General features: G+C 39.8%; 2 protein-coding genes and 1 pseudogene across 9 annotated transcripts; 1 reads left to right on the forward strand and 2 right to left on the reverse strand.

Moving 5' to 3' along the window:
- Window positions 1-5827: 5827 nt before the first annotated feature.
- LOC128563406 (phosphate carrier protein, mitochondrial-like) lies at window positions 5828-14385 on the reverse strand (annotated as a pseudogene).
- NDUFAF6 (NADH:ubiquinone oxidoreductase complex assembly factor 6) lies at window positions 14150-51617 on the forward strand. 8 transcript variants are annotated; one of them, XM_053558933.1, is made up of 10 exons: window positions 14150-14589; window positions 21069-21168; window positions 24127-24249; window positions 29293-29349; window positions 39366-39468; window positions 40545-40678; window positions 42214-42315; window positions 46897-46953; window positions 50592-50661; window positions 51474-51617. In XM_053558933.1, exons 1-9 carry the CDS (start codon window positions 14384-14386, stop codon window positions 50652-50654), a joined length of 945 nt encoding a protein of 314 aa, XP_053414908.1. In that variant the 5' UTR covers window positions 14150-14383; the 3' UTR covers window positions 50655-50661; window positions 51474-51617. The 8 variants fall into 8 exon arrangements, with proteins under 8 accessions (XP_053414908.1, XP_053414907.1, XP_053414906.1 ...); XM_053558931.1 differs by lacking the exon at window positions 50592-50661 and having other exon boundaries at window positions 14153-14589; XM_053558935.1 differs by lacking the exon at window positions 50592-50661 and having other exon boundaries at window positions 14450-14589; window positions 21069-21172.
- LOC128563546 (cx9C motif-containing protein 4) lies at window positions 17129-18576 on the reverse strand. Its single transcript, XM_053558940.1, has one exon. The coding sequence runs from the start codon at window positions 17548-17550 to the stop codon at window positions 17344-17346; it is 207 nt and encodes a 68-aa protein (XP_053414915.1). The 5' UTR covers window positions 17551-18576; the 3' UTR covers window positions 17129-17343.
- Window positions 51618-72089: the final 20472 nt, after the last annotated feature.

Raw genomic sequence — 72089 nt, forward strand, 5'->3', positions numbered from 1 at the left:
GAATCATGCACCATAGCATCCTCATTTACCCCTTAAAGACTTCCAGTTCCTCAGCTCAGGAAAAGAGAAAAGACACCCCCACACAGCAGTTGCTTATACTCAGGAACCATCATTTATTTCTCTTTTCTTCACTACCTCCTCCCCATCAATCAATCTTCAAGTCAACCTCCAAATTATATATTGATCTATCCACCACTTATCATCTTCACTGGCACTGTGCCAGTCCAAGCACAAGAAACTCTTTCCTGGACACCCCCAAATAGCTACCTACTGCATTCTCTATGTTCACACCGGCACCCCTTCACCAGATTTCTGTCTGAAGAAGGTCTTTCTAAACATAAACAAATGGTAGTCATTAACAAATGAAAAGTTCTGTAGATTTGGTGACATAGAAAGCTGAAAATTTTGAAAGTCAAAAAATAGCACCACACATATTTCTTAGCAGTAGGAGTGAGGGAATTAGGGAAGAGAGAACTTTTACTTGTTATTGTATATGCTTTTGTATTATTTAATTCATTCAGTGACCATGTACATCTTTTAAAATAAAAAACTATACATAATAAAATATTATAAATAAAAGTAAATAACAAACTGATTATTTGATACAAATATGATGTTTAATAGACTAAATAGTCTTAATTAAAACTCATATAGGTCAAAAAGAAAAACATCAAAATCATCAGAATAAAAATAGGTAATGAAGAAAATATATGTATACTTTGAAATAAATTACTAGGTTTTTAACAAGAATTGGGTAAAGATATTAATGATAGAACACTGAAAATTAAATGTCAACAAATTTAAAATGTTGTATCTAAATATCAAATAAGTGAAAATTAAAAGTGAGATATCACTTTTTTCTTATAAGAGCAGTGAGAGTACTTTTTAAAATTTCATAAATCTAATATTTTCATTCATAGTTTTGTGGGAGTACATGATTTATTTGGTAAGAGATTTGGCAATGTCACATATCTCAAATATTTACAGCTTTGATTAGTAATTCTATTTCTAGAAAGATAAGGTTACAGATATGAACAAAGATTCAACTATAATTGCAAATATATGTGATCTATAACCCTGCTCCCTGACACAGAGCTCCTAAAACCCTCATAATTTCCTGAGTGATAGGGGCAACAGGGACATCTTTTGTTACATATTTGTTATCATACTTGGCTCCTAAATCCCTTGGAATTCTCTGGGTGAGAGGAGCATCTTTTGTTCTAATGAAATGGCTCTTGGTGACTCCTAGATATCTTCAGGTTGGGGGTAGGTCACCATAAACTTGATTAGAGCTTGGAACTTTCAGCCCCAACCCCTATCCTCCAGGAAGGGAAGAGAAGATGGAGACTGAGTCAATAGTCAATCATGCTTATGTGATGAAGCCTCCATAAAAATCCCTGAACTACTGACTTCAGAGAGCTCCCAGGTTGATAAACACATTGGGTTCCTGGGAGAATGGCTCCTCTGGACATGGCATGAAGCTCTGCACCCCTTCCCACAAACCTGAGTTCGGAGACCTCCCAAGTTGATAAACACATTGGGTTGCTGGGAGAATGGCTCCTCTGGACATGGCATGAAGCTCTGCACCCCTTCCCACAAACCTGAGTTCGGAGACCTCCCAAGTTGATAAACACATTGGGTTGCTGGGAGAATGGCTCCTCTGGACATGGCATGAAGCTCTGCACCCCTTCCCACAAACCTCACCCTATGTACCTCTTCCTCTAGCTGTTCATTCGTATCTTTCATTATATGTTGTATAATAAACTGGTAAGTGTGTGAGTTTCCCTGAGTTTTGTGAGATTACAGAAAATTATCAAATCTGGCTTTATAGCCAAGTCAGATAAAAGTGTGGGTAACCTAGGGGCTCACTCCTTACTATTGGTGTCCAAAGAGTGGGGAGCTGTTTTGTAGGACTGAGCCCTTAACCTGTGGAGTCTGTGCTAACTCTGGGAAGTTGGTGTTAGAACTGCTTAGCATGTAAGACCCAAATGTTTGCTGTCAGAGTGGTGCACCAGTATAGAAAAAGTTTTGTTTTCCTTTTTAAATAGTAGTTTAATCTAAGAATTATTTACTTGGAGAAAATATAAGGATTGAATAAGGGCACAGGTAAATTAATGTGTTGAATCTATCAATAAGATGAACTGTAATGCTACCATCAAAAATGTTTATGAGCACAAGGTCTCTAATCATCAGGGAAATGCAAATCAAAACCTCAATAAGAGATCACCTAATTTCAGTGAGAATGTCTTTTATCAAAAAATCCCCAAACAACAGATGTTGGCATGGATGCAGAGAGAAAGAAACACTTATGCATTGTTGGTGGGACTGCAAACTAGTACAACTTTTATGGAAAGTCATACGGAGATACTCAAAAAACTAAAAGTAGACCTACCATTTGATCCAGCAATCCCACTATTGGGTATTTACCCCAAAGGAAAAAAAAATCATTTTATCAAAAAGACAGGTGGATTCAACTGTTCACTGCAGCATAATTGACAATTGCAAAGACACAAGATCAACCTAAGCGTCCTTCAACACATGAATGGATTAATAAAATGTGGTATATACACACCATGGAGTCCTATTCAGCCATAAAAAATGGTGAACCAATACCTTTTGCAATAACTTGGATGTAACCGGAGACCATTCTTCTAAGTGAAGGATCTCAGGAATGGAAAAACGAACACCACATGTACTCACTATTAAATTGAACTAATTTATCAACACCCATGTGCACATTTGAGAGTAAAACTAAACGGAAAGCAAGCAGGTGGGAGGTAGCAGGCAGGGAGAGTTAAACTCACATCTAGTGGGTACAATGCACAGTTATTGAGAAATGGGCACTTATAACTTTGACTCAAACTCTACAAAAGCAATTCATTTAACCACAAGATTTGTACCCTCATAATACTCTGAAATTAAAAAACCAAAAATGTTTATGAAGGCTCAATATAATAAAAATACCAATTTTGTATAAGGACGGTATAAATTTCATGTAATTACAATTAATATACCTTCAAAATTTTTTAACAGAAAGCTGATCCTCAAAGTTAAATAGAAAAACAAATGAGAATAACTAAGAAAGCTCTGGGAGAGAAAAAGAATCATAAGAAAGGACTATCTTTACTAGATATATATGGAAACATTTTATAAATTCTCAATAATTGAAAGAGTTTGGTAGTAGAACATTAATAGACAAATGGAACAGTATAGACATGAAATATATACATAAGTTTAATCTGTGAAAACGGAAGCACTTCAAATCATAGTGGGAAAAGGCAGACTACTAAATCAATGATGATAAGACAACTGGTAGATATAAAGAAAGAAGTTGGACTCATACTTTTTTTAACATTTACCTCTCCAAAAAAGAAAGAAAAGAAAGAAAGAGGGAGAGAGGGAGGAGGGGAGCTATACAAATACTATAGGAGAAACCAGAAGCAGTAGAAGAAAATAAGTAGAAAGTAGAGATAAAGCAGGTAGATTCTGGTGAGGATTTCCTAGGTGCAGATCCCACCTCTGCCAATTACTAGCTGGGTAATTTTGGGCAAACTACTTAAGCTTTCCATACCTTGTTTTTCTTTTGTATAAAATGGGATAATGGCAACAGGATCAGAATAATTGTTTTAATAAATTAAAAATGAGAAAGGCCTTTATAAACATTGTACAAAATCCAGAAGTCATAAAATACTGTACTATATTAGACTATATAAAAACATAGCACAAAATTTCTACATAGCAAGGATAAAATCAAAACCAAACTGGCAAAAAAGTTATAATCAATATTACAGAACAAAGACTAATCTCCCTCACATGACATAACAGCTAGCTTCCCACAAGTGATGAGAGAGAGAGAATTAGACAGAGAGAGAGAGATTGAGAGAGAGAACCAAGGCGGATGGCACAGACCTGTTACAACTTAATCTCAGGAGTGACACTGGGCTTTTCTTTTGAACTTTTCTGATTTATTTCCTCATGTATTATATATCTTGCTCCTCTTTGTTTTTCTCATAAACTATAAAATTGGGTTGAAAAGCTTAATGTTAAACCTTTCATCAAGAATTTTTCATATGTATTGTACTTATGTCTCCTTTTATTAGAGAAACGAGTTTCTCAGAGGTCCTATACTGGACTTTTTCTCAAGTTTTATTTCTCAAGATCAGGGAAATATGCATTTTCCCAGACCAGTCACTGATAATGGATGTGGTAACACCATGCTGAGGTTCATTAATCAGATGTAGCTCTTTGGGCTGAGGATGGTGCCAGGCTCCTCTAGAGGAAGAGGGCAGATACATGAACAAAAAGGGTTACTCTGAGAAGGAGGAAACAGGTGGCATCCTTTCCCTGACCTTCCTGTGCAAGAGCAAGTTCTATCGGTTCTACCTTCACCACATCTGAAATCCACCCTATTTTCCCTGTCTCCACTATTATACCCATCCAATGGCTCTGGATTGATCTCAAGCTATAAGCTCCTACTCAGTCTCCCTGCTTCCAAGCTATTCTCCAAACAGAAACCATACTTGTCTTTTCACATCTAATTAAGATTATGTCAGGACTCTGCCTCCAGTCGCTTCTTGATGCATTTAAGGTAAATCAACTTGGCCTATAATGCCCCACACCATTTTGTCCCTGCTTATCTCTCCAGTCTTATGTACTCCACCCTCCTGCACACTCAGTTAAGTGCCAGAGACACGGCTTTCACTCTGCCCTTTACTGACTCAGGGGTATTGCACATGCCGTTCCTTCTTGTGAAACATTCTCCTCACTCATCATGTGGCAGCAGAATGCAGAGAATGGAGAGACGAAGCTGGTAGATTCTGGAGATTTCCTGAGGGCAAATCCTGCCTCTGTGTAATTTTGGGAAAATTACTCAACCTTTTCATATCCTGTTTTTCTTTTCCATTAATTGTTGATGGTAACAATAGGATTGGTAGGGTGACAACCATCCAGTGTGGCTGGGACTGAGGGACTTTCTGGGATGTAAGACTTTCATGACTTTAGAATATCCATGCAACTTGAGATTGCTCACACTCAAACTATTAGTTGAAAGGGAAATAAATGTCTGTCTTGCTTAAATCACTATTTTTGTGTGTGTGTCTTTGTTTGAGTAGCTGAACCTATATCCTTATTAATATAATAGCAGGCTGGGTGCAGTAGTCAGGCTGCTCCTGCCTGTAATTGGAGCACTCTGGGAGGTAGAGGTGGGAGGATCTCTTGAGGCCAGGAGTTCAAAATGAGTCTGGGCAACACAGAGAGACCCTGTCTCTAAAAAGACAAGAAAAAGTAGCTGAGTGTGATGGTGTGCACCTGTGGTTCTAGCAACTCCAGAAGCTGAGGCAGGAGGATCGCTTGAGCCCAGGAATTTGAGGTTACAGCGAGCTATGATCACGTGCCACTTCACTTTAGCCTGGGGGACAGAGTGAAACCTGTCTCTAAACAAACAAAAAACAACAGCAGTTATCACATTTTTGTAATTATGTATTTATTTGTGATGATTTTTGTTTGTTTACCACTAAAGAATAAGCTTTTTGAGGACATGGAGCATGTCTGTTTATTCATCTTGGCATTCTGGCAATTGGGTCAGTATAGGCAGATAGTAGGCACTTCACAAGTATTTTTAAATGAATGAAATAATAGCATTAAGAAAATGTTTTTTTTATGAACAGTGGGTTTATTTCAACAGCAAATTTGAAACTCTTGCCTTAAGCAAGAGTACTACAGTACTTAGAACGACAATTCCCTACACTGTCAAATATATAAAAGTTCTTTTTATATTTTCTTCAACACTGATCAGCAAGCAGATTCAGTCCATATTTGCTTTGCTCTATTACTGAGTTAACCCAAGCTTCTTCAGAGACTCTGGCCTCTCAGGTGGAGGAGAGCGAGGAAGGCTGAAGTGGACCTTCACGGAGTCCCAGATGAACCTCCCAGTGCAGAGTACCAGGCGTGATGATCCAGGCAAAGGGTCCCCTGCGTACCCTTTAAATCCAAGTCTCTGAAGGAGCTGAAAAGCAGGGCTACCTTTCTGTTTATTCAACACAGACACCACAGAATCAGCAGGGTGAGAAACAATTGCATAAAAGATGCCAGCTATGTAACCTGCCACAAATGTTAACCAGCTGCTCTGGCTGTGTCCGTTCACTGCGGGGCTTAGGAACCTCAGACGTGCTCAACGCTTCAACAGTACGCTCACAGCAGGCGACCTTCCTCATGGTTATGGTATCTGTCTTGTCCACAGAGGAGCAGCCCATTGTAGAATGCGTTCAGGCCTTCCTCCTTATACATCTTGGGGGCTGCATCCCTCACTGTGTTGGCATAACATGGTTGGGTTTGAACTCAAACCTTAGCAGCTTCTGCAGGAGCCAGGGCACCGTCAGCAAAGAATTCAGCACTGGCGGAGGCAGCCAAATATAGTGATGCGCGCCACAGAGGGGGGTTTGGTGGTCTCCTCTCCTAGCATGACTTTAAATACTTTATAAAAACCAAACCTGCAGAGTTGCATGGAGTAGCCAGTGAAAATTGGAGCCTATCCTTTAGCTAAACCATGAACACCATCCTCTTTCAGTGTAACTGAGAATCCATTAAATATCCCCTTGTATTTCTGGGGATCCACAGGCATTCGGCATTTTACTAAAGCCAGGAGAATGACAGCAGTGTGTGTCAGACCATAACGTAAGACCCCACCAAAGCCACACAGTGCATGATACTTCGCGGAGCTAAATTCACAACTGTACTCTTCAACAGCGGCAGCTGCCAGGTTACGGAGAGCGTCGGGGGGCAGGGGGCTGCGGGCCGCGAGGCCGTCCTGCAGCAGCCGCAGGTGTGGTGCGTTGAGGGGTTTGCCTCCTCGGGCACTCCGCGGACGACTACATCTTCCCCCTAAGGTGGCGAACACCCAACCGCTCCCTTGAAAAGGCTACGGCTCACAGAGGCCGGGCGTCATAAGAAAATGTTTACGATAACATTAGGCTAATAAAATAATATTGTACAAGCAATATGTAAAAACAAGCAACAAGTGTGTGGATTAAAAAAATGGAAGAAAATGACAAAATGCAAATATTGATTGTTGGAATTGAGGTTTTAGCATGACTTTTTCTCTACATTTGCCTGTATTTTCCAGATTTCCTTTATTAAGCCTTTAAAATATATACAAAGTGTCAACAAATGAAAGAAAGAAAAAACTGTATTAAAATTGTAATACATGTACTCAATACATACCCATTACAAAAGATAACCACAAGTCACATTTGAGCACCTCTTGTAATTGCAGAGGTCAAATGTAAAGTTTTTTCTTTCTTAAAATGTGTATACATTTTTTGGCACCCTCCATATAATGCAAAACACATAATAGAACAAAATGGACTGAGAAGTCAGTTAGCCTCTGAGGGCTTTGGAAAGGGAGGAGGTCTGTGGGGACTCTTGTCCAGTGAGGTCTAACCAGTCGTGGTCTGGCACAGACTCTCTTAGGTTGTTTAGATACACAAGGTGTCATGAAAAAGCTGACAGTCCCATCTCACTCAAAATGTAAGGAATGGAGTTCACTTTTTAAGGTCATGGAAAAATTAAGAGGTGGAGTAATATTCTGTAACAATAAGACATAATTCTTTAAAATGTAGCAATCAACCAAAGGGCAGTCTTTATTGAGCTAAAGCATGAAAAGAAATGTTATTATGTTACATGCACAACTACACAGATTGATGGGTTATAATCATTTTGGAGAAAGTCCTACACTTTCTCCAGGATAAAGTGGACACCAAAAGAGGACACAAGCTGGGCGAGGTGGCTCACACCTGTAATCCTAGCACTCTGGGAGACCAAGGTGGTGGACTGCCTGAACTCAGGAGTTTGAGACCAGTCAGAGCAAGAGTGAGACCCTGTGTTTAAAAATAGCCGGGTGTTGTGTCTGTAGTCCCAGCTACTTGGGAGGCTGAGGCCAGAGGATTGCTTAAGCCCAAGAGTTTGAGGTTGCTTTCAGCTATGACACCAGGGCACTCTACCCAGGGCGACAGAGTGAGACTGTCTCAAGGAAAAAAAAAGAAGACACGACAAATGCCCAGCTAAAGGGCAGGTTAACAACCTATGGTCATGTATGTTGCTAATGTTAATATTTTGCTTAAGCACTAAGCTTCTGCCTTGATTATAACTCTGAATAAATAAAAGTGTAAGTATGTTTCAAAAATGTTGTTTTGGGGCTTGGCACCGATAGTATAGTGGTTATGGCGCTGGCTACATACACCCAGACTGGCGGGTTTGAACCCAGCCCGGGCCAGCTAGATAACAATGACAACTGCAACAAAAAAATAGCCAGGTGTGGCTACTTGGGAGGCTGAGGCAAGAGAATCACTTAAGCCTAAGAGTTAGAGGTTGCTATGAGCTGTGACATCACGGCATTCTACGGAGAGCAACAGAGTGAGATTCTGTCTCAAAAAAAAAAAAAAAGAAAAAAAGCTCATGGATGGGCAGAATCAACATTGTTAAAATGTCTATACTTTCCAAAGCAATCCACCTATTCAATGCCATTCCTATCAAAATACCAACATAGTACTTTCAAGATTTGGAAAAAATGATTCTGCGTTTTGTATGGAACCAGAAAAAACCCCGTATAGCTAAGGCAGTTCTTAGTAATAAAAATAAAGCTGGGGGCATCAGCGTACCAGATTTTAGTCTGTACTACAAAGCCATAGTGGTCAAGACAACATGGTACTGGCACAAAAATAGAGACATAGACGCTTGGAATCAAATAGAAAACCAAGAAATGAAACTAACATCTTACAACCACCTAATCTTCGATAAACCAAACAAGAACATACCTTGGGGGAAAGACTCCCTATTCAATAAATGGTGTTGGGAGAACTGGATATCCAATGTAAAAGACTGAAACTGGACCCACACCTTTCCCACTCACAAAAATTGATTCAAGATGGATAAAGGACTTAAATTTAAGGCATGAAACAATAAAAATCCTCAAAGAAAGCATAAGAAAAACACTGGAAGATATTGGCCTGGGGAAAGACTTCATGAAGAAGACTGCTATGGCAATCACGACAACAACAAAAATAAACAAATGGGACTTCATTAAACTGAAAAGCTTCTGTACAGCCAAGGAGACAACCAAAGAAAAGAGACAACCTACACAATGGGAAAGGATATTTGCATATTTTCAATCAGACAAAAGCTTGATAACTAGGATCTATAGAGAACTCAAATTAATCCACATGAAAAAAGCCAACAATCCCATATATCAATGGGCAAGAGACATGAATAGAACCTTCTCTAAAGATGACAGATGAATGGCTAACACATGAAAAAATGTTCATCATCTCTATATATTAGAGAAATGCAAATCAAAACCACCCTGAGATATCATCTAACCCCAGCGAGAATGGCCCACATCACAAAATCTCAAAACTGCAGATGCTGGCGTGGATGTGGTGAGAAGGGAACACTTTGACACTGCTGGTGGGACTGCAAGCTAGTACAACCTTTCTGGAAGGAAGTATGGAGAAACCTCAAAGCACTCAAGCTAGACCTCCCATTTGATCCTGCAATCCCATTACTGGGCATCTACCCAGAAGGAAAAAAATCCTTTTATCATAAGGGCACTTATACTAGACTGTTTATTGCAGCTCAATTTACAATCGCCAGAATGTGGAAACAGCCTAAATGCCCACCAATCCAGGAATGGATTAACAAGCTGTGGTATATGTATACCATGGAATACTATTCAGCCATTAAAAAAAATGGAGACTTTACATCCTTCGTATTAACCTGGATGGAAGTAGAAAACATTATTCTTAGTAAAGCATCACAAGAATGGAGAAGCTTGAATCCTATGTACTCAATTTTGATATGAGGACAATTAATGACAATTAAGGTCATTGGGGGGGGGAAGGAAAAGCAGAGAGAGGGAAGGAGGGAGAGGGGTGGGGCCTTGGTGTGTGCCACGCCCTCTGGGGGCAAGACATGATTGCAAGAGGGACTTTACCTAACAAATGCAATCAGTGTAACCTGGCTTATTATACCTTCAGTGAATCCCCAACAATAAAAAAATAAAAATGGAAACAAAAAAAAAGAAAAAAATATTGTTTTTTATGTCAAGGAATTAGACTAAGATATTATTTTCATGTGCTCACAATTCTTAAAAAAGGCTGAAGTAGTATGTATAAAAATTAATTTTAAGATTAGTAATAATAGGTATTTATTGAAGGTTAGTTGGTAACAATATATTATCCACAGGATAATTTTCAAAGTTCTTAATTTTTCCTTGGTTGACATTAATTGGAATTCTACCTTCAGGTTTACATAAGTTCATAATATCTTCAGTATACATATTTGTGAAAACTAGAAATGGCTATATTCATCACTATAGACTTATTAGGAAAGAAATGAAACAAGTTTCTTAGATGTGAAACTTGGTAATGGAAATAAAATAGAAGCTAAGTTCATGATAGCTAACGATAGCTGTCAGAAGATAATTTTTTTTTTTTCAGAGATAGGGTCTCACTATGCTTTTCAGGCTGGTCTTGAATTCCTCACCTCAAGTGATTCTCTTGCCTCTCCCTCTCAAACTACTGGGATTACAAGCACGAGCCATTATACCTGCACAGAAAATAATTTTTAAAAAAATGATATAATCATAAATTTCATACAGAAATAAAATGAACACATCAAAATTTTCATGAAACTCATCAATTAATGAGGGAACCAGTAAGATGTCACAATCACTTGTAAGGAGTATTCAAAGTACCAGACGCAGATATAGGCAGTTAAGAATGCATAAATAATCTGCCTAGATGTGAAGGGCAAAACTGGCCACTATCCAAAGTATAATAATCAACTGAATTTCCATTGAACACATTTATGGACAGGAATAATTTGTATTGCTGTCAATATTCCACAACTTACAGAGTTGTAAAATAGCTCCAAAGGCAATGAAAGAAGCAAAGACCTCATAGAAACAAATAATTGGGACATTTCCATTAATGACACCCAGCAATATTTTTGGTCCATTTGAAATTTTTTTTTATAATGTTTTCTCTACATAAAGGACTTGTGTTGAGTGCTTACTATAGGCAAGGCACTGTCTTGGGTGTCTTAGATATATTAATTAATTTAACTCTTACAATAACCTTATAAGGTAGGTGTTCTTATCATTTTCATTTTATAGGTGAGAAAACTGAGACACAAGAAAAGGTAGGTAGCTCACCCAAGTTCACAGAATAGTAGGAGGTAGAGTCAAGATCTGATCACAGGTAGTTTTGCACTAGCTATCCTGCCATGGATATACACAGACGAAGAATTAATAGGGTCTGACCAATTAGATTACATTAGATATAGAAGAGGGAAGAGGTAAAGATGACTTTGAAGTGCTTCCAGTGGTTGATTTTGACACTGTCCAGATAAATAAAAAGACTAAAAAGAGGAGTTGGTTTAATTTGGTTTTTAGACATACGGACTTTGAAGTAATGGCAAGATGTCCAGATGGAAAAGTCTAGTTGGATAGTAGGTAAGAATTAGAAATGTGGGCTTAGTGCCTGTAGCTCAAGCAGCTAAGGCACCAGCCACATACACCAGAGCTGGTGGGTTAGAATATAGTCTGGGCCTGCCAAACAACAATGACAACTCCAACCAAAAAATAGCTGGGCGTTGTGGCGGGTGCCTGTAGTTCCAGCTAGTTGGGAGGCTGAGGCAAGAGAATCCCTTGAGCCTAAGAGTTGGAGGTTGCTGTGAGCTATGATGCCACAGCATTCTACTGAGGGTGACAGCTTAAAGCTCTGTCTCAAAAAAAAAGAATTAGAAATGTGGATATATGAATTTTTTTTTGAGACAGAGCCTCAAGCTATTGCCCTGGGTAGAGTGCTGTAGCATCACAGCTCACAGCAACCTCCAACTCCTGGGCTTAAGCGATTCTCTTGCCTCAGCCTCCCTAGTATTTTTTTTTTCTTTTGGTTGTAGTTGTCATTGTTTGGCAGGTCCCGGCTGGATTCGAACCCATCACTCTGGTATATGTGGTTGGTGCTTTAGCCATTTGAGCCACAGGCGCTAAGCCTATATGTGAATTTTTTTTATGGAGCAGGTTTGAATTGGGTATTGAGAATACTAATATGTGTCTGTCAGAGCTTATGGATAGAAAGAAGCCCAGAGGGAAGCGAGGATAATGTTTTATAATGTTTCATAATGTTGTAAGGAGGGACTGTGGTACACATAAGATGAAGAGAGGCAAACTTGAGGGAGTAAAACCAAAGTTGGGTGAATTGGTTAGAGTTCTTAGGTCGCGACCCACAGGTTGAGAACTGCTGGTCTAGACAAAGTGCTGTCTTTTGGGTTTAAGCAGAAACATGAAGTTGGAGTCACAATGGTAAAGACCAGTGTTGAGGCAGAAAGGGAAACAGAGGTCACATAATAGAGGAACTGTACAGAAGCACAGTGAAGGCTGTCAAGTAGGGAAAGGTCACCATCAGATTTTAAAAAGAACCAGTCTTCCTGCAGCATTGGGCAAATCTGGATGCAGGAATATCCAGGCATAGGCAGCTATTGGCTTGGACCAGGCCAGTGGTGGCAACTAGATACAACTCTAATAATTGAGGGCCTGGCCGTAAGAGTATAAAAGGAGGCCAACACACCATGTGAACAAATCTTTAAAAGTTAGAAATTAAGCTAGTAGCAGTAAACTATAGCAAACTCTACCTTCCTGCCTTGATAAATACATCTTTATAAGGACCTGGTAGGTAAGGTTTAAGTTAAGAAGTTTGACTCCCTGGAGTTCCATGCTGGACTTCAGAAGTCTGGACAAGCAGACCTATGCCTTGCCCTACACCCTTACTGCCCAGAAAAGACTAATATTTTGAACATAAGAATCTTACTTCACTTGTTACTATTTATGTGAGTCTAGGCACTTCATCTTCAACAGTTTTTTTTTTTTGAGACAGAGTCTCAAGCTGTTGCCCTGGGTAGAGTGCCATGGGGCCACAGCTCACAGCAACCTCCAGCTCTTGGGCTTAAGCAATTCTCTTGCCTCAGCCTCCCAAGTAGCTGGGACTACAGGTGCCTCCCCTAATGCCCTGGCTATTTTTTGGTTGAAGTTGTCATTGTTTGGCAGGCCCAGGGTGAAATGGAACCCGCCAGCTCCAGTGTATGTGGCTGGAGCCCTAGCAGCAGGCTCCCAGCCCATCTTCAACAGTTTTTAAGTGACTGTCATTAGGGATAAAGCAGGAATCAAAACAATGACCCTGCCATCCCAGTAATTAAGAGTGTAGTGGGAGAAACAATCAACAAACAGGTTAGCTACAGGTAGTGGTTGGTGATGGCTCAGGGTTTGCTTATCTCAGGGATCTTTGTGTTTTTCTTCTGGAGGTGTGAGGTAGCCAGTGGTGTGTGGGTGTTTGGTAGTGTTGTAGCTCAGTAAACAATACCCCAAATGAAGGCCTCAGACACAGCTTCAAAAGCAAAAGTTTTTCTCTGACCTTCTTCTGCCCTCCTGTATCAGAACCATTCTCCCCCAGGCTAGCCACGGAAACTAGAAACTCTCTTCTGCAAGGCAGATGGTAAAATCAAAACCTGATTTTCCCAAAGCCAGCCAGAAAACCTAAAAAATATTACTCTAATTTTCCCCTCATCTTTCTGTATTAAAGGGGTCATAAAAAATGTACCTGATCTACCTAAAAAATGTCCTGCTCTGTATCCCAAAGGAAGGAATACATGCTCAAAGAGGCCAAGATGAATCTAGACAGACAGGCTTTGCTAGCTTTCCCCGATTCAGTTCGTCGTATCCTATTATACCCTTTTCGTCCGGTCGTATTTATACAAAGCTGTCCATACTTCGTTGAACCTAAACATAAAGACGGGCAATCCCCTATATTTTGGGGTCTTCATTCTATTTTTAGGCCTTTCTTCCAATTAATCTGCCTCTTGTCAGTTGATTTTTCAGCGAAGTTTCAGAGGGCAAAGTGGAAGTTTCTCCCGTGGCCCTTAGGGTTCACCATGCCTGGGCATCTAGCTATGGCAAACTTCCAGTGCTTTTGAGCCCAAAGTGCCAAGGGCGCCCTGTTGAGAAACAGAACAACACGTTCTGCTCTCAAGGGATATCGGGGTTAGCAGGACGCAATTCCGGCAGTTATTTTTTCAGAAGCCGGCGTCCACCACTTGTCGCACGCGTGGATGGACTCAGAGGGTTGAGAAGACCGGGAGGGATCGTCCGGACGTAGGCGCGGCTTTCCGGGAACCCAGGCCACAGAGCATCCGGCAGCCCCGATGCAGAGGACCACAGCGACACCTGACTCTTCTTTCAGCAAAGTCTCCTCCCCGCCTACCGGAGACTGAAAGGCGGGCGACAGGGCGACATGCGGGGGCGTGGCCGCGCGCGGATGGCGCGGGGTCAAAGGGCATGGGTGTCATGGCGGCCTCCACGGTGCGCGCGGCCTGGGGTCCCCCGCGGGTCGGTATCTTGGGTCTGTACCGCCGCCGGCCGCCCCGGGGTCTGTGCGCGCGCGTGCGGCGGCTGCCTGGGCCCATAATGTCCGGCCGGAGTGTGGCTGCGGCCAGCGGACAGGGTGCCTTGGGCACCGACCACTACTGCCTGGAGCTGCTGCGGTGAGCGGGCCCGGGCTGCCCCGGCGGGAGGTCGAGGAACGGGGTGTCCAGGTGGTCGTGGTCGGAGTTCGTGTCTGGCCCGCGCCCGCCGACCCCGCCTTCCTCGCGACTTTCTGGGTGTGCGTTCCGTGGGCTCCGTGTGCGGGTGAGCCCAGAGTGCCAAGAGTAAGGTAACAGGAACGTTCACGTGGACTGGTGAATTTAGGCATAATTCTTGCGTCTGCCTACGCTTGTCACCTTGCCTGAACTTTAATTTTTAACCTAATTCTACGTTTTTGCATGTATTATCTTTTTTATTCACAAAACGTCTAGTTATGACAATAGCTAACTTTTGAGTTCTTTCTCTGTGTCCCTTACTATGCAAAGTAGTTTACAAATTATTTAATCCTATTGCAAATTGTGTAGGACAAGCGTAGACGTACTATTTAGGGTTGTGAGTATTAAAGCATTTAGAACAATGCCTGGCACATAGTAAGGGCGTAGTGAATGCAACATGTCGTTATTACCTCAGTTAATAGAAAAGGAAGCAGGGTTTTATAGCGATTTTAGAATTTGCCTGAGGTTTACTGGAGTAGCCTGAAGCTGTCGGGTTTGAAGTGTTTTGTTGTCTTGCCTTGTGTTGGGAAGGCCTCGGACTTGGGAGTCTATCTTTAATCGTTTGTGAGGTGGGTTGGATCAGTCAAGTCACCTGGCTTTTCCCGACAGGGCCATACTTGGTCTGAGGGCTGAACCCAATGGCTTAGCCTGGCTGCCCTTTTGCAGCCTTTCATTTAAAACAGTTGTGTAAGATCTCAAAGTACCTGCTCTTAAGCACTTCTCAAAAGTACTATTATAGAATACTTAAACCACCTTGGACTTGATAGAGCAAGTAAGTACGATTTTTTTGAATTACATTTAAGTAAAATAGCATAACAAAATACATTTATTTATTTTGGCAAGTGTTTGTAATCACTTCTTAAAAATTTTGTTTCTTCCCCACCTTATTTGTTGATTATGGGAGAAACAAGGCAGCAATAGCGAAAAGGCACGAAAACCTATAAGAGCCAAAACTGCTAACTTGTATTATTTTTATTTATTTTAAAATTATTTTTTGATGACAAAAGGTTCAGATTGCCAGAGTATAAACCACTCATATCCACTAGTGTTATAACTTTTCCCTCCGAAGAAAATTTCTTATGTATTCTTCCAGTGATAGTCTATGATGGATTTGCAAATATTTTTTTTTTTAAGCTTTCTCTGATGGCCATTTTATTTTTTGTATATTATAATAATAAAAGAAGAATACAATTTAAATCACACTCTTTCACTGCTCAAAGGAAGGAACAAATAGATTTGGGATTTTCAAAACCCTAAAGTAATAAACCTTGTGGAAAAATCTTAAAACAGTATGAAACACGAGTATTTAACTCAGTAAAAATAATTTTGTAATGCAACCAAAATGTATTTGATTTATATAATGATTCCTAATGTAAACCTTAGCACCACTATTGATTGATAATTTGAAATGAAATTTAGATTTGTAGATGATGTATGCATTATAGTCATAAATGTTTTATAAAATTATTCTATTAACACAAAAGTTCATTCAAATGATTTCATGTGAATTTAGCACTGTTACTCTGGTTTGTGGACAAAATCTCTCCAAGGCAACATTTCTTCAAGTCCCTCTGGAGAACACTGAAGAAATGACGCCTGCAAAACAGGTTCATTTGGCAAGAACTGCATACAATGTTCCTTTTGGAAGAATCATAATTCATAATAACACACAAAAATCTCTGAAGTCTGTCAGGAAAGAAATTTGTTTACTTGTGTTTAACCTAGCATTCCCTAAATTTATCACTGGAGCCTCTCTTCTGTTACAGCAATTCCTAGAAACACTTTGGGAGAATGCTGCTTTAAAGAAAACTGTTTTTTCTCAAATAGTAATAGTATTTGAACATGGGGACCTATCAGAATTTGTTCCTGCTCTTAGTCATGGCAATGGTGATTCTAGCACTTAGTTGAGAAATGCTAATGGCTTGTTGGATAGTGTCTCTTTCTATTCTGTAAAGTGACAACTGTCAACAAGTTTCCTTCAACTGCTTTGTATTAATGTTGTTTAGATCCTCTGGAACAGGTTTTTATTATAAGGATATAAAGAACAGATAAACCACCTAAAAATTTTAATTTAAAAAAATGATTTTTTTTTTTCATTTGAAAAGAATCATTCCTACCACTAATATTAAGCACTTCTGCCTAGGCACCATGGTGGGGATGCAAAAGCAGAAAGAAATGTTCTTACTGGCATCTGGAAAGATGCTTTGCTATCCATTATTGGAAGTACAAAAGGTATTGAGTTAGGTTAAAGGAAACTTTTATAATTTAGCGTGTAATAGTGTCAAAACTGTGATGCTGGAGGGGTAAGTCCTTTCACCTTACATACTTGATTTGACTAAGTTTCACGAATGGCACTAGTGGTCTGAAGGCTAAAGAGCACTCATTAATACCTATACCTAATAGTTTTAAGATACATTTAGTATAAAATCAAAAATTTTCACTTGTTTATTTTAGCAGCTCAGTTTTATTACATTCTACATATTTGTCTTTAATATATTTATATTATTTTGCCTGTTCTGCATAGATGGCATATTTGTTAACTTTAATAGTTGCATTTTTCATTTGTCATTTGCTGCTACCTGGCCTGAACAAGTCGAGAAGATAAATAAAACTCGCTTGGTGGAAACATGGAGCAGCATTTAACTTCTCAGCAGAACTTTACTTTGATGCAGACTTCAGTGTCAGGTTTTCTTCCTCTTCTTTTTCAAATCCTGAACAGACGAGTGATCTTCCCTTGGCATACTGAGCACAACACTTACGCAGTTCTTGGATGACAGCCTGACACTTGGATTCCATGTAGTTATTGGCTTGTAAACATTTCTGTATTTCACAGGCTTGTTTCTGGCACGGATCCTTCTGTGGCATATCCAGAAAAATGAATATAATGTTCCTTGGGCTAATTAATCCGCCTCGAGAACAGCTAGGTTAAAACTTCCAGGACCCCCACCCCAGGCCTCTCAAGCCGGGATCGCGACGTGAGCCCAGGGCGAAACGGGGGGCATTGCAGGCCGAGGTCACTGGAACCGAAGTCTGGATTTGCAAATATTTAAGAACATAATTTTTTATTCTTAATTCACTCACATGCTAGGTTTTCTTAACTATATATACTATATTTGCAAATGGCTGGGTACTTAACCTGCCCATGTAATTACTTGTGTGGAATAGAGGCTCTTGACTATTGATTTAACAAATAAGAAATAGTTTTTAAAATAAGAATGAAACTTGAAAGTAAGATTAGAACTTCTGACTTCTAACTGTCCGTCAACAATCTCTGCAAGATTTGCAGGATTGTGCAGGACAGTTTGCACAATCCTCTGAGATTGTGCAGGATTGTTTTGGACATCCGTCTTTTGCAAGTCCTCCAAATATCAGGAAAAATACCAGGCCATGACTTCAGGTTAGTTATCCTCACTCTAGGTTCCTGGGAAAATCTCAGACCTAATTTACATAGGCTTCTTGGAGTTTGGTTTTGCTGAGGATAGGCAGGGGGCCTCAGGCTATAGTAAGGAGGGGAGGAAGTACTAGTGGTGGTGTGCTGAGTGCACTCATTCATGTCCTTCACTCTCATTAGGGAGCCACTTTTTCCTTTGTGCCTCCATGGCACAGGTTCTTGGTACTAGTACTGTAGTCCTGATACTCTGTGCTTCTTTCTTCTGTGTGTGCCTCTCCCTGCTACATTGAAGTAGGTACCGTGCCTGGCACTTAGTAGGCACCGAATAAATGTTAGAATGACTGAGAGGTTATTTGCCATATTGCTATATGATAGACATGGCCTTTCTCACTATCTGGGACAGTTCTTAGGTTAAGTGGACCTGGGTCAGATACTCCTGTGTATAGTCCAAAAATTGATTTTTTTTTTAAATTTTTATTTTTTTGCAGTTTTTAGACAGGGCCAGGTTTGACCCAACACCTCCGGCATATGGGGCCAGTGCCCTACTCCTTTGAGCCACGGGCACCACCCCAATAATTGATATTTGTAACAATGATCCTGAGTGATGGTGAAATGGTTAAATAGTATGTCCTGTTTAATGTGATGAAGGAGGTAATGTTAACAGGACAAAGCCTTAGCTGGGTAGAATTATCTTATTTCCCAAATGTTGCTACAGTTGTGTTATATCTTCCTTTTGTTATTCATTTCCCTGTAAAAACTTGAAGTATTTCACATATTCGTTCTTTTTAGGAGCTTTGGAACACATAAATTATCCAGTTTCTTTTTGCAAATTGGGAAAGAGACATGAGTCTATCAGTAACTGGTTGAGTGATGGAAGTTAAAAGATTGTCATTTTAATTCCCATCAGTGTTTTCCTCACTGTTTTGTGTTAACTTCAATTGTTTTAAATACTTTTGAAGCTCAGAGACTTTTTATAGTAAAATAAAATTTAAAGATTTTAAATTTTATTGCCCTCACAGTCTCTTAGAAATTTGCATATCGATGTCAAAGAAGTGATGTCTTGCATTTTTTTTCTGGTATCACGTCAGGAAGTATGACATTGTCCTATTGTGATGTTAACTATTTATTACTTGGTTGAGAAGGTTTTCCAGTTTTCTTCCTTTTTTCAAATTTGATTTAGAAGAGTGTTAATTAGTGAGATACTTTGTGGGGAGATACTTTAATACTATGTAAATATCCTGTTTCCATCAAACTTTCACATATTTAACGTTTTCAGGCATTTATTGATTTTTTTTTTTTTTTTTTTTTGACGCAGAGTCTCACTTTGTCATCCTGGGTAGAGTGCCATGGCATTGTCATAGCTCATAGCAACCTTAAACTCTTGGGCTAAAGCGATCTTCTTGCCTTAGCCTCCCAAGCAGCTAGATCTACAGGTGCCTACCACAAGGCCTAGCTCTTTTTATTTTTTATTTATTTTTTGAGACTCACTATGTCGCCCTCGATAGAGCGTGGTGGAGTCATAGCTCACAGCAACCTCAAACTTTTGAGCTTAAGCGATTCTCTTGCCTCAGCATCCTCACTACTGGCACCCGGCTATTTTTTTGTTGTTATTGTTATTGTAGTTGTCATTGTTGTTTAGCACAGGTTCGGAGCCACCCAGCTCTTTATAGAGACAGAGTTGCACTCTTGCTCAGGCTGGTCTTGAACTCCTGACCTCAAGCAATCCACCCACCTTGGCCTCCCAGAGTGCTAGGATTACAGGTGTGAGCCACTGCACCTGACCCCTTTATTGATGATTTTTGCACAAATCAGTTATTATCATGATAGTTACCAAATTATGATCTTTAAAAATTCCATTCTGTTTTCTAGATTTATTAGTAGATATTATACTGGTTATCAAGCTTTCCCTTCTTTTCCCATTTATTTATTCATTAATTTATATCCGTATGTATTCATAGAGTTCTGTTAAGCTGTTACTATCATTTTTTGATGCTGAAATTCCTACAGACTTGGCCAGTGAGAACTCTTGTTAGGCCAGTTTTCATGAACTTTTGATAAGTCCCCGCCATTCCTTAAATAATTTTTTTACCTTCTGCACAAGAAGATGTTTCAGGCTTATCTTGTATTTTTCCTGCCCCACCTCTGGAGTCAGTCATTCCTCCAAGGAATCTTAGTTTTCCTCAGTGGAGAATGGTTTTAGAAACCAAGATCTAGGCTCGGAACCTGTAGCTCAAGTGGCTAAAGTGCCAGCCACATACACCAGAACTGGCGGGTTCTAATCCAGCCTGGGCCTGCCAAACAATAATGACAACTCCAACCAAAAAATCGCCAGGCGTTGTGGTGGGCTCCTGTAGTCCCAGCTACTTAGGAGGCTGAGGCAAGAGAATCGCTTAAGCCCAGGAGTTGGAGGTTGCTGTGAGCTGTGATGCCACGTTACTCTACCCAGGGTGATAAAGTGACACTCTGTCAAAAAAAGAAAAAGGAAAAAAAAAAGAAGCCAAGATGTAGGTGCTAGTTGTGTTCATTGAAATTGGGGGATAGCATTGCATCTAGGCTCTTTCAGTAGATGCCGCTAGGAAATGTGTGCACACACACACCCCATATCAGTTTCTGTGTCTTATCTGTTTGTCTTTTTATTTATCTCTGTGTATACTGAAGACCATGACTTCACACCAATATTTGCTTGAACTATTTTCTTAACTTGATTTCTACTTTTGTAGCTAACATTTGAATTCTCACTAAAGCCAATGTGATTCTGAAACAGCCAAAAGTATTCTATAAGTACTATATAATTCATTTTAAAGTAATGGAAATTGAGCATTTCTTTTTTTAGGTGGTCTAGGATTGGGAGCAGATGCATTTTTTGTAATTGTAGAAGAACAGGTCTATGTTAGGCCTATTCTGAAATCGCTTTCAGTTAATTCTGGTCAGTATTTTTGTGTGTAGTTTGGAAAGTGAGGGGTAACTATCTTTCTTTGTCTATTTGTTATAGGAAACGAGATTATGAAGGTTATTTATGCTCCCTGCTGCTCCCTGCAGAATCCCGAAGCTCTGCTTTTGCATTGAGGGCCTTCAATGTGGAACTGGCTCAGGCTGGTATTAAGATATCTTAAAATATTATTTGAAAAGTGGTGATGTAATGTTTTTAATGCTGAACAAAAAGGAAATATAGTTGTTAAAGGTCTCTGCTGGTTCCTTCTCTTGCTAACAACTTAGTCTTAACAATTCAGTACCAAAAATAAAACTAGCTAATGAACTTAATGTTTCTGGAAATGCCATCTTGGAATTTTTTATTTCTTTTTCTGAGGCTATTATAAAACTATGCAATTAACATCGCACATTTATCCATTAATCGAATAGCTTAATCAGAATATTACTGCCTATTGTCTTAAACAATTACATAATTTGTATATATATAGCAATTCTGCAAAGCACTTTTTAAAATGAGGTTTTAGTTTTAATATGAGTCAGGAATGGAAACAGTTATAGCAAACTCCAGTCAGATCATACTGACTCACTTTGATCTAAGAATTACAAAGGAAGGGGAGATCCTTCTTTTCTTTTTTTTTAATGGAAAGAACATATGCAGATATAAAATAAATCAAAGTGGGGGTGGAGATGAGGACGTTTAAGTAGAATGACCTTGGTCTTCTCAGTAAATTAAATGGAAAGGTCAGATATTAAGAGTGAGGGAGCAGGAGAGAGCTTGGAGTCTTGAAGAGTGGCAAGTTTTGGCACAGCTTCTGTGGAGAATATGATAGAGGTGAACAAAGAACAAATAAAAGGATACAAATAGAGCACTGGGGCACAGGGTCACAACCATGAATCGTGGAGAGTCTAAAGGACTATCTATTTTTTCCTCTGGTGTATTCCTAGAAGTCATGGGTCATAGTTTTCACCTCATCCTTTTGCAGGTATAAACTATATGTCAGCATCTGAAGTCGGTCACACTTTCACCATAGCAATTCCCAATGTGGTCTATTATAATTTTTAAATGATTAAACTTTTATTTTTTTAAAAAAACTCCACAGAGTTCCTCCTGAATTCTCTGTCACTTGTAGGAGAATCTTGCTACTTTGCACTCACTGTCTTGTTTATTCAGTCATTTAACAATGAGTGAGTGTATAAAATATGCTAGACACTGTTTTACGTCCTGGGGGCATAACAATGAATAAAATGTACAAATTCCGGGCACTCAATGAACAATAAAGATGGAGACAAGTGCTGTGGAGAAAAATAAAGCTTGTTAAGGGGATAGGGAAGGCTGGCTGCGGCCGAGGTTCCTTTTTTATACAGCACGGTCTAGAGAAACATCACTGGGAAGGTGGCTTTAGAGCAAAAATTTGCAAGAGGGTGAGGGAGTGAGTCGTACAAATATGTGGGCAGAGTGTTTTAGGCAGAAGGAACCACAAGTGCAAAGGCTCTGAGGTGCAGATATGGGTACGCCTATGTGTTCAAAGAACAGAGGGCCAGTGCGGTGGAGCAGGGAGCATGGGATAAGATTAGAGTAGGGCACCTGGGGCAGAAGGGTAAGGCGGAGTGAGGTGGTCGGCCACAGGAGGGCTCCGAGCAGAGAAGGACCCCACCTCTTGGTCAGGTTTTCAAAGGGTTACTCTTGCTGCTGTGTTGCTGTGTTGTGTGCCTCCGGGACCTGAACACTAAATATTGCTAAGAAACCCACTCGGCACTAGGAACTTTTTTTTAAAAATGAGAGCCCACATTGGGAGCTGTTTGATTTTATTTAAAAATAATTTCACACACAGAAAAGTAAGGATAATACAAAGAATACCCATAGACCCTTTTGTTATTTTACCGTTTCCTTTATCATTCTGTCAAGTATGTACATATTTATGAATCATTTTGGAGTAACTTGACTATACCACGGCCCTTATTCCTGTAAACTTGACAGTGATTTCCTAAGAATAAGGGTATTCTCTTACGTAACCACAGTACCATTATGAAGGAGTAAATTTAACACTGATATAATACTTTTATTTGATCTACCATCTGGTTTGTAGTTTTGTCAAATGACCCAATAATAAATGTTCTTTATGGCATTTTTGTCCTTATGTATAGGATTTGATCTGGGATCGTGTACTACGTGTAGTATTTAGTCTTCACATCTCATTAGCCTCCTTTAATCTGTAACATTTCTACAGCCTTTCTTTGTCTTTTGTGACATTGACATTTTTAAAGCAATATAGTTCTTTTTTAAAATTTAGAATGGTTCTCATTTAGGGTTTATTTTCTTTTTCATAGTGATTATATTAAAGTCATAGATTCCTAACCTAATATTACGTAAGTGGTGTGTGTCCTTTACAGAGAATCACAGGGAGGTATGACATGTCCATCTGCCTCTCTGTGGTAATGTTAATTTTGGTCATCCAGTTACTATGTTAATATTTTTTTCCCTTGCTACCAATAAGCGGTCTGTGAGGTGACATTTTGAAGACCATGGTCCGCATCAAAATTTACCACCTTGGTTTAGCTTGCATTGACAATTTTTGTCTCAACCTAAGAAGACCATTCCTAATTAGTAGTAGTTGAAGAAGACAATCTAATAATCTTTTAAAAATTAATGAATGGGGCAGTGCCTGTGGCTCAGTGAGTAGGGCGCCGGCCCCATATGCCGAGGGTGGCGGGTTCAAACCCAGCCCCGGCCAAACTGCAACAAAAAAATACCCGGGCGTTGTGGCGGGCGCCTGTAGTCCCAGCTGCTCCGGAGGCTAAGGCAAGAGAATCGCTTAAGCCCAGGAGTTGGAGGTTGCTGTGAGCCGTGTGACGCCACGGCACTCTACCCGAGGGCGGTACAGTGAGACTCTGTCTCTACAAAAAAAAAAAAAAAAAAATTAATGAATGAATAAGTTTATTTAAATGTATATACAGTAAAATTCACTTTGTTGTGTTTGGTTCTATAGATTCTGAAAAATGTATTTACCACCATAGTCATGATATAGGACAGTCCTATTAACCCAAAAATTTATTCAAAAATACTGATTTTGGGAACTGGAAGCAGTGTATTTGTTAAAGTTTTAAAACCTTATTTACAGATTAAGGACTCAGTCTCTGAGAAAACAATTGGACTGATGCGAACGCAGTTTTGGAAGAAAACTGTGGAAGATATATACTGTGACAATCCACCACATCAGCCTGTGGCCATTGAACTATGGAAGGTAAAAAAATAAAAGCTGCTTTTATTTTGTAAGAATATTATTTGGGCTTACTTTTTGATGGGTATAGTTTGGATGGTGGTTATTATAGTGGAAACTATCCTGAAAAGATTCTTTTGTTTTTTTGGAGGCAGAGTCTTACTTTGTCATCTTCAGTAGAGGGCTGTGACATCATAGCTCACAGCAACCTCAAATTCTTGGACTCAGGTGATCCTCTTGCCTCAGTCCCCCAACTAGCTGGGACTATAGGTGCCCACTATAACACCCTGTTATTTTTAGAGATGGGCCTTGCTCTTGCTTAGCCTAATCTCGAACTCCCAAGCTCAGGCGATCTATCCACCCCTTGGCCTTCCAGAGTGCTAGGATATAGGTGTGAGCCCCCATGCCCAGCTTCTGAAAATATTCTTAGGCTTCTGTAGTGTTCAGATCTGTTAGTTTTGACAGAGGAATTTACAAATATTCTCTGATGGTTTGCATAGGTCTTTGGTGTATTACTATATGAAAGGGAAAAAGAAGAATCTGGTTTCTTTATATTATAAATTACTTATGTATTTTCCACGTATTTTGCTGCACAATTTAAATCTTGCAGATTTTGATGCAGTGGCTGGTAAAATTCTCAGTGCTGTCTGCCCAGCAGCTCCTTATACCAGTTTTTGAATTCAGACTCTGGGCTGTGGCAACAAATAGTAATCTTTTGTGAAGGGAGACTTGCTCTTAATCATTGTCCAAACACAGATCTAAGGCTACCTATTCATTGATGAATTTTAGGTATTAGGGAACAGAAACCTATGGGCTAGAGTATTATTTGTATAGCTAGATGTATATAGCAGGTGATTTTTATTAAAATAGCTGTGTGGATTTCTTCATTCATAAATAGCCAAGCATGGTTTAGAAATATGCTAACCTATGAACAGAGGAAGGGAATTAGGTGCCTTTTGTCACTTATCTGTGTCCCTGTTGTAATACGATGGTTGCCAAAAAAGGGTTTCTGTAGCAGGAGCCACCCACAGACCTGACAGCAGTACACCTCTTCTCAGGTCTGCACACCAGCAGAGGCAGGCCCAGTTTCTGGGCCCCAGATTGACTTCACAGAACCCCAATAAAGATGGGAAGCCAGACTCCCCTCCCCACATCAGGGACTGAGAAGAAAAAGTGGATGGGAAGCTGTGAGTATTAGATTAGTTCTTTACCTCTATTTATCCTGCTTCCAGAAGCTCAACCTAGGTGACTCAGTAAAGAGAAAAATTTCTCTAAAATTCAGAAACCCTTTCTATTTATTATTTTACACACAAACCTGACTGTAGTGGAGCTTTATATTAAGACTTGGATCAAAGATTCTGGCCTTTGTCAGGAAATATAGTGGAATATTGGAGGTTCCTTTAATGCAAATTTATCTTTCCTTGGCTTCTCTTACAAAACCAAAAGATACACATACAACTTAATTATGAAATGTTTACGTATGTGCTGATTTAGGAGTGCCAAGTAGTCCAATTTTAGTAGCTGCTTAAATTTTGATGATTAATGTTAGCTAGCTTTCTCATATGACCAGTGTTGAAGGTTAATATGAATATTTGAAGGAAGCAGGTGGTGTTCAGAGCGGTTGTTCTTACTGTATGTTCTCATCCCTCCTTATTCTGCTGGAGTGTATTCTTACTATAACTCCAATAATGCTTCCCATTGGTTCTTTGAAGAATATTGAGTTAGTTCTTTGGAAGATTAAATATGGAGTACAATGACAGTGTGTTATCTAGAGAGCACTGTTTTGCTATACAGTTTCATTGGTATTTTCAGGATACAAAATAGTTGAATATTTATAATTTTTCATTCCATATGAGGTTCTTCGTTTTTCTGTGTATAAATTTTAGCTACAGTTTGAATTTATGTTTATAGCCAAGGTTTTGGTTTTTTTTTTGTGGTTTTTGGCCGGGGCTGGGTTTGAACCCGCCATCTCCGGCATATGGGACCGGCGCCCTACTCACTGAGCCACAGGCGCCTCCCTATAGCCAAGGTTTTTCTTATTTTTGGCTGCATTTTCCAGAGTCAATACTTTATTTAGCAGATTTCCAACTTTTAAAACATTTATTTTTGGGGTGGTGCCTGTGGCTCAGTGAGTAGGGCGCCGGCCCCATATGCTGAGGGTGGCGGGTTCAAATCCAGCCCCGGCCAAACTGCAACAACAACAACAACAACAACAACAACAAAACATTTATTTTTTACTTTGATCTCTGATTTCCTTTAGAATCAAACAGAACTGTATTTTGTAGTCAAGGAACTACAAGCATTGTAGCTTCAGCTGTGGGTAAATAGGAGTTGATTTCTCACTGAGAAAATATTGAATACTTTTTTTTTGAGACAGAATCTCAAGCTGTTGCCCTGGTAGAGTACCATGGTGTCACAGCTCATAGCAACTTTCAACTCTTGGTCTTAGCCTCCCAAGTAGCTGGGACTACAGGTGCCTGCCACAGTGCCCAGCTATTTTTCTGTTGCAGTTGTCGTTGTTTTAGCTGGCCCAGGCCAGGTTCGAACCCACCAGCCTTGGTGTACGTGGCCAGTGCCCTACCGAGTACGGGCCCCACCAATATTGAGTACTTTTATGTGCCAGGAATGGTATTTGATGGCCTGGTTACAAAGATCAGTCATGCCCATTCCACATTTAGACATAGGTGAGATAAAATAAGTCTATGATGACTGATAGGCTGATTCCTGGGATTTAGGGCAGAGGCCTCATGGGAGAGTCCTGCGACGTAATAGTGGTAATGCTGAGAGTACTTTGGAACTAATTCTGTGTAGCCTTTTTAGTTAGGTTCCTGGCAGCCAATGTAGGGGCCGTTCTCCATGCTTACACCTTTGTCACATAAATACATATTGATGAGTATGTTAGCTTTTACATTTTAGTATCAACGACATCTGAGAGTCTTAGCTGAAATACAGGCTATCCCTAAGACTTTTATGTTTCCCTACTATATTTATTTATTTATTTATTTAATTTTTTTTTGGTAGAGACAGAGTCTCACTTTATGGCCCTTGGTAGAGTGCGTGGCCTCACACAGCTCACAGCAACCTCCAACTCCTGGGCTTAAGCGATTCTCTTGCCTCAGCCTCCCGAGTAGCTTATTTATTGTGCAAATGTATTATACTGTACTTTGTGTTAATATGTCAAAAAAACAATGTTTTTAAAACTTCTTTGGAAACAATTTCAAACTTTCAGAAAGGTTACAGAATTAAAAGTGGTACAAAGAACACCTCTAATCCTTGACTCGGAGTCATGTTGTGAATGTTTATTCATTTGTGCACATTCACTCCCATGTGTCCTCTCCCCTTCTCCCCCTACCCTTTCTCTGTCCATATTGTATATATTCATATTTATAATTTTTTTCTGACTCATTTATAAGTTAAATATGTTATGAACCTATCCTAAAAATGTCAGTGAATATTTTAGAAGAATAGGTATATTCTCTTGGATAACAGAACAAGTATTGATTATAGTAAATTTAACTTTTGTACCCTACTTTTATCAAATTTTGCAATCATTTTCCAATTTTGTCAGATGACCTAATAATGTCTGCTGTAGTATTTTTCCTCTCCAGTATAGGATCCTATCTTGGGCCAGGTATTTAATGGTCATATCTCTTTAGTTTGTTTTAATACGGAACATTTCCATAGCTTTTCTTTGTCTTTCATGACATTGACCTTTCTGAAGACTATACCTCCCCACTTTTATTTTTATAGAACACTCATTTTGGATTTGTTTGACATTTTCTCCTGATTCAGGTTATGGGTTAATTTTGATAACCCAGTCAAGATTTTGCCTGGTTTTCCACTGTAAAGTTATAATTTGCCTTGCAATTAATTATCTCCCATCCTTCTTTTGGGAGATACTTTACAACTATACACATATCCTGCTCCTCATCAAAATTTCTCCCTAAACTTAGCTGCCATGATGGTTCTTATGTGATTCAGTCTTTAGTGTTATGGTTGCAAGATGATAACTTCTCAGTTTAGCATTTTTCTGTAAGAACGAGTTCTCCCTCCCCTGTATTTATTTACTTGCTTGTTAATTATTAGTGTGGACTTAAGAATTTCCTGTTTTTTTCTAATAGTTTATTTTTATTTATTTTTTAGTAACTAGCACAGAATTTTATTTAATTTTTATTTGTTTTTATGAGACACAGGCTCTCACTCTGTCACCCAGACTGAGAACCTTGGCACTGTCATAGCTCACTGTAACCTTGAACTTCTGGGCTCAAGGGATCTTCCCACCTCAGCCTCCCAAAGTACTGGGTTACAGGCATAAGCCACCATGCCTGGCCTCCTAATAGTTTATAATTCGTTCATGTACATAATTATTTTGCTGTTCAAATTGTCCCTGATCTGAGCAGTGAGATCTCCTTCAAACTGGCTCCTATGTCCTGTGACATGCCTTCATTACTTTTTGGAGCACTTTCTTATTTTCTGTTACAGTAAGATTCAAGGATCATCTTGGACTTTCTTCCTCCTCTGAGGTCTGTGGAGCCTGATTCCTTTGGGAGGAGTGATAGTAGAGACCAGGGTCTGGGCACTAGGTGTGTTCTTTCCTACTGGAGTGACTTTGCTAAGACAGTTTATTTTGCAGATTATTTTTGTTGGAGCTTTACTTTTTTCATTTTCAGAGAAGTAGTTGTTTTTGCTAAATAGGATCTTTATTTTGTGGAAAATGTTTTGTGTGTACTAAATGAGCATAGAAGTCAAGGTGTGTCACATAATAGAGAAGCTTAGTATTCTTATTTTTTTGAAAGTAGAATCATTAAATTACTAACAGTGTGGGGGAAAAAAGACAGGTTAGTGAAAAAGTATTAGAAATATTGTTTTTACTTGGAAATAGTTTGAAATATTTCCTAGGGGCATTTTCTTTTCCCTGATTGTTCTTTAACACAGTTGTCTGTCTGGTGATGGGTTATTATAAATGTTTCCTGACCTAGTTTTGTATTTGGTTTGTTTATGTTATTCAGATCTACAGAAGTCATTTCTAATACTTCCTGAAAACTTATAACACTTTTGTTTTTCTAGGCTGTCAAAAGACATAATCTAACTAAAAGATGGCTTATGAAGATCATTGATGAAAGAGTAAGTTGAAGTTCAAGGCTTTTTTTCCCCCTATTTAATCCTTAAGTATCTTTATTTTAACATGTGTATTAATATTTTGGAGGAAGGAAGCTTTCAAAGAACTGTGCCATTTTATCCATACTTTATTCTGCATGCCACCCACCTCAGCCTCCTGCAACGCTCACCTTGAGAGACAGGCAAAGATGGGCACCTGGGCAGATGTGTGTGTGTGCAATCCACATCCAACCATTTTGGGTTTTTTCAAATGGAAATTTTCATTTTTTATACAAAAGTAGAGAGAATACTATAATATGCTTTCATGTATTTATCACTTATCTTTAATAGTTATCAGTATATGTCCAGTGTTGTTTCATCTGTAGTCTACCAACTCCTCTCACTAATCCCCACTGGATAATTTGAAAGTAAACCCTAGGCATCTTATCATTTGATTTACAAATGCATATGTATTTTAAGAAGATAAAGATTTTTTAAAGACATAACTACAATGTGATTATCATGCCTTAAAAACTTAGTAATAATCCATAAATACCATCAAATACTCAACTAGTCATAGCTGCCTTTGTGGACACCTCAGTACTTGGACCTGCGTGCCGGTTCCGATGAATGGACTGCTGTACTAAGCTCTCAGAACTGAGTTCCGCATCCACCCTAGCCTTGTGAATTACTCTGTGATCTTTATTTCTTTCTTTTTTTTTTTTTTTTTTGAGACAGAGCCTCAAGCTATCGCCCTGGGTAGAGTGCTGTGGCATCACAGCTCATAGCAACCTCCAACTCCTACCTCCACCTCTTAAGTAGCTGGGACTACAGGCGCCCACCACAACACCTGGCTATTTTTTGGTTGCAGCCATCGGGCCTGGGCTGGATTCAAACCCGCCAGCTCAGGTGTATGTGGCTGGCGCCTTAGCCACTTGAGCCACAGGTGCCGAGCCACTCTGTGATCTTTCTGATGCATTGTTGTGTCAGTGTCCTCCTTGACTGATATTTATCACATACGTATTATCATGAAAATATAAGTTTACTCAGTTTATTTAGGTACAGTCTATAAATAACCATAGGCTATAGTAATAATTATAAGCAAAACAGATTGACAATGACTTTAGCATTGAAAACAAAATTGCTGGCTGGGCATAGTGGCTCACACCTGTAATCCTGGCACTCTGGGAGGCCCTTGAGGGATCCCTTGAGCTCAGGACTTTGAGACCAGCTTGAGCAAGAAAAATAGAAAAATTAGCGAAGCATTGTGGTGGGGACCTTTAGTCCTAGTACTTGGGAGGCTGAGGCAGGAGGATTGCTTGAACTCAGGAGTTTGAGGTTGCTGTGAGCTAGGCTGACACCACTGCAGTCTAGCCTGGGGCAACATAGTGAGACTCTGTTTCAAAAAGAAAAAAAAATTGTTCAGTAGTCCTATAGAATAAATTAGCACTAAGAAAACCTATTTTTCTGGTGACTTCTTTTCTATTTTTATGAGCTAAAGAAAAGTAGAGAACTTGAGACAGATACTTTTTTTATTTAATGAAATAAATGAAATTTATTTATTTTATTTCCTTTGACATTTGAAAGGAATCTATTTAGAAGTAAAGTACTGGACTCAAACATTGACCTCTAGATTCAATGCAATTCTTACCAAAGAATTCTTACCAAAAATTCTTACCAAAATTCAAGGTTCCTTTTTGGCAGAAATTAACAAATTGACCCTAAAATTCATATAGAATTTTATGCAAGAGACCCTGAGTAGGCAAAACAATTTTGACAGAGAACAAAATTGGAAAACTTGCATTTAGACATAGATCAGTGGGACAGACATGAGAATCTAAATATAATATAAACTCATAAATTTATAGTCAGTTGAGTGACAAGAGTGTCAGGGTAATTCAATGGCAAAAGAATAGTGTTTTGAATGAATGGTGCTGGGACAACTGGATACCCACATGCAAAAGGATGAATTTGAATTTTGAACCTTACCTCACATTGCATATAAAAATTAACTCAACCTGGATTGAAGACCTATATAGAAGAGCTAAAATGGTAAAACTCTGAGAAGAAAACATAAGCATAAATCTTTGTGACTTTAGGCAATAATTCTTAGCTATGATGCCAGAAGCACAATCAAGAAAAGAAAAAATAGATAAATTGGACTTCATCAAAATTTAAAGCTTCAATAAAGTGAAAACCCACAGAATGAGAGAAAATATTTTGCTAGTTATATATCTGATAGGAGAGTAGTCTCTTAAATATATAAGGAACTCTTACAACTCAGCAATAAAGATGATTTGAGCAGACATTTTTCCAGGGAAGACATTCAAATGAACAATAAGCATCTGAAAAGATATTCAACATCTTTTTATTTGGGAAATGCAAATAAAAACAAAATACCATATCATACCCTTAGGGTATCTATAATAAAAAAGATGAACAAGCATTGGTGAAAATGTGGAGGAATTGAAACCCTTCATACTGGTGGGAATATAAGATGGTGCTGCTTTGGAAAAATAGTTTTGCAATTCTTTGAAAAGTTAAGTGTAAAGTTTGCCATAGATCCAGCAGTTCCATCCAAAGGCTTATCCAGGGGTCCTCAAACTATGGCCCATGGGCCACATGAGGTGGTGTGATTGTATTTGTTCCCGTTTTGTTTTTTTACTTCAAAATAAGATATGTGCGTGTGCATAAGAATTTATTCACAGTTTTTTTTTTTTTAAACTATAGTCCCGCCCTCCAAAGGTCTGAGGGACTGTGAACTGGTCCCCTGTTTAAAAAGTTTGAGGACCCCTGGTTTATACTAACCAAGTGAAATGAAAACATATGTCCATACACTGCATGTATACAAATGTTCATAGCAACATTATTCTTAATAGCCCCAAAGCGGAAAGAACTCATAATTTGTGAATGAGTGGTTAAATAGAACATGTTGTATCTATACACTGGTGTATTATTAATAATATTTAATTGTTCAATTAAAAAGAAGGAAATACTAGTAGATGTTCCAACATGGATGAACCTTGAAAACATTAGGCTAAAAGAAAGAAGCAAGACATAAGAAGCTATATACCATATTACTCCATTTTTAGGAAATGTCCAGAATAGACAAATCCATGAAGATAGTAGATTAGTGGTTTGCCAGGGCTGAGAGGAGCTGAAAATGGACTTGATGGATATGGAGTTTCTTTTGGGGATGATGAAGATATTCTGGAATTAAATAGTGGTGATAGTTGCACAACTTTGTGGATATATCAAAACTCAAAACCACTGAACTGTGTTCTTTAAAAGGACCTATTTTCTGGTATGTGAATTATGTCTCAAAAAATATAAAGGATGTATTTTTTCGTGGAATCATTGCTGGTGTCATTTTCTCCTGATTTAAAAAAAAAAGTCTTTGGAAATGTATTATTATCAAAGTGGCCAAATGTTCTTGCTCTAAGATACACAGTTTTCTGTTTCTTGAATGTATTTAGGTAATCACCCCTTTTTCTTTTATTAAGCAGGATTACTCTTGGGGGGTGGCCTGGTTATGATTTCTTTTTATTTTCTGGCCTGGTTATGATTTCTTTATTTTCCTCATTAAGAGCATGACTTCAAGGGTCACAATATGTGGGTTTGAATCCCAACCCTCCCATTTATTAATCATGACATTGGACATGTTACTTAATGTGTTCATGCCTTAATTTCTTCATTTTTGAAGTGAGAATGTATTGATCCCTTATCTTTTGGTGTAGGTTGTTAGAGTTAAGAAGATAATGCCTCTGGTGCTTAAGTAAGAGCTCAGTGAAGTCAGTATGCTTCAGGCTTTAGAAAGAATTTAAAATTAAGCCTACCTTATGCCCTTGGTGATTTGTGCATTGAGGTTATTATTTTGAGGTATTATTTTGAGGGAAATTTATAGGTATTGAGTGTGTAGAACTTTTAAGATTTTAATGCGATTTTAATCTTATTTCATTGTATATTAAATGATATATACTATTTTTATTCTTTATTATTCAGTTCTTTAGGACAAAAAAATAATACTTTTATAAAATATTGGCAGTTCAACAAACTTTTTTTTTTTTCACGGATTCCCATTTTCTTTCTTTCTTTTTTTTTTTTTTATTTTTATTGTTGGGGATTCATTGAGGGTACAATAAGCCAGGTTACACTGGTTGCATTTGTAAAGTCCCTCTTGCAATCATGTCTTGCCCCCAGAAGGTGTGGCACACACCAAGGCCCCACCCCCCTCCCTCCTTCCCTCTCTCTGCTTTTCCTCCCCCCCCATGACCTTAATTGTCATTAATTGTCCTCATATCAAAATTGAGTACATAGGATTCATGCTTCTCCATTCTTGTGATGCTTTACTAAGAATAAGGTCTTCCACTTCCATCCAGGTTAATATGAAGTATATAAAGTCTCCATTTTATTTTATTTTTTTTTTGTAGAGACAGAGTCTCACTTTATGGCCCTTGGCAGAGTGCCCTGGCATCACACAGCTCACAGCAACCTCCAACTCCCGGGCTTAAGCGATTCTCTTGCCTCAGCCTCCCGAGTAGCTGGGACTACAGGTGCCCGCCACAACGCCCGGCTATTTTTTGGTTGCAGTTCGGCCGGGCTGGGTTTGAACTCGCCACCCTCGGTATATGGGGTTGGCGCCTTACCGACTGAGCCACAGGCGCCGCCCAAAGTCTCCATTTTTAATACTGAATAGTATTCCATGGTATACATATACCAAAGCTTGTTAATCCATTCCTGAGTTGGTGGGCATTTAGGCTGTTCCCACATTTTGGCGATTATAAATTGAGCTGCAATAAACAGTCTAGTACAAGTGTCCTTATGATAAAAGGATTTTTTTCCTTCTGGGTAGGTGCCCAGTAATGGGATTGCAGGATCAAATGGGAAGTCTAGCTTGAGTTCTTTAAGGTTTCTCCATACTTCCTTCCAGAAAGGTTGTACTAGCTTGTAGTCCCACCAGCAGTGTAAAAGTGTTCCCTTCTCGCCACATCCACGCCAGCATCTGCAGTTTTGAGATTTTGTGATGTGGGCCATTCTTGCTGGGGTTAGATGGTATCTCAGGGTGGTTTTGATTTGCATTTCTCTAATAGATAGGGATGATGAACATTTTTTCATATGTTTGTTAGCCATTCATCTGTCTTCTTTAGAGAAAGTTCTATTTATGTCTCTTGCCCATTGATGCAATGGATTGTTAGCTTTTTTCATGTGGATTAATTTGAGTTCTCTATAGATCCTCGTTATCAAGCTTTTGTCTGATTGAAAATATGCAGATATCCTTTCCCATTGTGTAGGTTGTCTCTTTGCTTTGGTTGTTGTCTCCTTGGCTGTACAGAAGCTTTTCAGTTTAATGAAGTCCCATTTGTTTATTTTTGTTGTTGTTGCAATTGCCATGGCAGTCTTCTTCATGAAGTCTTTCCCCAGGCCAGTATCTTCCAGTGTTTTTCCTATGCTTTCTTTGAGGATTTTTATTGTTTCATGCCTTAAATTTAAGTCCTTTATCCATCTTGAATCAATTTTTGTGAGTGGGGAAAGGTGTGGGTCCAGTTTCAGTCTTTTACATGTAGACATCCCATTCTCCCAACACCATTTATTGAATAGGGAGTCTTTCCCCCAAGGTATGTTCTTGTTTGGCTTATCGAAGATTAGGTGGTTGTAAGATGTTAGTTTCATTTCTTGGTTTTCTATTTGATTCCAAGTGTCTATGTCTCTATTTTTTTGCCAGTACCATGCTGTCTTAACCACTATGGCTTTGTAGTACAGACTAGAATCTGGTATGCTGATGCCCTCAGCTTTATTTTTATTACTAAGAACTGCCTTAGCTATACGGGTTTTTTTTTTTTTTTGGTAGAGACAGAGTCTCGCTGTACTACCCTCAGGTAGAGTGCCATGACATCACACGGCTCACAGCAACCTCTAACTCTTCGGCTTATGTGATTCTCTTGCTCAGCCTCCCAAGCAGCTGGGACTACAGGCGCCCACCACAACGCCCGGCTGTTTTTTTGGTTGCAGTTTGGCCAGGGCTGGGTTTGAACCCGCCACCCTTGGCATATGGGGCCAGCGCCCTACTCACTAAGCCACAGGCGCCGCCCACTATACGGGTTTTTTTCTGGTTCCATACAAAACGCAGAATCATTTTTTCCAAGTCTTGAAAGTATGATGTTGGTATTTTGATACGAATGACATTGAATAGGTAGATTGCTTTGGGAAGTATAGACATTTTAACAATGTTGATTCTGCCCATCCATGAGCATGGTGTGTTCTTCCATTTGTTAAAATCCTCTGCTATTTCCTTTCTGAGGATTTCATAATTTTCTTTATAGAGGTCCTTCACCTCCTTCGTTAGGTATATTCCTAGGTATTTCATTTTCTTTGAAACTGTGGTGAAGGGAGTTGTGTCCTTAATTAGTTTCTCATCTTGACTGTTATTGGTGTATACAAAGGCTACTGACTTGTGGACATTGATTTTATATCCTGAAACATTACTGTATTTTTTGATGACTTCTAGGAGTCTTGTGGTTGAGTCTTTGGGGTTCTCTAAGTATAAGATCATGTCATCAGCAAAGAGGGAGAGTTTGACCTCCTCTACTCCCATTTGGATTCTCTTTATTTCCTTGTCTTGCCTAATTGTATTGGCTAGCACTTCCAGCACTATGTTGAATAGTAAAGGTGACAGAGGACAACCTTGTCTGGTTCCAGTTCTAAGAGGAAAAGCTTTCAGTTTTACTCCATTTAGTAAAATATTAGCTGTGGATTTGTCATAGATAGCTTCAGTCAGTTTTAGAAATTTGCCACCTATGCCTATACTCTTCAGTGTTCTAATTAGAAAAGGATGCTGGATTTATCAGATGCTTTTTCTGCATCTATTGAGAGGATCACATGATCTTTATTTTTGCCTCTGTTAATATGGTGGATAACATTTATGGACTTGCGTATGTTAAACCAGCCTTGCATCCCTGGGATGAAACCTACTTGATCATGATGTATGACTTTTTTGATGATAAGCTGTAATCTATTGGCTAGGATTTTGTTGAGAATTTTTGCATCTATATTCATGAGTGAGATTGGTCTGAAATTCTCCTTTTTGTTTGGGTCTTTTCCTGGTTTTGGTATCAGGGTGATGTTTGCTTCATAGAATGTGTTGGGGAAGATTCCTTCTTCCTCGATTTTTTGGAATAATTTCTGCAAACAGGAATAAGCTCTTCCTTGAAGATTTGATAGAATTCTGGTGTGAAGCCATCTGGACCAGGGCATTTTTTGGTTGGAAGATTTTTTTATTGTTTCCTTAATATCAGTGCTTGAAATTGGTCTGTACAGGAGCTCTGTTTCTTCCTGGCTAAGTCTAGGGAGAGGGTGTGATTCCAAATATTGATCCATTTCCTTCACATTGTCAAATTTCTGGGCATAGAGTTTCTGGTAGTATTCAGAGATGATCTCTTGTATCTCTGTGGGATCAGTTGTTATTTCCCCTTTATCATTTCTGATTGAGGTTACTAGAGATTTTATTTTTCTATTTCCCGTTAGTCTGGCCAATGGTTTATCTATTTTATTTATTTTTTCAAAAAACCAACTCCTTGTTTCATTAATTTTCTGAATGATTCTTTTGTTTTCAATTTCATTGATCTCTGATTTGATTTTGGAGATTTCTTTTCTTCTACTGACATTAGGCTTAGATTGTTCTTCTTTTTCCAATTGCATAAGATGGTTTGTGAGTTTGTTAATGCGCTCTCTTTCTGTTTTTTGAATGTAGGCATCTAAAGCGATAAATTTTCCTCTCAAAACTGCTTTTGCAGTATCCCACAGGTTTTAGTAGCTTGTGTCTTCATTGTTGTTATGCTCAAGGAGGTTAATGATTTCCTGTTTTATTTCTTCCTGCACCCATCTGTTACTCAACAGAAGATTGTTTAGTTTCCGTGTCTTTGTGTGGGGTTGAACGTTTTTGTTAGAGTTGAGTTCCACCCTTAGTGCCTTATGGTCTGAGAAGATACAATGTAAAATTTCAATTCTTTTGATTCTGTTGATATTTGTTTTGTGTCCCAGGATATGATCAATTTTGGAGAATGTTCCATGGGGTGATGAGAAAAATGTGTATTCTTTATCTTTGGGATGGAGTGTTCTATATGTGTCTATCAAGCACAGTTGTTCTAGGGTCTTATTTAAATCTCTTATATCTTTGTTTAATTTCTGTTTAGAGGATCTGTCCAGCTCTGTAAGAGGAGTGTTAAAGTCCCCTGTTATTATGGTATTATAGGATATCATATTGCTCAGACTGAATAAGGTCTGTTTCAAGAATCTGGGAGCATTTAAATTGGGTGCATAAATATTTAGAATTGAAACGTCTTCTTGTTGTGTTTTTCCCTTGACCAATATAAAGTGACCATCTTTGTCTTTTTTGACTTTAGTTGCTTTAAATCCACATGTATCTGAAAATGAGATCGCAACTCCTCTTTTCTTCTGAATTCCGTTTGCCTGAAAAGCTGTCTTCCAACCCTTGACTTGGAGCTTTAATTTGTCTTTTGAAGCCAGGTGTGTTTCTTGCAGACAGCAAATGGATGGCTTGTGTCTTTTAATCCAGTCAGCCAATCTGTGTCTCTTCAGTGGGGAATTCAAGCCATGAACATTTATTGAGATAATTGATAAGTGTGGTAGTATTCTATTCATCTTATTTTGTGAGAGTCCATTCCTTAGTTTTATCTTTTGCATCAGTGTGGAGGTTTGGTTCTGTCCTTTAATTTCTGAGTTTTTACTTTGCTGCTGATCCATTGTGATGGTCAGTGTGTAGAATAGGTTGAAGTATTTCCTGTAGAGCTGGTCTTGTGGCGAATTTCCTCAATGTTTGTATATCCGTAAATGATTTGATTTCTCCGTCAATTTTAAAGCTTAGCTTAGCAGGGTATAGAATTCTGGGCTGGAAATTGTTCTGTTTAAGTAGATTAAAAGTAGATGACCATTGTTTTCTTGCTTGGAAAGTTTCATTAGAGAAGTCTGCAGTCACTCTGATGGATTTTCCCCTGTAGGTCAACTGGCGCTTACTTCTGGCAGCTTGCAGAATCTTTTCTTTTGTCTTGACTTTGGACAGGTTCATCAGAGTGTGTCTTGGAGAAGCTCGGTTAGAGTTGAGGCGACCTGGGGTCCGATTATCCCTCTGAAAGCAGTGTGTCAGAATCTTTGGTGATATTTGGGAAATTTTCTTTTATAATATTCTCTAGTATGGCTTCCATTCCTCTGGGGCATTCTTCTTCCCCTTCTGGGATTCCTATAACTCGTATGTTGGAACGCTTCATAAAGTCCCATAATTCTGACAGTGAACGTTCTGCTTTCTCTCTCTTCTTTTTTGCCTCTTTTACTATCTGAGTTATCTCAAGGACTTTGTCTTCTACCTCTGAAATTCTTTCTTCTGCATGGTCTAACCTATTGCTGATACTTTCCATTGCATCTTTAAGTGCCCTAATTGACTGTTTCAGTTCCTTCAGCTCTGCTATATCCTTTCTATATTCTTCATATCGTTTTTCTCTTATTTGATTCTGTTTTTGGATTTCCTTTTGGTTATTTTCCACTTTATTAGCAGTTTCCTTCATTGTTTCCATCATTTCCTTGATTGTTTTCATCATGTGTATTCTAAATTCCCTTTCTGTCATTCCTAACATTTCTTTATTGGTGGAATCCTCTGCAGTAGCTACCTCATGGTCCGTTGGAGGGGTTCTTGTTCTGGACTGGTTCTACCTGGAGTTTTCTGCTGATTCTTCCTCACGAGTGATTTCTTTTATCTGTTTCCTTGCCCTAATTTCCCTTTCACTTCCTCTTGTTCGTTAAGTTCCCGTGCCTGTGGACAGTTTTCCTGTTTTAGTCCTCCTCTTGGGGTCCAGAAGTCTCTCGCTGACTCCCTGTATCCTCAAAGGGATGATTATAGGCAAATCCCACCTGCCATTGATGCCTGGGGTCTTATCTCCCCAGACTCACGGTGCCCAGATGCAAGGAAGCTGTTACTCGGCCGCCATCTTGCTCTCCACCCAGTTCAACAAACTTTATTTGTGTTTTGACTGTAGGAAAAAAATTTGGATGACAAACCATATCGTAATATCCAGGAACTAGAAAATTATGCTGAAAACACACAGAGCTCTCTTCTTTATTTAATACTAGAAATATTAGGTAAGTTGTTTTTTATTTTCTCTTTTCAAAATAAACTACATTTGAGATTTCACTCTTCGATGTTTTGGCAATCTAAACAGCTGAGCACTGAGGTTTTTCTTTATACTATCTACAAAGAAATGGCTTTTAATTTTTTCTTTTTAACATTTTTTGTTTGTTTTCTTTTGTTTTGTTTTTGAACCAGAAGGGGAATATATGTACATATGCCTGTCCTTGGAGTACAGACTAATCTCAAACTCATACCAGTACCGCAGCTACCTTGTGGGAATGCTGTAATTGATAACTTGGGAATTGCAGAGGGTTTTACTTTTTTCCTGTAGCATCTCCTGCAAGGCCTATAGCTTGACTCTTTCCTGTCAATAATATTTCCCCACGTAAAGAACAAAAGTAAAGGAAATAAAACTACGTTTATAAAACTTCATGATATTTTTTTCATTCTCCTCTCTTTTAAGAAATGGTTCCAGATGGTTCTGTTCCTCCTCTGACTTTGCTGCAAGTTAGTGTGGCCTTATTGTAATGAGGGAATTCTTTGGGGCAAGGATAGTACCATCTCATTTGAGGATGGTAATGTATTTTTATGCCACCCTAAAAGAATAGTACAAGTTGCCATTGAATTTCCCAGACATGTTCTGCCTGCAGCCCCAGGGGCATGTTTGCCATAACCATGAAAGGAAGGAGCAAAGACAGAACATTTGTTAAGCATATACTTAAAATGAGGTCAGATGGAAATTGCACAGAGGAGAAGAAATGGAAGACTTGTAATGTTTTTCCATGATACCCAATTAAAATTCTAAATGTGTTCTTGGTATACTGTAGTCTAAAGAACACTCTTTCATTTAAAAGTTGACCTTTGGACACCTGCTAGTGGTAAATGGTCAACTTGTCTTTGTGCCCATTTCTTCCCTTCTAAATCCTGTTTTTCAGATTCAAAACAGGGCCAACGCCTACATTGACCTGTTTAGGTGATTTCTCTGTGCTGTTTTTTGTTGTTGTTGTTGTTGTTCTGTGCTGTTTTTATTGACTTATTAAGCACTCAAAGAGAATACAGCAGCCCTGTTTAATTTCTGAAATTGTAGGTATAAAGGATCTTCATGCTGATCATGCTGCAAGTCACATTGGAAAGGCACAAGGCATTGTCACTTGCTTAAGAGCAACACCATATCATGGCAGCAGAAGAAAGGTGTTCCTTCCCATGGATATTTGTATGCTGGTAAGGCCGTAATTTGCACTATCTAGTAATTTACCTCAGGAATACAGGAAGGGAAGTTATCTCCTGGTTTGCTTACTCTAGTCAAGTAACTGCTTTGAAAGAAAGGCTAATTGCTTACTACAAATGGTCTTCCTCTTTTTACCCCAGAGTTACTGAGTCAGAATTTTATCTGTCAGTCATCTTATGTCTCTGGATGTGCTATGAGTAAGAAGGTCCAGAGAACCTCATTTGGTGTGGCTTCATGTTGTAGTCTTACTCTCTTCCAAGCAGTTGCAGTAATCATTCCTAGTGCTCACCATTGTTTGTTCTCTATTTTATCTTATTGGAGGAAGTAATCCATTTAAAAAGTCTTACGTTTTTGAGAAATTTTGTATTTTTGAATGAGATTTGTTATTGTCTATTGTTTTATTTATTTATTTATTTATTTATTTTTGAGACAGAATCTCACTCAGTCACCCTGGGTAGGTAGGGTGCTGTGGCATCACAGCTTACAGCAACCTCAAACTCTTGGGCTCAAACACGAGCCTCAACCTCTTGGATAGCTGGGACTACCAGTGCCCACCTCAATGCCCAGCTAGTTTTTCTGTTTTTAGTAGAGACAAGGTTCTCACTCTTGCTCAGGCTGGTCGCAAAGTCCTGAGCTCAAGCGATCTCTCAGAGTGTTAGGAGTATAGGTGTGAGCCGCCATACTTGCCTTATCTCTGATTTTAAACTTTTTGTATATTTGTTTTCTTATTTGTGTATATTTATTAATTACATCCTGCTGCACATTCCAGGTGTGTGTGTGTGTATGTGTCAATATATATATATACATAGTAGACATATACACACATATATGTACCTACACATGTATTTTTAAAGAAAAAATAGTCATTTTATGTGTATTGTACATACTGTTGTATCACCTATTTTCTTGAACTGAGTTAGTTTTAATTGTGCTTTTATTTATTTATTTATTTATTTATTTTCTTTTGAGACAGAGCCTCAAGCTGTTGCCCTGGGTAGAGTGCCGTGGTATCACAACTTCCAACTCCTGGGCATAAGTGATTCTCTTGCCTCAGCCTCCCAAGTAGCTGGGACTACAGGTGCCTGCCACAATGCCTGGCTATTTTTTGGTTGTAGTTGTCATTGTTGTTTGACAGGCCCAGGCTGGATTTGAAACCACCAACTCTGGTGTATGTGGCTGGCACCTTAGCTGCTTGAGCTACAGGCGCCAAGCCCAATTGTGCTTTTAGATTTCTTTCTTTCTTTTTTTTTTTTTTTTTTTTTTGTGACAGAGTCTCACTATGTTGCCCTCAGTAGAGTGCCCTGGTGCCACACAGCTCACAGCAACCTCAAACTCTTGGGCTTAAGTAATTCTCTTGCCTCAGCCTTCCAAACTACAGGTGCCCAGCACAACGCCTGGCTATTTTTTGTTGCAGTTGTCTTTGTTGATTTTAGCTAGTCTGAACTATGCTATGTGGCCGGCACCCTACCCACTGAGCTATAGGAGCTGCCCATGCTTTTGGATTTCTAATGTATATTTTCCCTTACAGCATGGTGTTTCACAAGAGGACTTTCTACGGAGGAAGCAAGATAAAAATGTGAGAAATGTAATATATGACATTGCCAGCCAGGCACACTTGCACTTAAAGCATGTAAGTAGCCTCTTTTTGCCAAGTAATTTAGGTAATTATAATTTTAATTCCTAGAGCACGGTTACAGAATTCCTAACTTGGCAGTCTTTATTCCATTTTTCATTGACTTGCCAGTAGATTTATCTTAAAGACTATTGTAAACTTATTACTTTTAAAAAAATCCCCTGTCTCCCTCATGGCACATGAATCACCCCTTCCTGAGTAAATCAAGCATGAGCGATCTTAGGTGGGCTCCTCTGTACTCTGTCCACTCACTGTTTCTCTGTCTCTCAGAGGACAGGGTGTCTATCTACCTTGCCGAGGCTGTCCTCCTTCTTCTGGGAGCTCATCGTCAGCAGTTCCCAGCTGGTGTTTTCAGTTCATTTCTCTGATAACTTTTGTCTTGTTGTTTGTCACTCCTCTGTGTGTTTTTCTCTCCCAGTTGAACTTTTTAAATAGTGGTCTACATTTGTTGTTAACTCAGAGCCTCAACATCATGGCAGTGCTCATCATGCTATGATTTGGATTCTGCCCTGCCCACTGTTAATAAATAGTCACTAGGGAATAATCTCCTTATTACCAAATTTAGTGGTCATTTAAAATTCGTTCTTGTTAACTCTTCTTCCTTTTTGATACCATAGACCCCTTTTCTTTGAAACTTTCCTTGGCTTCTTTTGATTCTCCCACTTGGCTTGTGAACTTGTTCCTTATTTCTCCTGCTTATCACTTTAGTTTAGTTGTTCTCCAACAGTTAGTTCTTCATCTCTTCTCAAACTTTAACTGGTCTTCTGTTTGGGATTTGACTTGTTGACTATCCCCGTCTTCTCTGAAATTGTCTATCCTTCATCTCCATGGTACTATTCCTTTCTTACTCTCCATGAACCTTTTCTTGATGTCATTGGCTCCTGAAGTCTTAGTGGAAACTGTTTATTTCCTTGATTACCATGATGCTAACTGGTCCTGGTTCTTCTTGAGAACCTTATTTTTTGTTGACCTTTAGTGATTCTAAAGAATTGGTCATTTACCTGTATACCCTAGGGCTTTTGCATTTGTTTTTCTACTTCCTGTCCTCCCTTCTTACAGTCCATGCTTACATGTCATCTTCTTTAAAAAAATCTTTCCTGGCCACCTTATCTAAAATATTAGCCTCCCTTTCCATTGTCCTCGGTCCCCTAAGCCTGCTTAGTACTTTTCACAATCTGACATATTAAAAGTTTGTTTATTGCTCTCCTCTCTATAGAATGTAAATGGTTTTGGTTCCGTGATGTATTCTTCAGGATCTAAAGTTCCCGGTACATTATAGGCACTCAGTGAATATCTGTGAAATATTAAATAAGTAATCAGATTATAAACTCTTTGAGGGCAAAGACTCTAGCTTAAACTTCTTTTGAATTTCCTAAAGAATCTAACACAGGTCTCTCCCTTGAAAGAGGTATAGATCAAGTACATAGAACTTTATTTTATTTATTTTTTATTATTGGAGATTCATTGAGGGTACAAAGAACCAGATTACACTGATTGCATTTATTAGGTAAAGTCTCTCTTATAATTGTGTCCTTCCCCCAAAAGGTGTGTCACACACCATCATCCCCTACGCCCTTCTTCCTTCCCCCTCTCTTTTCTTCCCTTCCCCCAATCCCCTCCCTCCTTCCCTCTCTCTGCTCTTCCTTTCCCCCATCTCCTCCCTCCTTCTCTCTCTCTGCTCTCTCCTTCCCCCACCCCCCACAATGTACTAGGTCATCAACTGTCCTCATATGAGAATTGAGTACGTAGGATTCTTGCTTCTTGTGGTGCTTTACTAAGAATAATGTGTTCCACTTCCACCCAGGTTAATACAAAGGATGTAAAGTCTCCATCTTTTTTAATGGCTGAATAGTATTCCATGGTGTACATATACCACAGCTTAATCCATTCCTGGGTTGGTGGGCATTTAGGCTGTTTCCACATTTTGGCGATTGTAAATTGAGCTGCAATAAACAGTCTAGTGTAAGTGTCCTTATGGTAAAAGGATTTTTTTCCTTCTGTCTGGGTAGATGCCCAGTAATGGGATTGCAGGATGAAACGGGAGGTCTAGCTTGAGTTCTTTGAGGGTTCTTCATACTTCCTTCCAAAAAGGTTTTATTAGTTTGCAGTCCCACTAGCAGTGTAAAAGTGTTCCTTTCTTTCCATATCCATGCCAGCATCTGTAGTTTTGAGATTTTGTGATGTGGGCCATTCTCACTGGAGTTAGATGACATCTCAGGGTGATTTTGATTGGCATTTCTCTAATAATTAGGAACATTGAGCATTTTTCATATGTTCGTTAGCCATTTGTCTGTCTTCTTTAGAGAAGGTTCTATTCATCTCCCTTGCCCATTGATATATGGGATTGTTGGCTTTTTTCATGTGAATTGAGTTCTCTATAGATCCTAGTTATCAAGCTTTGGTCTGATTCAAAATATGCAAATATGCTTTCCCGTTGTCAAGTACATAGAACTTTAGATGAGAAATCACTTAGGACTAGCAGAGTTTTGAGTAAGATCTGAGTGTACTACAGAATCATAGAGGTAGGAAAGCCTTGGCCCTGTGTGGGAACCTGAGTCGTCCACTTGATGGACGTGTAAGGCACCTGAGAAATACACCCTGGAGATTGGTATTGTAAACCTAGGAGAGGGCCAGGAATTAAAATTCTGAATGATTTTGAGCAGCCAGCTCTGAAAACTACTGGCTTATAGGTTATATGTAATACAGTGCTGGAAAAAGGCTTTGGAGTAGTGGATCGAAGAAAGATTGTGGAGCTTTAGAGGCTTTTAAGAGGCAATACAGCATGGTGGCTGAGAGTGCAGACTCTCAGACCAAAAGCCTGACTTTAATCCTAGCTCTGCCATGTGATTGTTTGATCTTGACCTTTCTCTGCCTCAATTTCCTCATCTGTAAAAGAGGATTATGTTAGCACCTAGCTTAAAGGGCTATTTGGATAAATGAGTTGACATATGTAAAGAGTTGATAATGGTGCCTGGCACATAGTAAGTGAAATATCAGTTAGCTTTCATCACCATCATCGTCTACAACATCAGGGAAAGCATTGGTTTTAGTGTTTGAGAGCAGAAAACTGCCTGCAGAGTCTGAGACAAGAATTTGGGAGTCAGCCTAAGAGAGCAATCATTCTAATATGACCACAAAAATAAATGAGTAATTAGTTAAAAAAAAAAAAAAAGAATTTGGGAGTCGGGAGATCAGTTAGGAGACATTTAGGGCAAGGAGAAAGAGTATCTGGCTTAGAGACTATAGATGTTTAGGTATGTGCTTGTATGTACATATATGTTTTCACATGCACACACTTAACTGAAGCAGAACTAATTAGGCTTGATAACTAACTGGATTGGTGGAAAGATCAGGAAGAGAGGAAGTTGAAGGCCATGCAAACAGTTCAAGTATAGATGATGGTGGTGCCATTCAGAGGCTGTAAGTGAAAGAAAACTCACTGGTACGTTTGGTGCTGATCTTCAGACTTTATATTAGCTGCTGGACATAATTGAATTTGAGGGGATTAGAGGACAATTAGGGAGGTGGACTAATGAAGAGTGTAAGATTGTGACTTTCAAAGGAGGGCTAGACTAGAGATAATGTATTTGGGAGTCATCCACATAAAAGGCTTATGATAAGAGTTCTAAGTATGCACGGTATTGCTCAAGGACAATATACATCTAGACAGTAGGACCAGGGGCAGAACCTTGAAGCCCACCTCTATTCATAAGGTAGAAGAAAGAAAAAAATGTTCAAAGAAATTGGAGAACCGAGAATTAGTGTCTCTTGAAAAAAGAAGGGGGCAGAAAATTCCAAGAATTCCAAGAAAGGGTGATATGAAAGTTTTATATGCTACAGAGAGATTAAAGAGAAAAGATGATGATAGTGATTAGTAAATCATGGATGATCTTAGAGCACTTTTAGTAATGGTTGGGGGTTGAAACCAGAGGATGGTGGGTTAAAGAGTGAGTCAGGAAGTAGAGGGTGAGTATCTGCTCTTTCTGGCATAAGGGGCAGTATAAATGAAGGCATGGAGACGAGAGTAGGCTTGGCAGACGTGGGATGGTGGGCGTCAGTCTGAGTGGACCAGATGTTTATATCTCAGAGGGCTAGGGAGTTATGTAGGATAGATGAGACTAGAGTCAAGATATAACACCTAATGAATTCCAAGAGAAATAGTCGAGACTTGATCTACCAGGGAGTTAAAAAAAGTAAAAATGAAATTGTGACATAAGCACATTAGTTTAGCCAGCTGTGTGGGACGAAAGGTCAGGGAACACAGAGGCAGAAAGATCACCAAGAGGGTCTTACATTCATTTAAACAAGAGATAATGTCATTCTAAGCTAAGGCAGTGCTTCGCCATTTTAGCATAAGTATTTCTTCATTCACCCCTCACCACAGAGCTGGAGTCTCCCTGTGTCCTTTAGGTTTAGGAAACTTATCTTAACCTGCAGGAGAAAAGCTGTTTTCTTGCTTTTGAGAGAGGCGTTAGGTGTGGTATTAAACTGCTGGTGTTGTTTTGTGTTCATTTTCAGAGGGAGAGTGTTTATTTGCAGAAATATTTGAAACCAGTTTCCTTATCTCTTCCTTTGCAGGCTAGGTCCTTCCACAAAAGTGTTCCTGTGAAAGCATTTCCTGCTTTTCTTCCGACGGTAAGTGGATTACCAGAGAAGGCTGTGTAATTAGTGAAGCAGATGTGTATGGTCTCTTTTTATGTCTTGTAATGTTCCCAGTGCAGTTCTTTGGTTTGGAGCCCTTGTTTTTGTTTCCCTCCCTTATGGTGGGTTTCATTAGTTACATGAACTTTTGGTGATGATCATTTCTGTTTCCCAGAGGCACTTGAGCTGAGTTGTTAGCCCTGAGTCTGCAGCCAGACTGCATTGGTTTGAATCTGTTTTGCCTCTTACTAGCCATGGGACCTTACGTTCCTTAACCTTCAAGTTTACTTGTAGGCAAAATGGGAATAATAAGAGAAACTACTTCATAGGATTGTTAGGCTGTTTATAGCTACATAAGTATTACCATTCTATTAAGTTTTTCTCCATAGTGACCTGACCATATGGTACCACTGCTTCCTGAACAGTAGTTCACAGACCAGAGCTGATCTGGCTACATCAGAAAAAATAAAATTTTTTAAAATATAGATTCCTGGAGTCTTCTTACTAAGATGTGTGGGATTGAGGAGGAGGCCAGTTCCCAGGAGAATTTTTGATTTTAAAAAGTTTCCCCAGTTGACTCTGATGGTATCCAGGTTTTGAGAACTGTTTAAATATATAGAGAAATGGTAATCACTATCAATTACTTAGTATGTATTATGGGACAGGCCCTGTACTAGGTCATTCCATACATTTTCTTAGTCTTTCTAGGAATAAATCTAAATATGGCCATTTCATTTTATATGTAGAAACTAAGCTTCAAAGATTTGTAATCTTTGAAAATTGTAAACTTGGGTGCTTTCTATAATACCAAACATATCTTCTACCTTTTACCCCTAAAATATATTTAAAAATTTATTTCAGTCCTTTCACATCTTCTATCCTGATTTTCACATTTGTATGTTTGAAATAATTTTGTTTCTTTATTGGGTTTGCTTATTATAGAAGTAATACATTAATATTTTAAATGTTCACATAATGTAAGAGAAAGCAGAAGAAATTAGAACCCTCACAATTTTGTTCTATCCTGAAGTGAAGTCTGCTCATCTTTCTGGACCTAGTATGAACATGTAATCATTTATGTATTTTTGCATATGACAATACTTATCGTTCTATATCACCTTTTTTAATGGCTATTCATTTGGTGGATGTACTATCAGCTGTTTAAAATACTAACTAAGCTCCATAAAGGCTAAGGACTTTGTTTTATTCCTTTCTGTGATAAAGTTTGTTCTCAACCCTGGCTGCCCACTGGAATCACTTGGGGAGCTTTAAAAAAAAATCAAAACAGGGCGGCGCCTGTGCCTCAAAGGTGTAGGGTGTTAGTCCCATATGCCGGAGGTGGTGGGTTCAAACCCAGCCCTGGCCAAAAACCACAAATAAATAAATAAATAAAAATAAAAAGCCTTAAAAAAAAAAAAAAGAATCTTTAAAAAAAAAAAAAAATCAAAACAATGCTTGGGCCCCTTTCCAGACCAACTAATTAATAATATCTAAGAAGCTGGAACCAGGCATTGACACATTTTTAAAGCTTCTTTAGTAATTGTGAAATGCAGCTAGGATCCACCCAGTGGTTCTCAACATGTGATCTCTGGATCAGCAACAGTCACCCCACCTGGGAACTTGTTAGACATGCACATCTTGGTGGCGGCGCCTGTAGCTCAGTAGGTAGAGTGCCAGCCACATACACCAAGGCCGGTGGATTTGAACCCTGCCCGGGCCAGCTAAAACAACAATGACAACTGCAACAAAAAAATAGCCAGGTGTTGTGGCGGGCGCCTGTGTTCCCAGCTACTTCGGAGGCTGAGGCAAGAGAATCACTTAAGCTCAAGAGTTTGAGGTTGCTGTGAGCTGTGACGCCAAGACACTCCACCAAGGGCGACATAGTGAGACTCTGTCTCAAAAAAAAAAGAAAAAAGAAAAGAATAAAAAAGAAATTTACATCTTGGGATCTGCTGTAGACCTACTAAGTCAGAAACCCTGGGGCTGGGGCCAGCTCTCAGTTCTGTCCTGTGCCAAGAGAAATTAGAGGGATAACATGGCAGTCCCTGAGGGACTGTGCTACACCCTCATTTTAGCTTGGGCAGGGCCTCTTCTTATTTGTTTTATGTAGAGAGCATCTATTAATTACTTTGTTCAAATAAAAGATTTGCAGTTTAAAAACTGTTTGAAAGTGACTATTTATGCAAAGTATATTCTCCATAGATGGGGTTTTAAGAATACATATTCAGAAATTATAATACCTTTGAGAATTTCACAACAAATTCATTACCTTGAACTTATTTACCATTAGCTAGACTTTGTTTTGAACCACATCTTAATGGGTTAATAGCCAGAAGAGCTCTAATTTTGAGGGCATGTTTCATCTGGCTTTTTCTCCTAAATGTCAAGCAATACATTTTCATAATAAAGACATGGACAATGTACAAAGAGTATAAGAAGAAAAAAATCCTCTATAATTCCAGCCCCCAGAGATAATCACTATCATTGTATTCTTTTTGAAAATGATTTTTTTCTGTATGATTGAAATCACACTTTATATGTTAGTGTCCTGTTTATCAAGCAGGGTTCTGCTTATATTTTCTAGAACATATAACACACTCTTAATGTATCTGAGATTTGTGTAAATATTGCATCTAGCTGCAGTACATTTACTTCACCATAGTATAATATTTCATTGTATAAACAATTTACCATTTTTTGTCAAAGAATTTCTGGATTATTTCCAAGTCAAGTTTTTTTTGGAGACACAGTTTCACTAAGTTGCCCTTGGTAGAGTGCCCTGGCGTCCCAGCTCACAGCAACTGCAAACTCTTGGGCTTAAGTGATTCTCTTGCCTCAGCCTCCCAAGCGTTTGGGACTATAGGCGCCTGCCACAACACGTGGCTATTTTTTGTTGCAGTTGTCCTTGTTGTTTGGCTGGCCTGGGCTGTGTTCGAAGCCGCCATCCTTGGTGTATGTGGCTGGTGTCGTAACCACTGTGTTACAGGCGCTGAGCCCTAAAGTTTTTTGCCAATATGAAAATAAGGCAGCTAGCTGTGCACATTCATGTACTTATCTCCTGTTGTGTATATATGTACATTTAGGGTCTTTAAAAATAGATAATGAATTTTCTTGGATATACATGTATGTGTCAAAATGTATAGGAGAAAGGCTGGAAGAAAACACGATACTTTTTGCACATAATCCCTGTGTTGGATCACTTGGGTTTGGTGCTGTGGAACTCCAGAGGGCGCTGTGCACATGCACTGGGAAGGAAGTGGTGCCTCTTTGAACTGTGGAGTATGAAACTAAAGGCCTTAAAATAAAATAAAAATGTACAAATAATAAAGATAACAAAAAAAGCCAAAAATCAAAAGTACTGTACATCTTTGTTTTCTATCCTGTCACTATCTTGGTGAAAACTTGGTCAAGCTTTATGTGGCAGGGCAAGGATGGGTTGCCATTTATAGAGACGTGGTTGCAAATTGTATGTTCTAAGAAGAACATGGCGACCCCTTCAATTTTTTCACAAAATAAAGTAATTTTTTGAAAAGACAACTTGAGCTGCCTCTTGTGGCACATTGCATTTGGGGGTAGGGGTGTAAAGGATGTTTGATTTTCCCTGATTGAAACCTCCTTTTTGTGTTCTACAGAATCTGGTGATAACACCAGGCAAACATAATCTTTTCTATCTTGACTGGAGCATTATACAATAGAACTTCTGTAAGTTGTACAGAATCTGGTGATAACACCAAACATAATCTCTCTAATCTTTTCTATCTTGACCAGAGCATTATACAATAGAACTTCTGTAAGTTGATCACTGAAGGGACCATAACAAACTGATCAACATATGTAGGTCAACATAAGGAACTAGGCCTTCTGTACTCAAACGTACATGTGATGTGTGTCTGGTCTATGGAAACTAGGTCAATTTGGTTGGGTGCAGTGGCTCATGCCTGTAATCCTAGCACTCTGGGAGGCCAAGGTGGGTGGATTGCTTGAGGTCAGGAGTTCAAAACCAGCCTGAACCAGAGCAAGGTCCCCTATCTCTACTAAAAATAGAAAAACTAGCTGGGCGTCATGGTGGGTATCTATGTATAGTTCCAGCTACTTGGGAGGGGATAACTTGAGCCTAAAAGTTTGAGGTTTCTATTAGCTAAGATGCCATGGCACTCCAGTCTGGGACAACTGAGTGAGACTCTGTCTCAAAAAGAGAAAAAAAAATTAGACCAACTTGAGGTGGTCAACATAGGGAGGTGACTAACTGTGGAGGTTCTACTGTATTTTAGGGGAAGAAGAGGCCTGATATTTCTAGGACTCAACTCTGTGATATTGTTTTACTAGCCTAATAGAAACTTCTTAGGAAATGTCTTTATTTTCTCTCTTACTTTAAAAATTCTCATTTAAATTCTTATTATGTAGAAGACCATTTCAAAGAAACTAAAATAGCCTTAATGCTTGTAATTTGTCTTTAGTTTCCTCTAGATACTTGATCATTTTATGATCTAGTGACCACTATTTTCCTTTTCCAGGTTTCCCTAGAGGACTATTTAAAGAAAATTCAACAAGTGGATTTTGATATATTCCACCCATCTTTACAGCAGAAGAATGCTTTACTTCCATTATCTTTGTATATTCGGTCATGGAGAAAAAGATATTAAAATAAGTTTATGGCACTGATATTTATTTATTCTAATAGTTTTATGAAAGTATACTAGTTAGGGTTCCTGTTTAGAAATAACAGAAATTGACTCTGTTTACTTAACGGGAAGATGAATTTATTAGATGGTGTTGAGTGGGTCACAGAATTAAGAAGTTGCTGTGGGAATAGGTGCCAGCACACTACTGAGATTCTGCTACAGGCCCCACAGTTGGCACCACCAGCCCAGACAGTCAGCTGTGCCATCCCTGGGAAGTTGGAGCCTAGGAGGAAAACTCAGTTTAGCTGTGCTTAGGCTGTAAGCCAGCGATTTTCAATCGGTGTGCTGCTGTACACTGGTGTGCTGTGAGAGGATCTTAGGTGTGCCATGAAAATTTTTAAAAATTATTAATTGTTTTGGAAAGAAGTTCAAAGCAGAGTAAGTGTATTCTTTTTTTACTCCTTTTTTGTTTTTGATCAGCATAATTTAAATATGCCTCGGAAGTTTAACTATAGGTTTAAGTGTGCTATGAGATTAAAAAAGGTTGAAAAACACTGCTGTAAGCCATGCTTCCGCCACTGGGCAGGGAGAGTGAACGTTATAGTCCTCCCTTCACCCTTGGGAGGGAAAGAGGAAAGGACTCAAGTTAGCCAGTGTTTGCATGCAAAGAAGCTAAAACTCAGGGTTCAGCTGGAAAATGCTTTTATTTAGGGATCACAAAGAGTAAAGTTAATATTTGAAGACTAGCCCTAATATTTAATATTTATAATCTAGTGTGAAAGTTTATCCATGATAACTTCCTTAAGTTAAGGCAGCAACTGACAAGACTCTTCATTTGGGCTGCACTGGCTTATATCTGTAATCCTAGCACTCTGAGAGGTAGATGCAGGCAGAACCCTTGAGTTTAGGAGTTTGAGACCAGCCTGAGCAAGAGCAAGACCCCATCTCTACTAAAAATAGAAAATTTAGCAGGGAATCGTGGCAGTGCCTATAGTCCCAACTACCCTGTACGCTGAGGCAGGAGGATAGTTTGAACCTAGGAGTTTGAGGTTGCTGTGTGCTAGGTTGATGGGTGTCTTGCCTAAGCAACAGAGTGAGACTCTATCTCAAAAAAAAGACCTTACTTTAACTTTATCCCTGAGTGATGCTAGAAGCTTTTACTTTTTTTGTTAATCCCACTGCTTCAGTCTGTCATTCAGCATGATTATGATCATGAACAAAATTGTATTCACAAAATTTGTATTAGTATAAATTACATTAACAGTATTGTATCGAATATCTTATCAGGATCCTATTTTTTTAAAACTGATACACATTGTACTTCTCACTGATAAGCACTGTGCTATATACTTTCATTGATATTCTCATTTGATTTTTCTAAAAACTATGAAATAAAGCATGCTTTCATTAAACTTTTAAATTATAAAAGATACACCAACTGCAAAAAACAAAATTCTTTTCTGTGTTTTTTTTTTTTTTTTTTTTTTTTTGAGACAGAGCCTCAAGCTGTCACGCTGGGTAGAGTGCTGTGGCATCACAGGTCACAGCAACCTCCAACTCCTGGGCTCAAGTGATTCTCCTGCCTCCGCTTCCCAAGTAGCTGGGACTACTACAGGTGCCTGCCACATCACCTGGCTATTTTATGGTTATAAAATGGTTATAAAATGTTGTTTTTTGGTGGGCCTGGGCTGGATTCGAACCCACCAGCTCAGGTGTATGTAGCTGGTACCTTAGCTGCTTGAGCCACAGGCGCCGAGCTCCAAAATTCTTTTCATTGCTGCTAATTGGTCTATCTAGAATCTAAATGAGTCTCTGTCTCCCAAGACCAAGGTTATGCCATAGTTTTCTTTTTTCTCTCCTGCCATATTGTCCTTTGTCCCATTTCTCTTAAGTCTTTGGTTGTAGCTATGAATTAGTGGCTGCTTAAATTATGAGTGGCTTAAAATATTACATTTTTCCAAACGAAATTCAAATGAAGAGCTTTTTGAGGGCATGAGTACATTGTTTCATATATCTTGGCATTCTCCCAGTACTTAGAATGGCTTTTTTTTTAGAGAAAGTGATATTAATAAATGTATAATTGAATGAATGTGCATTGTGGTTGTGTATGTTAGCATACTTTTAGTTGGTGCTGATGCTAAAAAAAATCCTCTTGTTTAATTCTATGGCTTGAGTAAGCTGTTTAGCTTATCTTCAAAGGCAAGTACAAGGAAATGGGACATGTTTCCTCTTGGGATTCTGAGTGTTTCAGCCGTGAAAGGTTCAGTGGAGAGAGTCTTTGTTAGTGAGTATTGTGTGCAGGTCTTTCCATATTAAATTTGGCAGCAATCATCTGCTAAGCATCTTGGCTCCTAAGGGTCCTAAAAATAAGGGCTTAAACACTCAACTGGATTACAGGATTCTTCACTGGAGTAGAAGCCAATTTACTGTTACTAATTTCAAAATATTTTCTAAGCCATTTAAAATTTTATGCTTAGAGATTTGGATGAAGTAAAGTTAACAATCTAAATATTAAAAATTGACTCTGATTCAGTGAAATCTACTGTACTAGTAATTTCCTGGCATAAAAATACTCCCTTAGAGGGTGCCAACATTTTTTTTTTTTTATTGTTAAATCATAGCTGTGTACATTAGTGCAATCAAGGGGTACGATGTGCTGGTTTCATATACAATCTGAAATATTCTCATCAAACTGTTCAACGCAGCCTTCATGGCATTTTCTTAGTTATTGTACGTAGACATTTGTATTCTGTCTTTAGTATGTTTCGCCTGTACCCATTCTAAGATGCACCATAGGTGTGGCCCCACCCATTACCCTCCCTCCACACTAACCTCCCCCCTCCCTTCCCCTTCCTTGGCCCTTTCCTCATAGTCTTGTGCTATAGTTGGGTTATAGCCTTCATGTGAAAGCTATAATTTAGCTTCATAGTAGGGCTGAGTACATTGGATACTTTTTCTTCCATTCCTGAGATACTTTGCTAAGAAGAATATGTTCCAGCTCCATCCATGTAAACATGAAAAAGGTAAAGTCTCCATCTTTCTTTAAGGCTACATAATATTCCATGGTATACATGTACCCTGTTTCCCCGAAAATAGGACATCCTCCGAAAATAAGACCTACTTACAGGAAAGATAAGACGTCCCCTGGAAATAAGACCTAGTGCATCTTTGGGAGCACACCTTAAAATAAGACACTGTCTTATTTTCGGGGAAACAGGGTACCACAATTTGTTAGTCCATTCGTGGGTCTATGGGCACTTGGGCTTCTTCCATGACTTAGCAATTATGAATTGGGCTGCAATAAACATTCTGGTACAGATGTCTTTGTTATATTGTGATTTTTGGTCTTCTGGGTATAAACCTGGTAAAGGAATTCTAGGATCGAATGGCAGGTCTATTTTTAGGTCTGTAAGTATTCTCCAAACATCCTTCCAGAAGGAACGTATTAGTGTGCATTCCCACCAGCAGTGTAGAAGTGTGCCCTTTTCTCCCCAACATTTGTTTTTATTTTTCAAATCTGATGTTTTATTAGAGTATTTTTAAAAAGTCAGATAAAATTTCAAACCATTTTAAATGTATTTTGATAACTGAGTAGGTGGACATCAACAGATAACAAATACTAAGTATGAATTACACATTAATCTCAATGTAGGCAAAGTTGCATATCATTATGAAATAAGTTTTGGGTAGTTCTTAATCAATTGGTAATATTCTTTCTCTCCTTTTGGTTGAAGCTCTCCTTGTGATGAAATTAAATTGATCTTGAAAAATGTAACGCTTAACTGAACACAAACAGATGGTGTGCTTTGCCCTTTCTGCTGTAATCTTCATAGTGACATAGGTCTTTATTTTCCAAATGATACAACTATCTTAGAGATGTTAGATTTAAGGTCACATAACTATTAGTACTAGAGCTGGATGCCAAACCCACATTAGTCCAATGCCAAAGCCCATTATTATTATTTTTTCTTACCATTATTGAGATTGTAAAATAAACTGCCAAGTTTAAAAGAGGCCACAACTTTTTTTTTTTTTTTTTAGAAATAAGTATTACTGCATAAATTTCAGATACAAATTAGGTTAAAAAAGTAATTACTATGTAAATTCCAACTACAAATTAGGTGATCAAGAAATAGGCAATTGAAATAGATATTAATTGCTGGTCACTAGATATATAGGGGAGGGGACACTTAACTACCTTGGAGGTCAAAGAGGGTTTCCCAGAGGAGGTGGCATGTGAGCAGCGTCAGGACCGTTGGGTAGGAGCCAGTGCTTGGGGAGGGTGTGTTGATGTTGCAGGGAGGTCCTGGCGGAAGGAGTAGTGTGTACAAAGGCCTGAAAGCAGAGCGGATGAAGACTCCTAATTTTTTTGCCTTTAACTTATTTAAGTAAAAAGAACAGAATGTCCAGAATTCTTAGGAAAGTTTGTGAATCAAAAGTGGCCACATCCCTTGGTCTAATGAGACACTCTGAAGTAAGATCAAAGACTTGGGAATTTATATTTTGCCCATTTCAGCAAATCCCTAGGTGCCCTTGAATTTGTTTTCGCTCATATAAATTGGACTTCTCTGAAGACACTGGCCTAATTGATTGCCTTGTCCGGAAGAATCCACAGAGTTGTAAACATTGTGCAGATGGTTATTAAAAATAAAAACAAAACATGATCCTACCATTTGTTTCAGTAAGGAGGACTGGGCAAGAAACCACACACACCCAGATTTGAGAATAGTATCAGAAATGGGTCAGAAGGAGGGGAGAGGAGTTGGGGGGATACATTAAAATAATTTGGATACTTCACTTTACCTATTTTTTCCTGTAATGAGCATATATTTCATGTGAAGTTATTTCTTAAAATTTAGACCCTTCAAGTGAAAAAGCTGGTGGTAGAAAGGAGAGGTGATTGAATTTCTGGAACAATGGATAAGTAGACATGAGTATTTCTATCAAATCTATATACACCAGTTAAAAGAGTTTGTTCATCAACAGAAAGAAATATTTGGCACAATAAATTATTAAATAATGTGACTCATTCTATAGCTTTAGCTGAAAAAGAAATTGAAAGAGTTTGCATCCCCAGCAGTAGGGTAGTGCCACATGAAGACCAGAGAGTGGTCTCTGGAGGAGGCAGACTGCCACCGGAGTAACGGCTGTGTAACCTTAGCAAGTTCTCCTGAGCCTCCGTTGCTCCATTTGTAAAATAGCCAAAATCATGTCAACCTCAGTGGTTGTGAGGGATGAGTTTCTACGTGTAAAGTACTTAGAACAGTGGTAAACAACAGATGCCATTAACATTATTATGCAGAAGTCACAAACTGACAGCCTGAACCAAATGAGGCCTGCCTGGGGTGTTTTGTTTTGTGGGAATGGCATTTGGAAAAGAATAAGAACTGGAATGCCTTTAAACAGGATGAGAACCTAAATGCCTGTCCCGTTGGCCACAGGTTCCAGCATGAGCTAATACCACAAACTCAGCCTGACTCATAGATTCATGTTACTTGTTCTATGACCGCTTTAGTTTATGACCAATAATTCAGGAGAATCGGTGGGTGGTGGATTAATAACAACCTGGGGCTACTTCATCAAGCACAGCCATACTTTCCCCCAAAATGCTGTCTTGTAAAACTACTGTGTACACATCTCTCCCTCACTTAGCTGTGTTCCTTGAGTGCCAGACAATGTTTTATTCACCTTGGTATGTCAGAATCTGCCATGAATCCTGATGGCTGCTCAAAAATCTTTGTGGTCCGAACGAACCTGCTGCAGTATAATGTGGGATGGGGGCTCCCAGGACACGTGAGGGTTTGAGCTGACATGCGAAGGGTGGAGCAAGTGTGTTTGTTAAAGATGTAGCATCGGGACAATGCATATGACGTCCAAGAAACTAAGTTGTTGAGTATGATTGGAAAACGGTGTGAGGAAGGAGAAATGAGGCTGGAAAAATAAGTCCTATGAAGGTATTTGGAGTTTCAAGAATGGCATGCGATTTGAAAACAAGTACTTTTCCACAAACGGTCCATAACTCATAAATTTTGTGTATATACTCATGGATATTATTTACTTTATTTCTAATGTAATCATATCTTTGGATAAGCAGTGCCTTTTAAATCATATATGAAACAGAATGTCTTTGTTGTTTGATAAATCTGTGGGTTGACTTTTTATCCCCTGCACAAATACTGTTTCCTTTGAGTCATGCTTTTCCCATTAAACAGTCCTACCTCTGTGTACTGTGTGTTTTCCCTTTTATTTTTAATCACGATTAATCTTCCCGGTGCTTAGTTATATAATAATATCCAGTGTGTTTAAACACAGGCCTGCATAATGAATTTCTCAGCAAGTTCAGGAGCTTTCTCTTTTGTGGGTACTACAAGGCCTCTTTAGGAATGCAACATTAATGATTTGAGAAGCTCTTTCACTCTGTCCTGTATTTGTTTCTTGCTGCAGTTGTTTTACCTAATGTTCATTTTATAAGTTGAGAAATTTCTCACTTAAACTAATCAACATAAAGACACCCCTTCTGTCCTTTTCTTGTGGCTATTCCATGTGATTGTTAGAAATACTTCTGTGGGAATAATACACTCTTTCTTAAGAGGTCATTTTCAAAAGAATGAATGTGTTTGTTTTCTTTTTACACAATAACTCGTGTTCATTGCAGAAATTTTGGGAAAATAAACACAAAAGTATAAAGAAAAAGTATTTTTACTCCCCCATAATTTTACGAGGTAGGAGATAACGACTGTGATGTTATGAGAGACACACACACACACACACACACACACACACACACACATTGGTTTTGGTCATATAATTGGTTTTGGTCAGTTCCTGGCTCATAACTCCCATAGCCCTTGTTCTAGTCTTTTATTATGATGTTGGGGCACTTTAGGCCTCCGAGGCAGTCCTCAGTAAATAGAATCTCTCTCTGACCATCTTCTGTCTTCCTCTTACTTGTTCCTTTTTCTTCCCAAGCAAGACTCTAATCTTCCCCCACCTTTCTGATTGTGGATCATAAGACTGCTGTGTCAGAAGGGGTCCTGCCCCATACTCTGGGGGGAAGAACACTACACGGAGAAGCCATGCTGGGTCTCCCCACTTAGTCTGTTAGTGTTAGATCAGACTCTTTTTGTCCAGTCACATTGCTACATAGTTATCAATCATGCCTATCTGATAAAAGGCTCAAGAGGACAGGGTTCAGAGAGCTTCTGGATAACTAACACGAGGTTCCTAGAGGAACCTTCCAGGGAAGGTATGCAAGCTCACTTCTCTCCCCCCATACCTTGCTCTATGCATCTTTTCATGTGCAATATCTTTTAAAATGAACCAATATGCTGGGCATGGTGGCTCACACCTGTAATCCTAGCACTCTGGGAGGTTGAAGTGAGAGGATTACTTGAGTTTAGGAGTTCGAGGCCAGCCTGAGCAAATGCAAGACCCCATCTCTACTAAAAGCAGAAAAATTAGCCAGGCATTGTGTCAGGTACCTGTAGTCCCAGCTACTCAGGAGGCTGAAGCAGGAGGATCCCTTGAGCCCAAGAGTTTGATGTTGCTGTGAGCTATGATGTCACCATGGCTGGGAGGCAGAGTGAGACTCTCAAAAAAAAAAAAAAAAAAAAAGTACAGATCTTTTCAATAAAAAATTAAAAATAAATAAACCAATAAAAATGAGTAGTGTTTCCTTGAATTCTGTGAGCAGCTCTAGCAAATAAATCGAACCTAAAAAGGGGATCGTGGGAATCCTGATTTGTAGCCATTGAGCAGAAGCACAGGTTAAACAACCTGGGGTGTGTGATGGGCATTGGCAGTGGAAGAGGGCAGTCTTGGGGACTGAGCCCTCAACCTGTAGCAGTTGACACTAGCTCCAGGTAATGTTGGAAATAAATTGGAGGATGCCAGCTGGTGTCCACTGCAGGTGTGATTGCTTTCTTGCTGGTGGGGAGAAGACCTGTATTTTGGGGTCACAGAAGTCTTATATATTGGTTGTTGAGTGAAAGCATAGAAATAACATATTTTTTCCACTGACAACACAATTAACTTTTTTGTCTATGTCCTTACATTTTTTCCCTTGACATACATATATAAAGATAATTCATTCTGCATGTTGTTTTTAGACTGCATTTTAGCTTAGTAATACAGTATGAAAAAAATGAGATTAGAAAAATATTCTTAGATTGGGCATGGTAGCTCACACCTATAAATCCCAGCAGTTGGGGAGGTTCAGACAGGAGGATGGCTTGAGTCAAGGAGTTTGAGACCAGTCTGGGAAACATAGCAAGATTCCATTACTACAAAAAATTAAAAAGTAGCTAAGCATGGTTGGTGCACATTTACAGTCATAGCTACTTGAGAGGCTAAGGCAAGTGGATCACTTGAATCCAGGAGTTTGAAGTTACAGTGAGCTATGATCATACCACGCCTAGGTAAAAGAACAAGACTCTAAAAAGAAAGAAAACTCTTTTGTTTTTTTCTGTCATCCTGGGTAGAGTGCCATGGTATCATAGCTTACAACAACCTAACTCTTGGGCTCAGGCGATCTCCTTGCCTCAGCTTCCTGATTAGCTGGGACTACAGGCACCTGCCACAACACCTGGCTAGTTTTTCAATTTCTTTTTATAGTAGAGATGGGATCTTGCTTTTGTTCAGACTGGTCTTGAACTCCTGACCTCAGGTGATCCACCCACCTCAGCCTCCCAGAATGTTAGGATTACAGGTGTGAGCCACTGCTCCTGGCCAAGAAAACTATTCTTATTAATTTTTATCCTATAGAAGATTAACGTAGTGGTATATGTTCTCTCTTTCGGTTTGTTTAAGGCCTCCAGCCTTCTGAGGTCAGCCTTTACACCAAATAAAGTCGTTTAAGCCACCATATGTAATGTTCTCCAAAAAGCTGGCACAACCTTTGCTAGTATTTATGAGGATTTCCAGGGCAGAATGAAACAGGGCACTTATGTACTTCTGTCACTTCTCAGTATAGTTTCATTTGCCTTTAATTTATTATGGATAAATTTGAGCCTTTAAAAAATATACTTAGAAGCCATTTCATTAGCCTTCGACTTAATTCTTCATATTCTTTGTCCCTGTGAAGATCATAAAAACTTTACTCCCATAATTTCTTTTGGTACCTCTTTGTTTCTATTTCTTGCATTTAGATCCACATGGAATTAACGTGAAGCCCAGTGTACGGATCCACAAATATTGCCCCAGTTACCATTTACCATCAGATTTGAAAATCCATCTTGAGCATAGATCTGTACTCAATTTTCCATGTGTATTTGAGGCTGAAGGGTATTTTAAATAAATTTGAGGTAACTTTTTAAAGAAATATTCCCCTAAATCCCTTTTATTAAAAATAAAAACTCTTTGAGAAGTTGGTAGTCACTCTCTACTTGATCATTTTCATAAATTTGTCTTTTGAAGAAATTAGTTTGTCTAAAGTGGGGTAATTTAGAGTCTAGAGAAACCCAAATTTCACCCAGACAGTCCCTTCAGCTTCCTCTTTCACTGTCTTTTACTAGAACGAGAAGAAAAGGTTTTTAAATTTTTTTTATTTCCTCTTTTTTCTCCCTTTCACTCTTCAAACAGTGAAAAGGCAGTGGAAGAGAGGAAGGGAATAAATTGGAGGCTTCTGTAAAACCACACTGCAAGTTAGCAGATCACACAGTTCACTAAATCATCTTGACTACCTGTTTTGTTTTATCCTCTTGGTTTGGGGCAGGTCCAAAATAAAAAAGGAGTTTTACTTTGACCTATTCCATTTCCCCAGGGGTTAGCTCAGACTTGAACCATAACAACCAGGAGAAGTGGTGTGTGCTGGGCCCAGGGCTCCACCAAGGAATGTGAGGCAGACTTATAATTCAGCTCCTTCTAAACTAATTTTCATTCAGATAAATTTTTAAGATCCATTTAATGTGGATGGAGCTGGTGCTGGTGAAGAGGATGTTTTCCCCACCCAGGGCGCTGTCTTCCTGAACCTGTCTTGGTAAACCTTCTGTTTTAGCTGGCTCTCCTACCAACAGCAAGCTGGGGAGCACCTGGCCTCTGTCCACACTGGAGTGGGGGTGGGAGTTCTGGATACCCACTGGTTCCCCATGTGGCCTCACTGCCACTGGGCAGTGGGGAAAGTGCTGCCTCTCTGGGCAGGCCTCTTCTCAGGAGGAGGAGAGAGTGCCGGGTAACTGCTGCCAGTGGGTGAAGGTTCACACACCACATGTGCTGTCCTCTGACACCCTGGGAGCAGGAGCCTTTTTACTGTTAGGCAGGGATGAAAGTGCCGGCCCCCTGTGACCTCTGATACCACACCAGGGCACGTGTTGCCCCTTGTTACTGGAAGTCTGGGCTTCTACTCTGCCCTGGCTCGTGTGGGCAGGGGTGGGGCTGCAGTTTTTTCAGTGCTTTTTAGTTGGAGCAAGTCACTATAGTCTGAACATTTCTGTCCTGTTAGGCGACCCCTTTCCTGGTCCTTTGACTGTATGGAACATGCTTTTGTTGGGAAGTTTTTTTCTTTGCTTCTGTTGGTGTTTCTGGGTTGGTTATAAGTGGCAAAACAAGAGCTGGTGCTGGTGAGGAGGATGTTTTCCCCACTCAGTGCGCTGTTTTCCTAAACCTGTGGAGAACAGACAACAAACAGGCTCAGTGCCTGTGGCTCATGTGGCTAAGGCACCAGCCACATACACCTGAGCTGGCGGGTTCGAATCCAGCCCGGGCCTGCCAAATGACAATGACAGCTGCAACCAAAAAATAGCTAGGCGTTGTGGCGGGCACCTGTAGTCCCAGCTACTTGGGAGGCGGAGGCAGGAGAATCGCTTGAGCCCAAGAGTTGGAGTTTGCTGTGAGCTGTGATGTCACGGCACTCTACCCAGGGCAAGAGCTTGAGGCTCTGTCAAAACAACCCCCCCGCCCAACTATTATTTTTTTATTTTAAAATACAGGTGTCGCAGGCACCTGTAGTCCCAGCTGCTAAAGAGGCTGACAAAGAAGATCGCTTGAGTCCAAGAGTTTGAGGTTGCTGTGAATTATGACGCTGAGGCATTCTACCAAGTACCAAGGGCGACAAAGTGAGACTCTGTTTCAAAAACAGAGCTGATTTTGAAGTGAGCTAAATTTCTCACTTCACAGAGGAGAAAATTTAAGGAATTAAGTAATTTTCCCTCATAATATTAGGAACTAGGATTTGAATATGGGATGTCTGATTCCAAAGCCTGAGCTCTCAAAAGCATCACTGGGGCACTCATGAAATTGAAGGCCTCCTTTGTCTCCTTAGGACAAAAGATGAGTGACAGAGAGCCTCCAGTAACAACGTGAAACTTTCTACTGAATTAAGAATCAAAGTCCTTGCATTCTGCAAGTAAATGCCATCTCTCTTTCCTTCTCCTTCACTGCCAAATTTCCTGCCTAGTGTCCTAATTACTCCATAATTCCTGTGCAAATAGGGGTCCTCTCCAATTTCTTTCTGCAGCTGCCCTAAGACCAAATTCAATGGTGCACTCCCAATTCTTGTCCTTTTGAGCTTTTTTCCAACATTACCTAATGCTATCCTCCACTTCCCAATCCCACTTTCTTGATTTGCCCTCCATCCTCATTGTTTTCTGTCTTCTTTCTCCTGCCATCCTCAAGTTGGCAAAATTCCTCAAAATGACATCTTTTTCTTCATTGGCCATGATCTCATTCTCAGTGAGGTTACCTAAGCTCACAGCTCAACAAAATCGGCAAATATGCTCATGCATTCCCTCACTGTTCATTTATTGAGCACCTGCTGTGTACCAAGCCCTTTTCCATAGCCGTGAGCAAGGAAACAAGGTGGCTATTCTCATGGAGCTTATATTCTAGTAGAAGACACAGAACAAACAAGTAAGACAATGAATTAGTTATGGAGCCATCTAACATTTCAACATTAATCAAACATAAACTTTTGTGTGTATAATCACAATTATCTATTAGATTCTAAAGTTATCAAGGTTTAGAGTTGTGTTATTTACATAAGACTACTGCTACCACCTCATATTTCCTTGTATGATTGTTTACTTCAAAGCTGTGTTGTCATATAGTTGGCGATTTAAAAATTCTGTTGAATTAAAATATAAAATATTTTTTCCCTAAGACTTTTATTTACCTCAAAGCAGTTTGAAATGTTCCTGTTGTTACATAATGAATTCAAAACCTGTCCAACCACATACCGGGTGCACAGTCTGGGACAGGTTACTTAACCCATCTGGACCTTTGTTACTCATACTTCTTAACTCATGAGCTGCCTACCAAAAAGGGACTCAACTCAAGGTAGCCACCTTGATTATCTGTGTCCCAAGGGCAAGGTCTCTCTCTCTCTCTTTTGTTTTGTTTTGTTTTTCCATTTTTTGGCCGGGCCCGGGCCCGAACTCACCACCTCTGGCACATGGGGCTGACGCCCTACTCCTTGAGCCCCAGGTGCCGCCCTCTCTCTCTTTTTTAAAGAGGCTTAGTGTGCCAACCAAGAATGTGGCTTTGGAACCAGGCAGCTTGGGTTTATACACTAGCTCCTCCACTTGCCAGTGATTGTTGATAAGACATTTAACCTCTCTCCGCCTCAATTTTCTCATCCATAAAATGGGGTAATGAAAATGCCTACTTCCTAGAAATAGTCATGAAGAATAAGTGAGTTAACAGTTGTGAGGTGCTGAGAATAGTGTCTGGCTCTTCATAAATGGATATGAAATAGTCATGAAGAATAAGTGAGTTAACAGTTGTGAGGTGCTGAGAATAGTGTCTGGCTCTTCATAAATGGATATGCCTGCTTGTCATTTTAATCTATTTATATACATATTTATGCCACTATCAGATAAAATCAAGTCACCAGATTTTATCTGCTGGAATCTTGCTAACATTAAGATTTGAATCTACCGTGGATGCTTTAATGATTTCAGGTAATCAAACAAATAACTTTAAGAGAGAAAACACATTTTTACTTCTTTTAACTTCAGAGAATGAACTGCTGAACATGAGTGCTGCGTTTCTTTCCATTTTGGATTGTGAAAGGAAAAAATATATATAAAAAACAAACTGCATAAAAATCCACATAATTCAGAAGCTCTATTTGAAATAAATAGGCCAGATGGCAGATAATTAATATACACCCAAGCTGTTAATGTCGCACATAAGGATTAAAATGTATCAACGACTACAAGCTGGGCAGATAATTTTTGGAATCATAATTCACTTCTGTGAGTCTTTGCTGGGCAATTCGACTGCAATTAAAAACAAAGCATCCTCTATCCTATTCTTCCCCTTTTCTCAGGTTTGTGGTTTTGGAATCCTATCTCCCATGATTTTTTCCTATATTCCCCCTACCTCCAATCACCTTCCTTTTATTGTTTGCATTAGTCACAGGGAGAAAACAATTTTAGAAAAACAAGCAGTAAAAAGCAATTTCTATAACAGGGAAACAGCATTAGTGATAACCCAGATCACATAGAAGTTAAATCTACCCTCCTTAAACAGTAAAACCTGCTAGCTTTGCATCTGTTGGTACCATATGGTGATTTTAAAGCTAAGGCAGCCATCACCAGCACAGGGCCCATTAGCCAGGCAGCCTTGCAGACTTGCCCACTGCCATGGGGCTGTCCTGTGGGCTCCTGTGTTTACATTGGGATTTAAGAGGTCAGCCATTCACCAGGGCTGATCTCTGCAACTTTTGCAGCTTGTCTGAGGGCTTCAGGGGGAATTGCACCCTGTTTAGTGAGCATAGTGAAAACAGCTCATGTGCTGGAAAACCCAGCCTGTCTCTATTAGGCAGTAAGTAGTTTTTGGTAAAATTTCTCAGGAGATAAGAATTTGGACAGTGGTGGAGACATGTCCCTCCTACTTTATGCGAAGAAGTGGTGGCCATGTGGCCTGTAGGAATCCAGAGAGCAGCAGGCTCAAGTCATTTCAGTTCTGGGACTCAGCCCTGTAATGCCCTGGGGCACTTCAGAACCAGCTGCATTATTAGTATCACTGGTGTGCACTTGTGCCTTGTTTGGGGCAGAGATCCTCTTGGGAGGCTTTTGATAAGAAATTGATCTGTGTTGAAGTCACTGGGATTCTCCTACCACTCACATCCACTTCTTTTAAGTCTTTCATTCTGCACAGACTGGTTTTATTTTAGGGAGAGGGGAGTAACAAAAGATGTTGGTTTCCACCTGGATCATTTTAACCCTCACCCTGACCCACTTCTGTTCCCAGAAGTTAACCTTTTCAAGTACTCAGCGTCAGCACAGTGCTTGTCTCAGTACTCAATAAAATGTTAGTTTCTTTTCATTATCTTATCTCCTGTCTTCCCCATCCGGCAGATTCTAAGATCCACAACTTTATGTTGGGGTGTTCCATGTTTGCGACCTCTCACCCCAGAAGTCTCCCTGCACCCATTAGAACCTAACTATCCTGTGTTCCGTTCCCGAAAAGCCTTACTTTTCAAGGTTGAGCCTGTGGTGCTGTGGATACTCATCTATATTCTGGTGTTTACTGTGGCATTGGTTATCGTTGGTACCACCTCAGTTACTCCCCTAATGGAGACCTTAGATGTCAAACCAAAGCAGTGAGTGACGCTGAGATCTTTGGTCACCTAAGCAGTTAGAAGGAAGCAGAGTTAGGGTTTCTCACCTGACAAGTTTCCTAAAAGGGCTTAAAAGCCCTGACCAGTAGTTCCTTGTGAAGGGCCACGATTGTGGTGTGTGCAGCCTTTTTCTAGAACTCTCCAAGGCAGAGAAATAGTTGTTGTTCCTGCCTCTGTGCACTGAGGCTGGGCAGAGCAGCCACATGAGCACTGCCGGGACACTAATGGCGAAGCGGGCCCAATCCACCCACCTCAGACCAGGCACGTCTGCAGTGTGGTGCAGCCCACTGCCTTTTCCAGGCTGGTGCTCCTGGATGCGGACGCCCCAAAGTTCTATCACTGAAAGGTCCGCGCAAGAGCGATTGCAAATGCCGCCACAGACAGAAAGTGGCGAATGGCAGGGAGGGGAGTGTGAAGGTAGTGGGCGAAGAGCAAGGCCGAGTAGCGGGGAAAGCGGCTTTCCCCAGCACCTGGAGCGACCCTGGGACAGCTGGAGCAGCGGGAGCCCTCTGCAGAGAGGCGCGGGGCTGGCAGGCGAGTGGGCGCGGGTGCAACTGCAAAGGCGGCCGCGGGGACCGTAGTGAGGGATGAGCGCGGAGGGCGAGGAGCACGCCACCGCCTACTCTCGCAGACTGAAGGCGCGAAGCCTGGAGCCATCCCAGCCCCCTGGAGCGCCCCCATCGCGCCGAGGAATGCCGCAAGGACGCCCGGAAGAGTGCGCCCCGAGGGCGGGTCTCCGAGCCCTTCGCCTTGGCGCTTGCAGGCGGTCGAGTGTCTGAGCTTCGGGAGCCCAAAGCAGATCTCTGCCTGCTTTCCCTCTTGGGGCTGCCGGACGCTACTGGAGAGGACAGGTGGGCTCGTCCCATCGTTTTCTCAGCAGGAGAGGCCGGGCAGGGAACGCCGCCTCCCGAGCTCGCGCGCCCCTGCGCGGGCTGGACAGGGACAGGAAGGAAGGCGACAGCGCGCTCCCCGGGGAGGACCCGAGCCGCAGCCGCTCGGCTGCCTGCCCACGAGTCTCCTTTTCTCCGGCTCTCCTTAGAGATCGCCCTTCCGTGGGTGTTGATCTCAGACCCTTCTCACTTTCAGCTATTTCCTGCTCATTCCACCATTGCCGCGGCTCCTTCTGACACCTTCACTGTGTGTCTTTTTGCATAACATTTAAAATAAAAATGGATCTGAATCTGATGTCGGCTTCCAATGTATAGGACATATAAGACAGCAGAACAAGTTGAAGTACACCAAAGGAATGCAGCCAAAATCCAGAGCCCAAGGAACTCTCTCTGTCCAGAGGGTGGGAAAGTCAGCATGGTTAACGGCTCCATTTCTTAAAAAATAAATTGCAAGGGGCGGCGCCTGTGGCCCAGCGAGTAGGGTGCCGGCCCCATATACCGAGGGTGGCGGGTTCAAACTCAGCCCCGGCCAAACTGCAACAAAAAAATAGCCGGGCGTTGTGGCGGGTGCCTGTAGTCCCAGCTACTCGGGAGGCTGAGGCAAGAGAATCGCTTAAGCCCAGGAGTTAGAGGTTGCTGTGAGCCGTGTGACGCCACGGCACTCTACCGAGGGCAATAAAGTGAGACTCTGTCTCTACAAAAAAAAAAAAAAAAAAAAAAAAATGAATAAATTGCAAGCTGGGGGAAGGAGAAGCAATATAAGAGAAAGAGGAGGGAGGGGTGAAATCCAGAGTAAAGAGACTTAAATGCCTATTAACCAATCCCAATCTGTGGTCTTAATTTGAATCTTGATTCAAATAAACTTTTTTTTTTAATTTCAGGTTAATGTGAGGTCACAATATTTGAATTTGTTAGGCAGAGTCCTTGGTGTAGTTGTGTCCCACACCCAAAAGGTGTGCCATACACCCCTACATTGTGCCCATTCAGTGGGAGCACCCCAGCCCCCCTTTTCTCCTCCCCCTTCCTTGTTCCCTTCCCCCCCAACTGGAATTGAATTTAATTGAAGTTTTCTCCTATGTGGGTGTAAATTAGATCATCTACTGGCTTCATATTAGTAATGAGTACATTGTCAAATAAACTATTTTTAAAAATGGAAATTTGAACTCGATTTGACTTTTTGATAATGTAAGAAATTATTGTTAATTTTAAGATGTGATAATGGTATGGTGCTTTTTTTTTTTTAATAGAGTCTTTAGAATTTCATACTGAAGTATTTACTGTGAAAGATATGGTATCTGGAATTTGTTAATAGTAAAGCAAGGAGAAGTAAGTGAAGGTTGGGATGAAACAAGATTGTCCATGAAAGATCATTGTTGAGGCTGGATAATGGAAACGTGGGAGTTTTTAATGTAATTCTTTCTACTTTTATATATTTAAAAAATTCTCCATAAGTTTATTTATTTATTTATTTTTTGGTTTTTGGCCGGGGCTGGGTTTGAACCCGCCACCTCCGGCATATGGGACTGGCGCCCTACCCCTTGAGCCACAGGCGCCGCCCAAAAAGAAAGAGAAAGAAAAGAAAAAAAAATGGATATATTCCAGCTGATTGGTTTCAACACTTTCAGGGCCACATATAAATTTGACCTTGAAAGTATGTTAAAATAATGTGGGAATCCTTTTTGTTAGCGGCTTGTGTGGCTTATATGCTGTGACCCCTAACTATATGGTCTTTGATCTGAGGCCAGGGACCTGTCTGACCGGGGTTTCCATCACTCCACACTTCCCTTCCTGACCATTAATCAAAAGTGGCCTTGGGTTTCCAACCACTTGAAGATGGTTTTCCATCTCTCCACATTCTACCTCCTAACATCCCCATTTCTCTTAATGGCAAAGCCTTTCCTCTGTCTCTTCCACAGACTAGAAGCCATTTGGCCATGATTTCCTCCTCCTCTTCTCTCTGTACCTCCACTGTGTCACCAAGTTCTATGGATTCTTCTTTCCGGTGTTTCACAGACTCATCTCTCCCTCTGAACCCTTACTGCTATTGTCTACTCTCCAATGTGGATGTTGTCTGTGTGCTTTTAGTTCCTCACCAGTTTCCTGCCCTAATGTCCTCTTTCCAGTGATCCTACCTGCCCCTGGCCTTGGGAAAAAGCCACTGGATCAAGGGCCTCATATTTAGTCTGAAGCTAAAAGAGGAGAAGAATTATTATTAAGCTTTGCAAACTCCAAATTTCTTCCCTTACAATCCCACAACTTTCATTCAAAGAGAGTTTGAATGATAAGGATCAGGCAGCCAGCAGCCCCACGCCTCAACTAGTCTAACATAGGAAACATTATTTCTCAATTGTTAAGCAAACAAATCCTTCACTGATTGTTGGTAGGTCAATAACACCCCGGATCTGGACAGTGGGCAAACAGAACCCAGAGTCACAAGGATCCCATTCATATGGGTCAACACACAAATGAAAGAGCCCAAATGACAGAAAAGAAAGGTCCAGAGATTCCTGTTAATTTTCCAGTGTACTCTGAAGTACAGCAATATACCAGGTTTGATAAATGACCCTCAGATTTGTGAATTCATTCACTCATTCACATGTTGACAAAGGTGTACAAAAATGTATCCCTTTTAGTTATACAGTTAAAATCATCTTTTTTGAGGAAAAAATAACAGTGAATGAAATTAGGACCATCCAGGAAAATTCAGGCTAACAGGTCACCAGGGTCAAATACATAGCTTCAAAGTTCTTGGAATGAAAATAATTTGCTGTCCCAAAAAAAATTTATTATTTTATCAGCCTAGATTAGCATCACAGGTCAACCATAAGCATCTTTTGGGGCAGGGGTGGTTAAATGACCCAATCAGTGTTTCCCCAGAATTTTCTAGTTGGTTCTGTAAGGGTCCTCTTCCCTCTTTGAAGGACATTAGGGATGCATCCACCCCAGATGTGAGTTCTGTACAGTCAGCCAGCCTGAGAAAATACAGTCAACTCGAAGACAGAGTTGAAGCACTGAGGCCGGCTCCAACCCCTACCCTCCACACACACACCTCAAAATGTCCTTGAGCTTAGAAATCTTCTTGCTTAAATATTAGGTTGGTGCAAAAGTAGTTGTGATTTTTGCCTTATTGAAATTTGCCATTTGATACTGGAATACATTCTTAATAATGTCATTACATTATACATCATTTTAATGCGCATTTCTTTTTTTTTTTTTGCTAATGACTTATTTCTTACTGTTTATCTTATATTTGTTTTGGGCTATGGAAATGATGTTAGACAAAAAGAAAATTCGAACGATTTTCTTATTCAAGTTCAAAATGGGCCATAAAGCAGTGGAGACAACTCATAACATCAGCAATGCATTTGGCCCAGGAAATGCTAATGAACATACAGTGCAGTGGTGGCTCAATAAGTTTTGCAAGGAAGAGAAGAGAGCCTTGAAGATGAGGAGTGAAGTGGAGGCCATCAGAAGTTGACAACAACCAATTGAGAGCACTCATCAAAGCTGATCCCCTACAACTACATGAGAAGTTGCAGAACTCAACATTAAGCATTCCACAGCTCTAGGCCAATCTTGTTTCATCCTAGCCCTCACCCATTTCTCCCTGCATTATTTTGAATTAGTATAAGAGAAACTTTGACAAACACAGACCAATGATAGTGTGATGGGGACTAGATAAACACACAAAAATCAAAATAATAAAAGAGAGAGCCGTTTGCTAGGGTCTCCAAGAAGACTGGTGGGCTGACTCTGGCTCTTGGAACCTGCTAAACAATGGTGATTACTCACCCCTCCTAGAAATTGACCTGGCTGTGTTATAAAAGGAATCAATTTTTAAAAGAAGTCTCAATGGTCTTGTTCCCTAATGTTATATCATTAGAAAAATCAACCTTGAGTCAGTTGCCCACCCTTCCCCACACAATTTTCTGGAATTCTTTATAAAATTGTGTATCTCTAGGCAAAAGTTCTTCAATGCCAGATTTTTCACTGACATTCAAATATCATTTCCCTCATGCTATTCCTTGGCTCATGACCACTCCATGACCACAGCGGTGCAAATTCTTTTTTTTTTTTTTTGTGGTTTTTTGGCCAGGGCGGGGTTTGAACCCGCCACCTCCGGCATATGGGACCGGCACCCTACTCCTTGAGCCACAGGCGCCGCCCCACAGCGGTGCAAATTCTAAATGCCTCAGCAGGGCATCTAGGGATTCAAGCTTGGACCTGACCTTAGCCATCAACTTCATTTCCAACAGCTCTCCAAATTAACACTCAGCCCATTGTGCCAGTCACTATTTCCTTTGTATAGCTTATACTCATTCCTTTTGTCACATGAACCAGTGTGAAGAAGGAGAAATAACCTTAGTGGAAATGGTGGGAAATGAGGATAGAAGACACACAAGAGACCAAAATAGGATGGGGTCGGGAGAGCTGACGAGCTGATGGCTGTGGCCAGCACCAAATTTTATACAGTATCTTAACAAGGTTGTATAAATCTTAGCACATGGGGTAGAGATCAACCTTAAAGAGGAAAAACTGTGTGCTTGCCGGTACTAAAAGAATGCATGGGCTATGTGACTTCTGGCAGGTGAAAAGAGTGTTGTTAAAGGAGAAGTGGTTGGGGGTCGCTCCCTGAGTGTTCCCCACACTTTTCCTCATCTTGATTTAAGCTGCTGACTCTGAACCATCCCTCCCACCAGTGTTACCTAAGCTTCAGTTCTTTCCTTCAAAAAAGTTGAGTGCATTTTGCGCGCCCCATTATGGCTCTGAGCTGGGTATAAAATGACTCAGAGCACATGGCTTTTGTCCTTGTTGAAGTCCTAACCCTCAGAACCTCAGAATGTGACTGTATGTGGAGATAGGGCCTTTAAAAAGATGATTAAGGTCAGCTGGGTGGGCCCTGATTCAATGGTGTCCTTATAAAAAGGGGAGATTAGGACACAGACATGTGTACAAGGAAAACATTTAAAGACGGTCATCTACAAGCCAAGGAGGGAAGCCTCAGATGAAATCAGCCCTGCGGACACCTTCATCCTGGACTTCTACCCTCCGCAACTG

This window comes from Nycticebus coucang, chromosome 13 (genome assembly GCF_027406575.1).
Source record: "Nycticebus coucang isolate mNycCou1 chromosome 13, mNycCou1.pri, whole genome shotgun sequence".
Classification (NCBI taxonomy): domain Eukaryota; kingdom Metazoa; phylum Chordata; class Mammalia; order Primates; family Lorisidae; genus Nycticebus; species Nycticebus coucang.

Coding starts and splice junctions, on each gene's coding strand:
- NDUFAF6 (XM_053558931.1), top strand. CDS start 14,384: ATGGGTGTCATGGCGGCCTCCACGGTGCGCGCGGCCTGGGGTCCCCCG. Junction 24,250..29,292: donor TGGCCATTGAACTATGGAAG/GTAAAAAAATAA, acceptor TTGTTTTTCTAG/GCTGTCAAAAGACATAATCT. Junction 46,954..51,473: donor TTCCTGCTTTTCTTCCGACG/GTAAGTGGATTA, acceptor TTCCTTTTCCAG/GTTTCCCTAGAGGACTATTT.
- LOC128563546 (XM_053558940.1), bottom strand. CDS start 17,550: ATGCCACAGAAGGATCCGTGCCAGAAACAAGCCTGTGAAATACAGAAA.